Source organism: Saccoglossus kowalevskii, chromosome 9 (genome assembly GCF_978046115.1).
Source record: "Saccoglossus kowalevskii chromosome 9, keSacKowa6.1, whole genome shotgun sequence".
Classification (NCBI taxonomy): domain Eukaryota; kingdom Metazoa; phylum Hemichordata; class Enteropneusta; family Harrimaniidae; genus Saccoglossus; species Saccoglossus kowalevskii.
The window spans coordinates 33,267,337-33,334,537 of record NC_140649.1 but is presented as its reverse complement, the minus strand read 5'-3'; the positions used below and the strand labels follow the sequence as shown (position 1 = coordinate 33,334,537).

The following is a 67,201-nucleotide window of genomic DNA, read 5'->3' as shown; positions in this document are numbered from 1 at the left end:
TTATTTTCACCGCGATGGTTGCCAGACGGTGAAATTGCTCGCATGTCCGTCCGAGACTTGGTTATATCAGGAGAACAGTGAACATAATTTAGTCAGGGAATGGAACGTGGCTTTCTCGTTCTCAGTGAGATCTCAACGGTCTTTTACAAACAAAGCCTAAGAGCTTGATAAACTATAACCACTCAACCATTTTATTAGATTTCGTGGAGAAGGAAGCTGTACTTACGTTTTCCCCAACAAATTCTTGCGTTTCCACTACGTAACCGTACTGGATTAAGGTATCTTTGATAAAATCAAAGCTGAAGAGCTTATGATCCGGGTTAGCCTCGTGGTGTCTGTTCTTGCTAAATACATCTTCTAGGAGCGTTTGCAAATTAGTCGCTAACTGCACTGGATCATTGGAATCCGCACACGTTACTAAAATTGGGAACACCATAGCTTACTATTGATGCTGTATTGACCTATACATTATCACACGATATTTCATATATATATATATATATGTTTAATTCTTTTAAAAGATTCCACTCATTAATAAATAGCTCCCTCACTCAACAATAATAAGAATGAGTGGTTGGTCAAAAGTTTGATGAGTCATCAGGTGCATCTATTGACTGAGCTTTGTGTACATAGATGCAAATGAGTATAGGAACCATTAATGCTGTAGGGTGTATTGGGAGGGGTGGAGGATTTCATGTTTGTAATAAGTAGTTGTAATGTGCTATCTCGTTGTTTTCAGGATGCAGCCTGATATTTGTTGCTCCTTTGATTGTTCAATTATGACTACAATTTTTGTGGTGAATGGAAGATGTGTTTAGTGTTTGTTGAGTCATTGTTTAGACACCCTGCAGCTTGAAATGGTATGATTCAAATCTAAATTTGAAATGGCGGTGTCTTCTAATAACATGGCATCAAAATGATTTCTGTTTATTTATTTACTGTTGTAGATCCTGAGAACTAGCCACTGAATATGATGTCGGGAATAAATGGTATTCTGAACAAGCTTTATTAATTATTGCTGGCAATATTCCAATATGAATTGGGAACAAACTGTGACACCAAATCTAGTCGTTGTATTGTTATGCTTCTAAAATATTTTTTTCAAATGTCTTTAAACAGATTCAAATATAAGGATATTGATTGTAAAATATTAAGGTTAAATAGTGTCCAACAAATTAATTTATAAATGGTAAATTGATTTCAAAGGATTCAGTGAAAATATTATAAAATAAAATAAATTAATTATGTGTATTTTTGTATGTGGAAACTTGGCTGGCCCACTTAGAAATATAAAGATGTGAGGTCTGCAGTTTGTTTGTTTTGTTTTGTTATTTGTGAAAAAAATGGTATTTTAAAGACTGCAAACAATAAAACACTCACAGTGCAAGGCTAGTTCACCAACATGTCTATTCTCTTTTTAAAGATTAGAATTTCTTTTCTTTGGGAAAGTTTAGAACATATATATATATATATATATATATATATATATATATATATATATATATATATATATACCAAAGCGAGAATCATGTTGGTTACTCCTAGGGAAAACGCAAATACAATCAATAGATAGTATTATGCAGTATGTGCTGATTAATGATTGATTCCATTCGTAATGATGTGTTTAACCAAACAGTTCTATCATAAAAAGTATACGTATTTGTCTGTGCCAAGTCGAACCTATTGGCTTTTGTTTCATGTGATTTTGCACTGAATTGTACCAATAATGATTTCAAAATAAGAGTTTTGTTCAATCCCACGCTGTCCTCAAAAGGAAGTATACATCATCCCAGTCAATGCAGAACGTCCAATATGAATCCCATGTAAGTTAAACAACGCGTGTACAATACATTGTTTGTATAGACTGTGTATTTAGATACACATCTAAGTTTTTCCCACTATCTACCACTTAATCGTATATAGCTAAATATCACAAATATCAGGTTCCACACGACGATATTTAATTAAGCCTTATAATGGCATTATTTACTCCCAAACATATACTGTTTCTGTGGAAAATTGCATTGTATTTCATGGCACTGTACATGTAATATGCTCGTGCACAAACTGCACTGAGAACAGTGACATGTCATGAACTGGGGAAAAAATATAATATGAATAAAGTATAAACAACTAAATGACCGCCAATGGATGGTTTAGATAACACATATCGTACACTAAATTCAACCCTTTATGGAAATCTACGAATTTGTTGTCTTTGGCATAATTAGTGCATGTACAAATACTTACGTTGAGCTCATTTGTATGGCTCATCAGATAACCAGACTATTTACAGATAATCAATGTGTGTACGAAGACCATTGTGATTAATCAGGGTTGAAAGAGTGCGTTACACTTTGAGCTAATATGTATTATGGTATCAATGTCAGGATTAACTTAATTCTAAAACACTAGAAAACACAATTGACGCACTAGAATACTGTACTTTATATATCATGGTTGCCATGAAGCCAGTGGCCATTCAGTTTACTTGAAGTAAGGTATACATACGTAGAACAAGGTTTGTCACGTACAAGACAATCATGGATGACTCCCATCCTAGTGTAAAGGTATAATTCTGCAGTATCTGTGAGGTTGTTATGTAAGTTTCTGCGAAACCGCATTCTAATTGAAAACTGCATGTCAAAGGGGCTTGCGTGTAAGCAAATAGGTATGAGAATCCTCACTTCAAAAGCAATGTACTGAGAATGCTTTACGTTATCACTTATCGCACTCCACCTGCCCGCTCGTATCGTTGTCATAACATATGATTTGTATACTCTGTATACGGACTTAACACTTACCCACAATGGGCAGCAACATTACCAATACTGCTCTCATATTCATTACTTTATCCGAGTCGACGCCAGGAGAAAACAATTTCACACAATACTCGGTGATCAACAGCCGCGCACCTCTACTAAATAAACTCTACACGAGTAGCTGCTGTTTCCGTTGTCGCGACAAATATAGACAAGTGATGGTCCTTAACATTCCAAAATCTCACTGCATAAAGTGTCCACCTAGAGGTGGCTTGTCTGATGTTGTGCTCGTTATATTACATGTTATATCTTTATGGTTCAGTACAATCTACGATAACCAAGATATCGATGTAATCTGTAAAATGAATGGTGTCGCTCGTTCAAGATACAAGTTCACGGCGTAGATTACTGAATAGGCATTCTTCTGTCAACACACTTTAAATATGGCTTGATATGAGTATAGCCTCGATGGTCCTTACGCACATACTATTTATTTATTTATTTATTTATTTATTTATTTATTTATTTATTTATTTATTTATTTATTTATTTATTTATTTATTTATTTATTTATTTATTTATTTATTTATAGAATTCAGCGTAGCACTCTGCCAACAATTTAGATTCCTCGATTGCTGAGATGTAATATTTATTTAATTGTTTGCTTGTTATTGCGTGCGCGACTCGTCTGTGCGCAAGTGAGTGTGGCGTCCATGCCTGCTGCCCGCTTTCTTTCTTTTTTCTTGCCTGATTGCTTATGTGAGTGTGTTTGTTTATTATATATTTTATTTGTTATTCCCACTCATCGGAAATAATACACTCTCCTGCCCCCAGAGGACAACTCTAGATCACATAAATTATTGTAATTAATTAGACACCATAGACAATACTACACACGCTGTCGTGATACAAACAGAATATAGCGTGCACAAACAACCCCTAATAATGCTATTGACAGACTCTTTATATGCAAACGCACGTCATAATACATAGTGTTTTGAAGAAGAAAAAACGTTTTCCGAAGTTCCACTTAGAGCTGAATCCAAAAACACGCAGTCGGTTAAAAATGTGATCCAAATATTTACCCGTGTATATTATTCCAATAAAATATACTTCAATATATGACAAAACAATTTAGGTAGCATAATGTAAGGCCAGACCAAACAAAAATCTTGTTCATCGTTTTTTTCTTGTAAAAACCTTGGAGCGGCGAGCGATTTTTTTGGGGGGGGGGGCTTAAAAGTTGAAAATGTCTGATCCAAATTCACAGAGGTCGACGTTTTTTCGGCATTAAAACATTTCCACCCTCACGGCATACACAGACTATAACGTTAAAGGGCGGTAGTCGTCGCGCCACGCATGTGCGAGATATGTGGGTCTCATATAAACAAAGATGGTGACTTTGACTGTTGCAGATCAACGAGTACGAACTGAGACGTTACCAAGCTTTAATTAGATGATTTGAAGGTATCGAAGGAGTCACCGGCGGTAATCAGTGCAAGTCGTACCTTGGTTAAACCTCACACCGCATTGGATTGTGGGGGAAATCAATATTTATCAACACAAATGTCGCACATGCGCAGCACGACGACCATCTAGCTTTAATACTCATCTTGTAAGTTCTTTATTCGATGTATTAACCATCATCCAGGAAACAAAATCGATGAAGCAATGAAGACAAAAGATAGCAGTCGTTACTGTCATGAATACAGCAGCGGACCAATCGTATGAATGAGTTTTGGGGACACACAGACAACTCTCGGCCTGAAGTCGCTGTGTCGTCACAGGGAGCGCTGTCCCAGCACAGACCTGTAGATCGGTGTAGGAGATGCCGACCTGCAGCGTCAATGGCCTGAAGTATCACACTTAACTTAGCGCCGCCAACGGTCAAGTTAATTTTTAACGCAAATTCAAAAATCAAATCAAAATGCGATATGATAGGTACGCGCGGGTCCGATGAACAAGTAATTTTTTTGGGCTGGTCTAATGATTATATATTATTAGTTGCACAGTTTGTAAAAAATAGCAAAATATACATGGAATAATAACTAGTTATCTTTCAAATGAACATAAATTGGATGATTCTGCTCTCATATTGTATGTGCTTTTCTTAGACTACAACATCATCGACATTATATTTATCTTCATTTTATTTAACGGTTTTCTCAAATTATACTATTTAACCAGCAAACTGACACATATGTTCACTTTACATTGTATTCGCAGTCATTATAATAGAAAACAGTAAGTGTAATATACATACTTTTTATTTCTTCATTGGGCCATGTGATCAACGAATTCGCGGTCTTCGATTCTCAATGGTCAGCTCCTAATCAGTTGTCCCCGAATTCAGCGCGGCGTCCTGTCAGTGTCACAATTAACGCTTACAATAATTTTCTCTATCAGTATCATTGCAAGAGGGCGATATACAAGACAAATCACTTTTAATGTTGTGATTTGACATTCAATAATTATCCTATATATTAAACTAGTACAAATTTTGATATAGGATATTATATGCAGCGATACATTGTCTACGTTGTGCCATATCATGTCGTATAAGTTTACATAAGTGTTTAGCGACAAATAAACCTAACATCGCGTTCTCGTTTTATCTAGTGTTGATTTGTTTGTTTCACGGCAGCGCCAAGGTAATACTATGAATTATTTGTTAATATTCCGATCACTGACCCCCCCCCCCACACACACACATATATATACAAGTATTGATATGTGCTACATTTGTCAATAGACTGAACAACTACTCTGTGTTTTTCTCTATTATTGCAGCTGGCTACGCGAAATGAATTGAGTATCAGTAATACAAACGTACTAACATGGACACTGGGATTTTGAAAAGAACACGATGCACGCGTGAAACAACAATCATTATTATCACAATAATATTTGATAGAAATTACATTTTCTGGTTACTCATATTAATATATATATATATATATATATATATATATATATATATATATATATATATATATATATATATATATATATATATATATATATATATATATATGACGACGGATGGATAATGTAAGAGTACCTTTCATACTTTGAGAGGACTACAGTGATTGGGCATTGTGCAATCATTGAACAAAGATATTATTAGAATCAATAGAACATAGAACATATAACATTATACAAATGTTCACCCCAACCGAGGTGGACATACAGTTTTAGCGACCCGAAAAGCTCATTGTCAACCGAGGCGAATAAATCTTAAAACAGAAATTGTGGCACTCAGAATCATGGCAATCTTACAGGTCCCGCTCGTAAAGCTGAATGCGTGTATGAACACAGTTGAAAGAGTTAGCGATTGAATTTTATTGAGTTTTATTATGGACGCCATTTTACTTTCATGGTTGTATTGATAAACCTAATTTCAACAGCTTCAGCCTGGCGAAGAATTGATAAACAAATCCAGCGCCATCATGTGTGTAGTTATAGGCTACACTGCATTCCAGTTCGCATTAGAACACTGAACGAGCTGCACACTGCTCGAGTATGGTTTTATGTCAACACCATTCTCTTATCGATATACAGCATATATAGGTATACTGTCAAAACACATAAATACGTAACAAAATCAAACAAAACGGTCCAAAAATTCCACGATGCTCAATTTTATTTAGGTAGACGAACTGCCAGTGCGCGATCGCAGACCGAATGTCAAACGCTGGGTGCGCCGGCGAAACGCACGGCAAGTGCGACTAAACATCACGCGAAATCGTTACAAAATCCCAGTTTTCTTCCCAATAAGATAGTCAAATAGTGAACACAAACCTGGTAGACTAATCAGTTCACAAATATCGCCGCGTATCGTGTTCCCCTGGCAGGTTAGTTGCGTATATCAGGTAAATTCAGGAGGAAGATACCCGGATGGAGGTAGACATACGGATATGGCAGCAGGTCGACACACGAATATGCAATGCGCGAATCTGATTGGCTGTCATGGTCATGAGGTATAATAATGAACAATGTTACTCAAAGTTTGCTGTCTGTCTTATGTCATGGTTGTGGCAGCCGCAGCAATTGATAGTAACACATAAAGACACATTTATAAACTAAAGGAAAAAGTAAACAATATGACCAGTAACTCTCTGTTGTGTTTCAGCAATGATCGCTCTTAATACATAGACAGCCCAGAGGTTCATATATTGTTCACCTTAAACGCGAACGGCCTCCGAGATCTCGTTGAGATCGATTGTATTCTCGTTCAAAGAATCTGATTCAAATTAGATAATACGTCAATATAAATGCGCGTTTCATTGTAGTAATATGCGTTTTGTTCACATACAACAGAAGCATGGTATTTGAAAAAGTGTTTAGACGCGCCATTAAAAATTGGTCATGAAAACTACCTAGTAAACCAAATATGGTCACTATCCCGATGTCAAAGGTCATTTATGTCACGACAACAAGAAATGTAACACAGGATTTATTCAAATATTAAATTTAGTGTCTATAATAATGAATAGTTGCAGCTATTTAAACAAGTTTGGTCGAAATGCAAAGTACCAATAGCAACCCTGCCAAAAATTATGCTCCTTGTAAAATAAAACGTAATCCGGTTATAGCTTTTTAATGATGTAAAAATAGTAAAAACCTTGTACTCAAAACTGATAGATTGGTATTTAAATAGGATCCCCTACTCTATATCCATATTAATTACAGCAAGAAGCGTATTTTTCATGCGTATGAAACAATATGGAACTTACACTGACCTTCAGCAAGGAGGTCACACAACGTCCATGAGCGAACTAATGGATCAGAGGACAAATATACGGGGGAGTCGTCACCTGCGCATGCGTTAGATGGTCATTGTTTACAAACAAGCGTCTACCCATGAGCCTTTTTTTTTAGCATGCGTCGCTTAGGACTCAGTTCCCAGGTGTGGGCAGGTGACGACCCCTCCGCTTTAACATCCGTCTTGGGACGCATCTGTTCTTGATACTTAGACGGTAGCGTTGTTACAGAGATCAACAATTGTTTTCCAACAGTCTTATTGCGCCTGCTTCTTCCATAGCCTGAAACAACTTGACCTCTGCCAATTTATGTTTCAGGTACAAGAGTGTAGCATTCGATAGCTGAATTGGAGAATTGCCGGCTTCCCTGTTTCGAGGCACAAACCCGTAGACATCCACCGAGTCGCATAATAACGTTGCCATGGTGAATGTAATGAAAGCGTCACCCAACGTTGCATTCCAGATTCTATACACAGCAAAGGTTGGAACGAATTAACATACGAATGATATATTTATATGCTAAATATTAATAATGCAACTTTAATTAGCTAATGATATTCGCTACAACTGCATCCTAATTGGGGCTCATTTGTTTATGAATTTTGTAAATGATTAAATCATTGTATGGTGTCTATCTTCCTTTAAATTTTTAACAGTAGTCGGTTATTCACTCGACGACGATGACGATTGCTAAATCCGATGTAAGAAGTTCAAGGGAGAATGGAGTTTTGAACCGAAGAATTGTTTCACTGGCAGGTGTTTGTGTTTGTTATTCAAAACTGTGAACTGTTATTATTTTATAAAATTAAACATTAATCTGTGTTGTTGTTTTTTTCGCATCATCTGCAATGCTAACTTACCTATTTAGTGTCTCGTGGGAAATTGGAACTGGTGCGTACGCAATACGAAATGGAAGTTTCCTTTTGTCTTTCGTCTCTGTTAGAAAGAATGTCAAGTTGCGTTTTACGTCCGATGTTAGCGTGTAGGGTAGCCATACAGTTGAGCTGCCCATTAGTTCAAATTCTTGTAGAGATGAGCCGTCCGTGGTGTTCTGGGAATTTGATATGACTTTTGTTAATTTATTATTATAGTATTTCACGGTGTTTGGGTTAATGACTGTAAGGTTTGTTTTCCAGCCTATTTCGCTTTCGAATCCTTTCAACACATTCACTCGCATCACGAAATCGTGATCATCAATGGCGTGGCCACATCCGCGTAATAGATGAATCTTGTCCCCGACGAGGGCGCAAGACTTCTGCCTTTCGAGAGAGTAAAAGTTGTTTTCGTATTCATCCCGGAGATTTGGTGGTACCGTTTCGCCCATAGGCCATTGATTTTGGTGAAATGTCATCTGCGAGACTTTTACGTCATCCCTATATGTAGCCAAAATCGATTCCAAGTCCAACCACGAGGAAACGTTCTCCCTGCAAAAAAGAAAAGAAATATAATAACGTAATCGGCGAAACTTAGTGTGCAATGGTCAGTGTCGATTTACCAAAACGATTTGTTTTAATAATATATCACTGCAAAACGGAATTTAAAATACTGATGGGGTGCCGTTTGTGCATTTATTTGTCAAGCGGTTTTCGTGGGGTTTGGTTTTTTATATGTAAACATGCGACAATGTTTTCATTATTAATAAATTTCAAATTAATTGTATGGAAATTATCAGTTAACGTACTAGTTTTATTTATAAATAATGCGATTAGTACAATATATTTATGTACACTTTATTATTTATAAATAATTTTACATTCATTACTTAAATGTTATTCATTATTTTTATTATGCAATTTTATACAAACAATTGTGTGTGATTCATAATTAGAAAGGTGTTACATATCATGTATCGAATTATAGATTTATCATCGAAATAATTTATTTGACAATTAAAATAAAGAAACAACGAATCGTGTTACTAAGATACACAGTTTACTATTAAAAATCTATAATTCACATCTTGCCTTATTTCCATCAATGAGAAGTTCTGCTTACAATCCACACATACAGCCTGTCTGTTTCCAATCGCCTTAGCATGAAGACCAGTCTTTGTCACATGTTTAATGATGTCATCGATTATCTGAGTGCTAAGGGAAAGAAAATATCAACGTACACACACCAATAGTGCATGATTGTGAGGTTGTCGCGATTTGTTCGCTGTCCCATATTTGTTGGTTATTATCCTAATATTGATGCTGTCTAAGCTAAAGGGTACACACATCATTTCAAGAGACATGGTCATAAGCCGTTATCGTATGCAGTGCGTTCGATTCCCATATCAAAAGTATATTTTCCACGCCCTATATACGCCGAACCAGGCCTATTTCAAACACGACACGGAGCCGGTATTGTGTCGATTTCAATCATTTCATTCAACTCGAAGTCACGTTTCATTACAAATTTCACAAAAGAACTGCCTGATTTGTTTTATTAGGAAGTAAACATGTCCATAATATTATTTATAAAACATATTGATGACTATCTCAGTACAATAGCAGTTGTGTGTGATATACAACTACGTGTTAATTGCTCTTATGGAAGTAACCCTGCGTGCCACAGGGATCACATCGGCTACACATGCTGTATGCACAATATCCAGCACAACACTGCCGCAATCACGCTTCACCAGTAAATACAATGAGGCATGCATAACACCCACAGTGACGTCCTGTATTTATATTCATTGCTCTCTACAAAATATTAAAACAATAATGACTAAATAAAATCTGGAATATATCTACACCGCGTATTGGACATGACCGAGAAAGAATGGTGATACACATACAATTCTACATGCATGTACAACGAATTTACTCTTACCCGTTAGTAGATTGAGTCGTTGTCTTGCGTACGAGTCCAGAGGTGTCCACCAGATAAGATATAAGCCGAACCCAAATTGCAGCTATGATTAGCAGTACAAACAAGGTCCTTAGTTTGTAACTGTATCTATGCCAAAATACATACATGGTGTGCATATATACGATCAGTACCAGTTATTTTCACCGGTGGTAGAAAGATATGATGTTGTCAGCAGTCAGCATGTTACCGGCAGTCACTCCATCGAGTGTTTACTGAGCACGATAACACCAGTCATCCGCAAATAAACACATGTGTCGGATTATAATATACAGTATATTCTGCTACTGTAAATGAAACGTATTTTTGAATCAGTAGCGCCTGTTAGCCTTGTACGAAAATATAGTTACTGCAGAGGGCGTATTGACCGTTCATTAAAGTGTAAGTCAGTGGGCTAACAACAAAATTCTCTCGGATGAAGGAGCTTCGCAAATGTAACACATGTAAACAGTTTTTTAATTACTTTACTGTTAATTAATTATTAATATTAATGTTAGCATTTTCACACTTTTCTGCATAATACTCAATTATCCAATGCGTAGTTTATACAGTTGATTTGAGGTTATATTTCACCCACAATCCCTTGCAGACAAAACAAAATGCTAAACAGTGAACGTATACAAGTTGATAAAGAGTAGATGTAAATTACTTTCTCTTGCATTCATGTAACGCTTTTATCTGAGAGTACCATGCTGTTACTCTGGACGTTCCTTTTAACATGCTACAAATCAAACAAATGTTCACAATTATACGATTTAAGGCGTACATCAAACCAAAAGTCACTGTGAGTAATGTTTGTCTCTAATAAGTACGTTCACATTGTAGTGAGATAGTATCAATCAATCACATTATCATGATGGTGAAAAATATGTCGTCACGGTGTAGTAATTTCCACGCCAACGGTGACTCTAATGGTGAACATCATTGGCTTCACAAATTTGCACATTTGTGTTTATTTCCGGTTGCCTATTTTAACGATTACTGACGCCTACTCAGGGGTTGAGTGCAGAAACGATCACGTGACTGAGTTCAGCAGCTGATATCATGATGCATGCACGTGTATATTAGGTGCGTCGTGTACATCCATAACTTACACTTGCCTCTTGGTAAACCATTCTTATATATCACACACAACATGTAAACCGGCATTATAAAAAACTCATATATTTCTGTTTTAAATGTCGCATAACATTTTTGCATACACCAGACCTATTTTCTAATTTAAAACTTGCAACTTTAGGATACAATGTCTGTAGTTCAAGAGAAAGATACAGTTCTATCGTAACTACGCAAACAATGAGACACTGACACCATCAACCGCAACAATTAACATTTGGTTGGTTCATCAATGAAAATCAAATTATTCCTTAGAAAAGGTTTTGAATTATTCATGAGTAAAGGACAAAGCGTCCGATGTACACTTTATTTTCATTTAGAATTAATGCGGGTGAGACCAACTGTGAAACCACATTTTCTTTTAACGATTAACTCCTCGAAACGATTTACGAATTTCTAACACACTGGCAAAAGAGGTTTATATATGGTATAGTACTCTATGACTCGTTGCTGTTGTTCGAACCATGCTCTTTTTATCTGGTAACTGAATCGGTCAGTGTTCTTGTTGGAAACTGTCAGGGTTTGCCCGTAAATCGACCCGGGAGAGTTACTATTTTAGGCCTGTTTACTGGTTATTCAGGCAGTTTTAGGAAATCGTTCTCTCATGCCAATCGTGCGTGATAGTGCTACTAAATCCTTACTTTTTTAAGGAAACTTTTTTTTAATCTAGTGGCGAGACTCGGTACGCAACCAAGTTACAGAACACAGCCAAGTTATATGAAATATTCACTCTGCTAACTCAGCTAAGCGCTGATCGACGAAGGAATGCAGCGAAGTGTCCCCGTGTTTACACAGGCATTGTATCAAGTGTACACCCGGATCGTGTGTTTTTTTTTCTGATCTGATCATCAGCCCATTGTTCTTCTGCACAAGGAGGATTACATAGCATACGCAAGCATCAACCACGACGAGTTTTGTAGACAAGTTGTCAAGAACTGGTGGACTCGACTATGAGAAATAGTTAGGCAATTGACTATTCGGACGCTTACTGATTAAACTGAATTGGTAAAATTACCCCAAACAATACTGCTTAATCTTTTATGCGTTAACCAATTTCGGGGCATGATTAATCATTGACGTATAACTCGTATGGTATGTTTTAGTGCATATGACACTACAGGATATAATAAACAACCATGTATGCGTAATGTGTAGGCTGCACCAGACAAACATTATGCATCATACTACAGTGCAATTTCATCTTATTTCCAAATCATAACATCTGAATTTGCTAATTTGTAGCACTGTTGCATAACGGTTTGAATAATGTGTTCATATCTTTTGAAATAAAAGAAACAAAACGATTTTATTGCTCTCTAATAACATGGTAAATACATGTATATTCACCAAATAATAATTACATTAGCGTTAACATTACATGAATAATCAAAAACAAATCACGAAACTAATAACAATAATGATGATATGGATGATATGATGTTGATTGAGTAAAAAATAGCTTAGAGCTAGTCTAGTCTGATTTTCTGTGAATACTTAAAAAGTATTTGACTTGGAGAGCTACTTGCATTATTCGTGAAGAACAAGATGGTATCCTACACTAGGGTTGTATGAGTGACAAAACTGAACACAAACATACAGTAATAAAAAATAAGTAAATAAATTGTTTAGTATTTTGAAATTCAAATTGGCCACTACTTTTAAAGATCGGGGGAATTTTCTCGTTGCTATTTATAGTCAGTGGAGTTGGCCTGCTTTCACAAACACAGTTAATTCAACGGGTTCAGTATTAGGGAATCGTGGGGTAATGTTGGAAGCATCTATTAGTATTGTGAGGGCAAATTATCCTAGCCACATGCTTTATTTGAATTTAAATTCTATAGTAGGTTTGTAAGTTCAGCCATATCTGCTGGTTTAAAGGGACCACCGCGCTTTAAGAACGAATGTAAATTTGGATTGTGGTCCTTGCTTTGAATTTGAAGATACCATTGAGAAAATTCGAACAGTTTTCCCCACTAACTTTTCGACATTTTTGAAATAAAAATAAATCGGAAGTGGTCATTTTAAAACCTTTTTTGATTTTTTTGTTGTTGCATTACTCTTATATGGGCTACCTATTTCTGTTCACGAAAAATAAGAACTTTAGCGGTCACTTGACGATTTATATTACCCTTACATTGAAAATGGAAAACAGGGGGACAATCTGCTTGACAACTTACTTCAGAACCACACAACACATTGAACTGAAATTTGTATGAAGGGCAAAGCACTTTATAATTGGTCACGTGTTTTGGCCGCCATCTTAAGTTCCTTTAAATAGATTAGCTGATCGATATAACATTTTCTAAACTGAATTACTTCAGACAGCAGAGAAATTATGGAATCAGTTATGTTATTTGGCCGTTATTTTGGATTTCTATAAAAAATGACAATAATCTTGAGCAATTTCTTTCACGAGTGCTTTAACCAATTTATGTGTACTATATGTGTATGTAGTATCTATGGTCTAAACCGCTTACGAAAAAATAAAATAATTTTGACCAGTGGCTTTTGACGTGATTTGGACGCCATCATCGATTCCCAGTAAAATGGCGAGTATTTGTTTTTATCAATGATTTTACCAATTGAGTTCAATTGTGCACGTAGTATCTATGGCCAAAGCCTCGAAAAAAATCTGCTTAGTCATATGTTCCCTCTGCCATCTTGGATTTCTGGTAAAAATGACAAATAGTTTGATCATTAGTTCATCGTGAGTACTTTAACCAATTGACTAGAGGGTATGCATGTAGTACCTATAAAAAAAAAGGCTTTTACGAAGAAAATAAAATAATTTAGATCAGTCACATGGTTTGATCGCCATCTTGTATTTTACTTGAAGGATCTCTCTCATTGCCGTTTTTTGCGCAAGCTGTTTGTGAACACCACCGTATTGACAATGTTTTTATTTGATGCACCTAACTTATAAATATGTACCTAATAAATATGTAACACTTCCAGTCAGTGTAGCGCCCTCTTTAGTCAAAACTTTCGTTTGGAATACAGATATTATTGTGCGAGAACAGATTTTTGGATAAAACACCTAGTAGTCCAATATACAGTACTGTACTTGTATCAACAGTAATGTATTTAAGACGTGCCAGTGGTGTTGCTATCGTCCATGATTTTCACCGTGTTTGTGTATTATTATTTTTTATGGGAATATTATTTTCTGTAACTTTCCCTGCATTTTTTAAGCACATCATTTTATATTCAATTATCTCTTCCAACTATAGTGGTCAACCCATTGTTTAAATATAATAAATATAACAAGATAACGTTATATCTAACTACTCCATTTTTGTTTTCCAAGGATAGCAGAAACACAGTCGTTATTGGCCTTAGAGTATGCACTTACATAAATACTGGGGTTCGTCTACCAAAATATATCATAATATTAATCCAGAATATAATACTCTATTTGTTGTATTACGTTATGTGTAAAAAATAAATGTGTGTTTATGGTGACAAAAGTGATATTTTAATGATCCCATATATACAATATAGTATTTTCTATCTGCTTTGCATGCACTTACGTGATACGTGAATAATATCGATGTGTTGAAGTTCAAAATAAGCTATATTTTTTAATAATCTAGTATACACTATATACAATTATCGTGTTTTTATTATAATCTGTCAGGTTTTTAATTTTCATTCAAACATTTGTTTTGAGCTTTTACTTGATTTTATTGTCATGAATTAGTTTTCGCGTATCTGTTGACCGACTTATTTAGCTGATTACTAGTGAATGGCTGTGTTATATTTGTCATCATTTAGGCTCATGCGAGGTCCTGGACGGAACTTGTCTCAGTGATTTGGAGCTAATTACGATATAACCGTCGCTATTCGGACTACTATTTCTGACAGTTGGTATTTTCAGTTAGTAATATAGTGAATGATTAATCAAAAGATATGACGTGTCCAGTACTTAGTGTGATTGGCTGTATGGTCGAAGGCCACACCTTGGAGTCTATAAACTTCTTTTTAATAGGTTGAGTCTTTGATACGTAATAAACAGTCTAAGTCCTTGGTCACGGAAAGAGAGAGAGAGAACTCCACGAGGCGAAAGAGTCTTGGTCAGTGCTGGGCAGAAACCCCGACGAGGCAGTTTGCTTCGAGGCGTTCTCGATGTGGCTAAAGACTAGCTATTGAAACGTATTTCGTTGTGTGCGTCTGTTTGACTGTAAAGCTTAAGTGACTTTCCGGTCCGGTACCTCAAGCAGACGAGATATAGAGACCAGACGAGAATTTCCCCCTGACACGTGTTTGAGAAACCCAGACCAGAAGAATTCCCCCGTGATATTATTCTAAAATTGTATGGCATATTGTCGTAATTAAATTCGGTGTTTACATATTGTCATTTCTTATCTGTGATAATATGCGGTGTTTTTGCTTGGTCAATAATGGCATGTTTGATTCTCGTGTCATGAATTTGTTTTTTTGGACGGAACTTGGCTCAGTGATTTGGAACTAATTACGAGATAACCGTCGCTATTCTGACTATCGATTCTGACAGTTGGTATTCATAGTTATTAATGTAGTGAACGATTAATCAAAAGATATGACGTATTCAGTACTTAGTGTGATTGGCTTTATGATTGAAAGTTACGCCTTAGAGTCTTTTTACTGTTTTGTAATTGGTTAGAGTTTTGAAAATGAATAAAGAGAGTTTGAGTTGGTCTTGGGGAGTACAGCACGACAGACGCAGTCGAGTGCAGTCCTTGGGGCGAGTGTTGACGCAGTCTAAGAGAGTCTTGGGTCAGCCTTGCGATAGTCTTGGGGACTTTTCCCCGGGGCGCTGAGTCTTATAGAGTGCTCGATTGACCGACTAAGATGAGAGCTGAAACGTATTTCGTTGTGTGTGTCTTATTTGACTGTAAAGTAGAAGTGACTTTCCCGATCCCATACCTCAAGGGGACGAGATATAGAGACGAGACGAGCTTTCCCCCTGACACGTGTGGAGAACCCCGTGGAGAAGAATTTTCCCCCTGATACTCGTGTCATTAACCATATGTCCTAAACGAACGAATGCATTATTTAAGGTACCTGTTCTCCATCATCATCACCTTGATTATCTATTTTTTACTGAATGAAAATCATAATGCCTTGAATGTTAGCAAGATGTCTATATCCATTTGTTCATCATCATGCAAATTTAAATAGACAGTTAATATCAATGTATAACCTTTGGATAATTTGAAGTTCCTAAAAATAACTAAGCAAAATTTGGCAAAAAATATTCTAGCCATCGTGTTAATACTACATGTATTATAATAATCTCGATATCTCTTATAGAACAACATGACATAGCCACTTGTAAGATATGATTATAGTTGGCTATGAATTATAAAATTTGAATGTATATGTATAAAATCAGGTAGGAAGAAAGTTAACATCTAGGACATCTCTATTATCAATTTTAACAAAAAATCACAATCAATTGAATATGGAAATTCAATTGAGTCAATATTAACTAGCAAATACATGAACTATTAGTTCACAAGATATTAAAAAAATTCAAAAATCATTAAATAGCAAAATCTCAGCAAAATCGGTCTAGGCACCTCCGAGAAATGATGAAGGACACACACAAAAAACTGTTACAGGATTTCGACATTCAGAATGGCCGCCAGGCAACCATATTTTATCAAATCAGGAAATAAATCCATGTGATATATGTATACCTCCTCACTGTGTCTTTGTACCTAGTATCATTGAAATCAGTCAAGGCATCTCTGAGAAAGATCAATGGACAGACAAATGCCATGATTAACAATCAAAATGCCTGCCAGTCGGTCATATTTGATCATTTCAAAAAAGTAAAACAACGTGCATCTGTATGGGTGGTCCCTTTGTCTTTGTAACAAGTCTCAACAACATCGGTCAAGCCATCTCCGAGAAATGACGATGGACACACTAGGACTGAATTTGACTAAATTTTGGCATTAAAAATGACATCCAGTCTGCCATATTTTATCGAAACGGAAAATAAATTGACGTGCACATGTATGGTTGACCACTATGTTATTGTACCAAGTTTCAAAAAAATCGGTTCCGTCATCTACGAAAAATCACTCCGGATGGACTGACGGTCTGACGGACTGACAGACACACTGAAGAACTGACGAAGGCGAAACTACAAGTCCCCCCGGATTTTGTCAGGGTGGGGCTAATAATATAACTCTAAGTTTAAAAAGAAGTAAATATAATACTGTCTATATACGAACTGACATATATATTAGTTTGCATTCGTTTGGAAAATGTGTGGCATTCGGTGAACTTTATTTCAAATTCCAGCACCAGTAATCCTTCAATGGTCGCAACTACACTATACAAGTATAACTAAAATTACGCCCTAACTACAACTGGCGACATTCTGTACACGGTTTCATTTGCAATTGAAAATGGCAAAATATTTGTATAAAGATAGTCTTATGACATTCATCTAGCTCCTTGGTACATTTGTTCTGAACGTTTTTATTAAAGTATTGTTTAATTAAAAACTGGCAAAAATAATACCCGACATAGCTCACTCGAATGTGGTTGTATCTTCACATTTCTATTTGTGGCAAATATGTTTTGCTTTTTTTTGTATAAAAATTACATTTTCGATTACTTCATATTAAATGTATTCTCTAGTATAATGATATAAATAATAACAGCATAACAAGACATATTACCTGCTTGTAACCAGCAATGCTGTTTGTAGCTAATAATAATATGTATGTGCGCCTATGCCTGCATAACGGGTTTCTCCAGCAGACGATTCACAACAACCAATGTTTTATTCGTATTATTTTCACCAGCATTATTGAGATTAGTCTAGAAGATTATATTACTATCTACCATATCAAGTACATTTCCCCGTAACCAGTCTCAAAATCCTGTTTTTATGTAAAGTCTGTAAAAGTTCAAATTCTTCATTCCAACCATGCATCTCAGAGACAGTTTCTTTTTTCAACTCGTCGTAATAGTGGAAAGGAATGGACTTGCCCTCTTGATCAACGGTGAATGGATAAAAGCCGTACAAATTAACATTTTCACAAAATGCCAATGCAGTTACCACTGCCCTCAGCCCATGAGTAGGTAGGCTTTGTAAATTAAGTATGCTACGAAGAAACAAATATAAAGTGTACGTTATTTAACAAAAAAGTGAAATATTCAAAACAACATATTGGCCGTATATCGTTCAATGTTTCAAGTTGAGTGTCATGTACGTCCTGCAACTTTTTTTCAAGGAATAAGGCATGTTTCTATTTCAATCAACAAGTTGCAACGTGTTGATGCCAGACTTTCGACATGAAAAATGGTATGATCGTCCAATTCACACAGTCTCGCTGAAGTCGACCATCCGTGGCCAAACTGTATTCGACTAAATTGAATGATTGAATCTACCAATCATCGTTGCGGTAACAACAACCTGCATCAATTTCAAGTTTAAACGTCAAATGTTGACCGGTGTATCATGGCCATAACATGTATATTATTGTTGTCGAGGTGCACTACTGTGCCCTCACCGACTGGCTCATTCGCACGCATTCAAGGTAACTGGGGGTGTATCAAGTCCAGCTGTCAGGTATTGAGCCGTAATAAACATGCTGACACACGTAAATTCAGTTATGAAAGAAGTATTAAACACCAGGGAACAGTAACAAACTATGGATCGCATTATCCGTTATCATAACAACATCAATGATTACTACAAGTCGCTGTACAGTACAGAACTGAATTCAGATACTGTGCCGTATACGATTCACCTTCACAGACCGTGCCTATTATTAAATTATGTCAATTGTACTGGATCTCGTAAAATGTTTGCAATAAAAATAGTTGAAATATAATATCTTAATTACCTTTTCACCACGTCGTGGAGCCTATCATTTGCGATGTAAGCAACTTGAAAGAGCAGACCATATGTGTTCTTTAGGGACATCACAGTGTTTACCAGCTTATCGACAGAACACCGTCGCATGGGCCCAGGGGCTGTGAACAATAATGATGAATCATTCAAGAACCGAAATCTCTCGATTAATTTCGCGACTGTCATGTTCCCGGGAAGATGCAGTGGTTTATTCTCGTTGAAATAATCGTACAACTGGCACCACATCGCATTATTAATTAACGTCATGTTAGTTTTGTATCCGACGTCGCTTGAGTATTCCTTAATTTCGGGGTTATTGATCCTCATAACAAAGTCGCTGTTGTTGATTTCGTCGCCGCATTTGTTATTCAAAAGGATCCCACCACTTCCGACCAGGGCGCACGTCTTCTGTGGTGAGATAGCGAAAGTGGTTCCTGCATCCTCGTTCGCCCGAAATGTCATATCGCGCACTGCGACGTGTCTCAAGTACGTTCGTGTCACGTTTTCTATTGGCAAAGCTCGCGAGATTTCTTCTCTGTGGGGAAAAACAATGTTAAATGATCATTGTAAACAGAAAATAAGCTAAAAATGAAAATTATTTCACAGTTAAATAATAACTTATTTGATTAGTTCATGAATCATGACCAAATATAGTCACGTGAGCAGCAGACGCGATGACAGGGAAAAACGGCCATATCTCGGCGGTCATTTGGTCATGAGTTTGCACTATCGATATAGAAGCAGGCGCCTTTCTTAGGCATATATACCAACATGGTAAAGAGTTTTGTAGACCAGCTATCGTCAAATAATATTGATTATTCTTCACCACTGTATTTCGATATCTCCAGCCACTGGTATCTCGTCACAATTGAATGCTGAAAGCATACACTGAAAGCACAAATACGTTGTACACTAAACCAACGCGGAGATTACGGTATGAATTCTACGGTCCCACGTGACCCATTTTATAAAAATGGCGGCTTTCTACCCGTAGTACCCACTTTGCTCATGCAGTTGCGTCTAAAACAATATTTAGGTAATATTTAGCTACCTTTATGTGGTTACGTTTAAACAAAAGAGGTCAAAATTACAGCTATTGTTGCTTTAGGTGATGACGCCTACTTATCGACCCAACCCTGGAATATATTAATCCCAAATACATTGAATTAATTCCCTCTTAGTGTGCGGTTGGGCATTTCGTCTCCCAGTAATCATCGTTTTATATGTGAATTCTTCAAAACAGCGCAATAAAACACAACACGGACATAATTTGAAAAACAAAAATTACAATGGTTCAACTAAAATACAGTGGTTACATCTCGTTGGGGGAAATCACGATCGAACAAAAAATCACCATATTTTTTTATTTTTTTATCATTAACCTATTGCAGTTTATTATATGTGGGTGTATATCGCCTCTAAAATACGCAATATATTTATTTAGAATAAATATTGTGCCCATGTTTATGTGTCGGCTGCTGGAAAAAGTTCAATTAATTCCCGTTTTAATGAATGGGTAACAGCTGTTTTGAATATGTCCTAGTGGTACGTAAAATAAGACGCGAGAGCTTTCGCAATGTAGAGTATATATACCACTGGACAATGAAGAAGCACATTTACAAAATTAAATCGTTTCTTTTGCTGAAAAAAACAAGATTAGGGTATTTTACGAAACTAATAACATATTGCAAGCCCAGATTTAGAAAATTTAAAATTGCCAAAAATCACTGACGGGGTAGTATGGGTTTAATTCTATGCATGTACATTCACATGATGCTATACTGTACGTAAATTGCCTAGTTGTAAGCAATCTGAAACATATCTATTCTAACTAGCCTACTGCTTATATATTACGAAGCGCAATTACAGTGTCCATACCTTTTAATTAAACCATTCTTGTTATCTCCTTCAACGGAGAAAGAGAGTCGATCGACTGGTATTTCTGGTAGGTCTTTGAAAACAATGACGGCATATATTAAGCAAACCGCAACCACGAGCTGAGCGGAACGATGTAAGCCCTTTTTCATGTCAGTCATTGGAGTACTGTTCTGTGCAGATACATTGATTGAATAACCAATGACAACAGGCAATAAATAACCGGCTTTCCTGCTATAGTGACAGATGCAATTAAAAAACGATTTAGTTCTGTGGGGCCTTGCCATGACTTTCGCCAGTTTCAATCTGTGCCACACAGCCGACGCCAGACAGAATGGTTAATACCCATGGCAAGCGAACCATACCTTGACTGACATAGACGGGGTTTTGTGTCATATGTTTCTTCAATATTGAGATTATTTTTTCAGCAGTCAAGAGTCAATCCCCGATGGAACCACGGTGTTTGAAAGCATTTATTGCATTAGGCTTCGTTTCATGCAAACGATGTAAAGCCCCTCAAATACTAATTGCATTTATTAATATGAGGTTATTACGAGGATACATTAAAGTACATACGAATACAGTACAGCGGAGGTCGATGCGACGGAGTCTGAGTGTATACTTTGAGGTATCCTCGTAATAACCTTATTATTATACATCTTTTCCTTCCAAGGATACATCATGGGAATGCCAAAATTCAAAATGTTTGAACAGAATCAGCAAACTTCTTTGTGTGGAGTCCGGTCAAACCCTGGTGGCAGCCATGTTTGTTTTTATTTATTATAATCTGCTTAAAAAATAATCTATAGGGAAAGTTACAGAAATAATCTTTCCATACAAAATCTCGCACGTACTCAAAACTGAAAAGCATAAAAAAAATTACAGTTACATCATTATGAAAAAAAATAGCTGACCACTAAGTAAAGGGAAAATAATCAGTACACCCCAACAACACAACACAATATTGATGGCGTATTAAGTGGGTATAAAAAAATAAAAGAATTTAAAATTCATATATATATCCAAGAGATGTCAAATCGTTGTCCAAAAAAACCTTATCAAATACATGAGTTCCTACAGTGGATAGTTTGACATTGTACACAGTGAAGTCATACTTATATAACCAATATTCGATGTTTAGAGTTATTGTACTAAATGAATGCACCGGACGAGCCATCTGACAACCTGGGGACCCTAGCACCCCCTAGTAACCAGTTTTTTTGCCTCTGACAGATAGTAACTGATCATTTAAATTTTCTCGTATATATATATATCTTTTTAAGTATACTGTTGTAAGAATTTGCGGCAACCCCGTGTACGGCTGACTAGTAATAAATAACTGTCTGTGGTTACTTTAAGTGTATTCTTACACTCAATGCTCCCATTCGCAACACATTTTCTAGTAATATTGTTTTCATTGATTTATTTCGTGAAAGCTAATTGGTGTTATTTAAATTCCGCTCGTCATAACATCCATCGGCATATTGCCATTACTAAGGTTATATCCAAAGTCTTTGAGCACATTCTTCTTCTATAGATACTTCAATTACTTTGATAATCAGACGATCATATAGGCTTTAAAAGGGATCAATGCATTCCAATCATAAAGTAGTCTTGTGTAATGGGTATAAAACATAAAGCAGACATTATCCCAATAGACTGAAATTGGTAAAATATCTTTCGTTTTGTTTTTTTTTGGGGGGGGGTGAATTAGTGATTCACTTATCTTTACTTATCATCTAGTAAATTAAATATGAAAGACATGATTGACTGTTCTATACAAGAGCTTATTTGCTCATATTGGAATACACAAATTCCATGTTGAGGTCAAATCCCTGCTTTTTAAAATATATTAAGATATGTTAAAATATATATTGCTTTAAACTGTTGTAATTGACTCCGAGAACACACAATAATGTATTCTGTGACTTTTCCCAAGTTGGAGAGTACGGCACCAGGCTGATGTGATGGCATTTTATGAAGTATTTTTGTAATTGCCTGCTGGTAATATTCTGTCATTCAATAGGTATTTCATTCTACTATCTGATGTGGTGGGCACGTTTGTTACAACTGAATGTAGTTGACTTACGTAAATCACTTATGACTAAGACTTATATCATCCAGATAACCTGCTTGGAATATGTCCGTCGCAGGCGTCGCTCAGCTTCATATTGCGGGCCATGTTGCTGGACTGGAAAATTACCCCGACTTCCATCTCGTTACGGATTGGAAATTAAATTTACCAATCCAGAGGGTCAAACTTTCACCAGTTACTAGACGTAACGACCTATTACAACGAGCCTGTGGCTGTGTTTTACCAACCAAAATACACTGCCGTCTCTACTGTCGTTGTCATACATAATAATTTGTAATCATAATTTCCCGCCAATTGTTTTATAGTCTGAACCTGGAAAAAGACGGCATATGGAGTTATATACAACTTGTGCTTGACGAAATGCCGATAAGTAATGGCAGTGTTTGCGATGTTTGCTTATTTTGATGCTGAAATAAAGAATAGACCAGTGTTGTATATTTTATTATATTTTAAATGTTCGATTTTGGAAAACAGAAATACAAGCAATTATTGCTAACATTCAGCGTCGATGTAAACAACCACGGATATCTTGGCTTATCTCACTGATTCGCTTTCAAAAACTGTTCTGTCGTAATTTTTTTTTTCTGAGAAAAGACGCATGTTTTGTTATTGCTCGAGCAATTTTATTATTATTCCAATATTTTCTGGAATCTAACATTAGGATTTGACGCTCAGAATACCAGTTCTCTCTGGGGCTGTCTGTGAACAAATTTACGGGACTAAACAATGCACTATTACAAGCCAAAATATATCACTTCAAGCACTGAAGTGCGATTTCGAAAGAGAAAAAACATCTCATAATGACAGCGATAAAGTTTAACAAATGGTGTGGTTGGAATACAAGCCACGTGGGTAGGCAACATTGTTTTGTATTCGTTACTTTTGATGTCTAATTATGCAAAAATATCCACCAGCTGCCTCCCAATATAAAATATACCAGAAAATAACTCAGACGTCCCCCACCCTTATTCCGATTCTTATTTTCTAGACTGACAACTAAATTTCGTCACAGGCAATGACACATGTTACTGTCACCCACGAAGTCATCATCTAGACGAAGTATAGAAAATTAACTGACTGGAAACATTGTTGATTTCACCTGCTTTCAATCTATTATTATTATCGTTGTGCCCCTGACCGCCGACTGAATACCTGACAGTATCCCCCAGAGTGTCAATTAAATGAACAGTTTCAAATTTAAAATAGGGTTTTGATTTTCGTTGTTTATTCCAAACTCGTATTTTTTAAAAGGGCGATGCTACCACAGGCATGAATTCAGGAATTGCTGCTAGACTTTAAATTGTAATTAGTTGAAATCACGCAAAAATAAGATTCAACTTCACTTGGCCGTCCTTAGCCATTGACTTTTACTATATATTTCAATTAAGCTATGTATTTTTAAAACAGTTAAAAGCGTAACTTTAAAGTTAATGTATTTTTAAGTGAATCGTTTGATGTTTTTGAACAGCTCTATCTACAACAGCGACTCGAAGAACATGAAAGAAAAGAACGCTTGAAAATAATTATGGTTACTTTCATAATATTTCAAGAATCAGAATATAAACTTATTTAAATCATTTAAAAAAGTGTGCACATAAATTAAAATGCCCTTATAAGGCAAACTCCAATTGTTTGATATAATAAGCCTACAAAATAGTAACAACCCTATTTTTGACGTCATTCTTTCTTATTGCCGAAAATGAGCCAAACAACTAATTGCTTTTCGTTTTACATAGAAAGGGCAGGTGTCAAACAGACTGCAACAACTCAAGTTCATCCTAGTTTATTTATTGGGGTTTTTAAAAAAAATGATATATTTTTATTGCATTTGAAGAAGACTGTTTTCGGCTTCTACTTTCAACTTTTTTTTTCGTAAAATTTTTTTTAATTTTTCCAGTCACCCTAGCTGAATGTCATTTTCACACTTAATTTTTAACTTATTTTTTTTCGCAAACTTTTCAGCCACCCTCTGTGATTTCAAATGGGCGACCCTTTATAATTATTACATGATAGTACATTTGGTTAGGAGGCTGTATATTTTTTTTAATTCTGGACATTACTTGATACAGCTACTCTTTACTCAGCGTCACTCTGTATCTACTGCTTGGTCATGCTCATCGTCTGAGGGTATATACATGGATTGTCAATATTATACCTTTCATGCACTCACATCCCTTTGTGAAAAATTAGAAATTACTTTTTACGGCTTCAAGGTTTTCATCTGTGTCCCATATTACTTTCAAATTAGGTCCTTCAGTGTTTCATATGGGGGGCATGTTAATGTTTCTATTGTGGGATTGGTTGTACATCTTTGAAATGAAGCATGTACATAGCCAGTATAAATGAAGAGCATTGTGGTTTGGTAATCCTCCCCATGTGTCCTTACCTTAATGGTATTTCTGATTTTTTTGAGCCACACATAATGTATTTGCTAATCTCCGGAGTTATGTGATTTTATGGGACAAATTCACTGTGATATTTTTTGTAATATGCACAGCCAATAAGTTTGTAAAATTACATTAAAGCAGAAAAATTTGTACCACTGGTGTCAGCAAGTGACAAATTTAAACTCTGGTCACATATGAAAGAGTGTTAAGAAATGCTGCTTTCCCAAGTACCAAAAAACAAAGAGAAAAAAAAACTGACACAACCAAACAAGACTATAAGCTGTTCTTCTTCTCTTGCCGAGTAATCTGAAATAAGAAGTGAAAACAAAACAAAACATTTTAATGTCATGTATAAGAAAAAAATAATTGTCTGGAATTTAATATGTTAATAACCAGGTCAAACAGTACATGTTTTGATACTGACATTTCTGTTCCACCTGTAGTACAGAATTAGAAACAGAGCCTGAACATACGATAAACTGCAGAAACAAATGTGGAGGGAACGACTGTTCAGTGCATTATGAGATGGTCAATATATGTATATCTATTGTTACTGAATATGGTGCATCTTGTAAAATAATGAATCTGCTGTCAAGTTGTCTTGCTAACCAGTGACTACTTGGTAACTGTATTTCTCAGTCTGAACGTAGATGGCAGTATTACATAACAGGTATTACATGCAAAGTACATAGCTTCAATGTAATATACATCACATGCCCCTTTTCACTTGATATTTATTATTTATGAATAATGAGTTTATACACAGTTTTGAATGGTATACATGTGCTTCGGACTGCATCCACTAGATCACATACAGGACAGTATTTTAATTTGTTACAATAACTCGAACATCAAAGAAAACAAACTCACCGAGAACTATTTTAAATACCATTATCTTTAGAACCTTGATTTGCAAAATTGACCTATCAAAATAAACTTCGACTTAAGGAATTCATGTGATCCTTTGTAGTATAACAGTGATGGTTTGTTTTAATATTACAGTGCAAGAACTGTTCAACTAGTCAATTTTAACTGGATTTTCTCTTTTGACACTCTACCACTACCAGTAGTAATGTCTTGTCGAATCTTATTACCAAACGCTTCAGCGTGGTATTAAGAATTTGTTTTCAGGGTTGGGTGATACAAAGGTGGAAAATGGATGCACATATGGGGTTAATTCCTGGAATTGCAATAGAGAAGGCTCAGGCCAAAATACAATATATAGTGTTTTCATGTTTCGTCTGATATTTCTGTGGTATTCTGCTGCTGTAACTAATGCAAGATTTGTTCTAAAATTCAGTGTATTGTGTGCACTCAAGGATTATTCGTTTTTTGCTGAAAACACCCCTATTTTTTAATGGCAGATTCGAGCTAGGTTCACTCCCACTGGGAAATTTGCATTGTCGCTTGAATGAGAGCTAATTAAACACATTTTCCAGACCGGCGAAATAGTATGTAACAGCCAATTGTAACAGCCTATCACATGATTTTACTGAGAATGTCAACATGGAAAGAGGCTATTCCATTTTACGCAGGAATAATTGGGAGTAGAATATGTGAGGGATTGTATAATCACAGAGATGTGTATACTGAAATGTAATATCTATCCTTTTTTGCATCGCTGAGCATTTCTGTTTTAGTATATTGGTTTTAAAATGTTGAACTTGCATGATTTGTAATGTGTTTTTTTTACTGAAACTCCCCTATTGATCGAATCCCGGGTTTGAACGAGAACGGCACACCACGTGATTCGTTTGAATACAATGCTGATGGCAAACATGCCGTGTTACTGTGGTACTCCACTGACGGGATGACTTACTAGTACTGCATGCATGCTACATGTTGTAATGTGCAGCTCACGAGTCAGTAACGACCGATGTCAACGAAAGTCATTCCATCAGTGAAGTACCGCAGTTGCACGGCGTCTGTGGAGGAACTTTTAATTTTAACATAAACCGTGTATCGTAGTAGCCCAGTTTAAGTTTTGGTTCTATCGTGGTCCCAACTAAAGGGCGACAGTCGTTGTGTCGCGTCCTGTTCGATATGGGGCTCATAGCGACGTATACAACACGTGTAAAATACATTGTTTATTTACAAGAAATTTGAACACGCGCTGCGCGACTACCACCGCGCTTAAAAATCCACGAGTTATTTATTCGGACAATGACTCAAATCAGACGTCTGATTATTTTATTTTCACACGTACAGTGACACGCGTTCTACATTGACACGCGTTGCTAGGTCGCAGTACTGTCTTGGAGCATATTAATGGTCAATTGGGTTCCCCGACCTAAATTTCTATCCCGGTTTGTTGCACGTTCTTTCTTTACCATCAAATAATAAAATATGGGACATATGTAATAATATCAGAACCCCACACCCTCCCCGTGGCTTCGCTCGTGAAAGTACGGCAGCAGGATACACCGCATCACTCGTGAAAATAACTTCCATATGCATTGAAAGCCACGGCGAGGGTATGGGGTTCTGTCATAATACTTCATTATCACTAAAATCATTTTTCCCCTGAAATAAATTTCAGTGAAAATTCCATTTCCCTCATACTCTATTGAGACACAGCACAGTGAAAATTGGATTCACATGTAATGCTTGAAAACATGTCAGCAAAAATAAATTAAGTGAAATTCTACGTGACTTCATAAGAGTTGAAAATGAACAAACTACACCCGACCCTACCACTCCATACACAATGTAAACAACACCCCAAAACATCCTTTCACCCACGGTTACTACCGTGTTTCACCAGTGTATTCTATTTGACTTCAGGAGAAATTGAAATAAACAAATTAATTATAATCTAGTTGAGCACTGATTAAATAAACTACCTCGTCTTTATGTCAACTTGAAGTTTTTCATTGCCTACATGAGTGACTTCAAAATATATGTTTCAATCCCAGGAATTTCACTCGCTGTTAATTGCATGGGAGTGCCAGTCTTTCATGAATTTCTATTGTCATGTCAATTTCTTGCGATTACTCGGAACATGAAGTTGAAACCACAGACCGTCTAGGTGCTGTAACTAAAACCTGGTGTAAGCACCGGTTAGGCAGTCTTGAACTATACATGTGAAGCCACCTGAGAGGTCTAATATTCAATCCTATAGATTTCTCATTGTTTGGTAACTATTTGCTGCAAATGCAACAAAAATCAATATAAAAATATGACCCACACAGCATTCTACAGGTTACTTGTCATGTTCATATTTTGTTTTAGTTGGAATGTTCCCTACACTTGTGCTATTTGATAATTTATGTTGAACCATGTATCATTTAAGTCTGAAATGGGTTTATTAATTGTTTCAGGTGGGTCTCCATTATCAAGCAGTTCTGCTGGTAGTGGGACTGCACATGTTGGGTACATGTGTCTGTGATTTTCCTGATGTAGTATCAGGGGGAAATTCTCTTTCTCTCGGGTTCTCCACACTTGTCAGGGGGGAACTCGTCTCGTCTCTATATCTCGTCCCCTTGAGGTACGGGATCGGGAAAGTCACTTATACTTTACAGTCAAATAAGGCACACACAACGAAATACGTTTCGTCTCTCGTCTTAGTCGATCTTTTGGAGCACTCTATAAGACACAGCGCCCTGGGGAAAAGTCCCCAAGACTCTCGCAAGGCTGAACCAAGACTCGCCCAAGACTGGACTCTCGACTGGCCTCGACTGCGTCTCTCTCTCTCCTCTACTGCGTCTATCGTGGAGTATTCGCCAAGACCAACTCAAACTCTCTTTATTCATTTTCAAAACTCTAACCAATTACAAAGCAGTAAAAAGACTCTAAGGCGTAAACTTCAATCATAAAGCCAATCAAACTAAGTACTGAATACGTCATATCTTTTGATTAATCGTTCACTACATTAATAACTACGGATGTCAGAATAGCGACGGTATCTTGTAATTAGTTCCAAATCACTGAGCCAAGTTCCGTCCAAAACTTCAAATAGACCTTAACGATGACAGACATAACACAGCAATTCGCTCGTAATCAACTAATAAAGTCGGTCAACAGATACGCGAAAACAAATTCATGACACATCCCTTCACCCAAACTGAGATATGCCTCTCGGCATTGCACGTTCACAAATCAAAGATACCATCAGCCACTCATCGTCATAGGGTTAAATACAATACTAAGAAAAGGTATAAATCAAAAAGAGTAAAACACACTAATTAAGTACAATGATTATAAAGTCTAAATACAATGGTTATAAAGTCACAAATATCAACGGTTATAAATCAAAAACAAGGGAAAGGCTACCAATCGACTCACTTTTCTCAAACAGTTCACTGAGATAACCCGTCGCTTCACTGTCTCCGTTACTAAGGTTACAATCTATATCAAAAGGTCAAAAAAAACTAAGGCGTGGCGGTGTAACCAAGCGATCAGCCAATCGCTGCAGTCGACAGCATGATCACGTGATTACCAGGGATGCGTCTCTCGGTTAAAGCATTGCAAAGCGGTAACTAATAAACAATGAATAAAAAGCTATTAATCAAACTCCTGTCATATACGCTTATAAACTTCAACTGAACTCAAAAGTCGTTAATCTAAACAAAAGTCATACGGCGTGGAAACAGAATGCAAAGACAAATCTATCATAACACATTACTCCTCTGGCAAAAAAGACGAGAAAAGACTAAAACGATAGAAACTACTAAGCTACATATAATCCTGTCAATCATGAACAAAAGCTTGCGTTATCAAACAATACTTACATAAGCGCACCACACTATCATTTCAAAAAGACATTAAAAAACGTTACAAAGGTGCTATCAACTCAAAAAAGCGTCAGAAGTATTCCGGAAAACAACACATAAACAAAAACAACTCTTAATACGTCGATATCTCTGTACATCGACAAATTTCAAAACTCTGAAAAACTCATTGGGGCATTACTTTCCCCATCATAATCCTTACTCATAAACTCATTAAAACACCATAAAACTTCACACAACTCAAAACACTGTGTTGCAAATACTTGTCCACTGAGGCGCGCTTAAATCGTTATAAAGGACCTCGAACGTCACTAAATATCACTTTAAAACAAAGATCTGGGCGCTTACATACATACAATTCGACATCACTAAAAAAGGTAAGAAAAAAGATAGAAAAAGCAAACAATACATTACATTACTGAGCAATAGGGTTAGGGTTGTGGAAAAGAGTTCAACGTCCTTGAGTTACACAGTGTCAGTTACAGTGTCCAACGAGCGGTTCTCCAAGCAAATAGCTAAAGTCAAAGTCTATAAGCGTCTCTTCTCTTGTCGCATTAGTCCGGGGTCGTTCTTTGTCATCTTCTTGTCTTTAATGTCGCTCAATTCTTAATTATACAGTCCTATCCGGTACTCATCCTTCATAAGGGGTTCAGAAGTCTTCATCTCTTCAGCGTTGTACATTGGTGTCGTTCGGGTAAAGCCGTTAGTCGTCAAGCGCAGTTTTGTCTCTGCCATCGAGCCAGTTAGTTCGGTTCGCAAGAAAGACATACCTTCGCCATTCACTTTTCTTCACAGGATGTCAATGTGTGTTAAACACCTGCCCGGGGTTCTCCACCACGTATCAGGGGGAAATTCTCTTTCTCTCGGGTTCTCCACACTTGTCAGGGGGGGAACTCGTCTCGTCTCTATATCTCGTCCCCTTGAGGTACGGGATCGGGAAAGTCACTTATACTTTACAGTCAAATAAGGCACACACAACGAAATACGTTTCGTCTCTTGTCTTAGTCGATCTTTTGGAGCACTCTATAAGACACAGCGCCCTGGGGAAAAGTCCCCAAGACTCTCGCAAGGCTGAACCAAGACTCGCCCAAGACTGGACTCTCGACTGGCCTCGACTGCGTCTCTCTCTCCTCTACTGCGTCTATCGTGGAGTATTCGCCAAGACCAACTCAAACTCTCTTTATTCATTTTCAAAACTCTAACCAATTACAAAGCAGTAAAAAGACTCTAAGGCGTAAACTTCAATCATAAAGCCAATCAAACTAAGTACTGAATACGTCATATCTTTTGATTAATCGTTCACTACATTAATAACTACGGATGTCAGAATAGCGACGGTATCTTGTAATTAGTTCCAAATCACTGAGCCAAGTTCCGTCCAAAACTTCAAATAGACCTTAACGATGACAGACATAACACAGCAATTCGCTCGTAATCAACTAATAAAGTCGGTCAACAGATACGCGAAAACAAATTCATGACAGTAGTTTCAACAAGCACACTTCTAGGCTGTGACAGTGTTTCCTTTACAACACGATATTTCCATTTATTCTGAAGGTTTCGAAATCTTACAGACTGTCCTGAAATCGGTTGGCGAATGTTAAAGCTGGCTGTGCGATCATGGTTGTATTTTTGCTTGCATTGCGTGGCCTGTAATTTATTCAGCATTGGGGGAACAATTTGAGTTTTGATCAGGTTTTCAGCAGTTGGAAGTGTTGATTTGAGAATTCTGCTTTTTAACAACAGACTCGGGGTGAAACCATCTGTTCCATCGAAGGGGATGTTTGGGTAATCTAACAATGACATGTACGGATCTTGGCCACTTTTATATGTTTTTTTCATTAGGAAGTTACAGTACAGTTACAGAACAGTATTAACGAGTGATGTGTTATAATTGTATTTATAACACATCTGTCAGCATCCTTTATTTCATGTTTTTGTCATATTACCTCAAACCCGGCAAATTGAAGTGTGCATGGAATCATGGGGAAAAATGGTGTGCATAGCCTTGTGATTACTGTCATAAAGGTGATTGACAGGTCACACTTGTTTTCAACTCTGGGATGACGTCACTCGTCATCTGATCGTGTGATTTCCAATATGTTGTCTGCTAGTTCGGTCGCTGATATCGATGATCCGCCTGGAAAGACTGGACGATTTAGCTTCAGTTCAGAAGAAGAACTTGACACACTAGTAGAAAATAAAGATGCACCGAAGACGAAGAACGCAGATCAGGTTCTCAAGCGTCTTTACGTTTTGTGAAAAAATCGGGACACCGCTAGCAAACGTCGAGAAGAAGACGGTATATGATCTATGCACGTTCCTCCGGCAGTTCTACGCCGGGCTTCGTCAAAGTAAGTTCAATACTCCTGTAAATCGATGGCGACGATCAGATATGATTTGCAGCGGCACTTCAAAAAAGAGATCGGTATCGATATTATACACAACGAAAGTTTCGGTCCAGCGAATGAGTTGTTTTCTGCTATGCTCGTGAAGTTGAAGGCCGAGGGAAAGGGTTCCGTGCAGCACAAAGAGCCGATAACGAAGGAGGATATGTTGAAAATCATGTCATCGTCGGCACTTGATATATCAAAACCTAACGGACTACAAAATAAGCTATTTATGGATATTATGAAATATTTGTGTAACTGTAGTTGAGAGAATCTCCGCAGTATGACCAAGTCGCATTTTAGCACTCAAAGTGATAGCACGGGACTGAAGTACGTATCGTTCAGCATAGACATGCCGACAAAGAACCACCGCGGCAGTATTGGCGGCAACGAAATCAGCCAGGCGTGAAGAATCTACTGGACTCCTGAAAGTCTGCTCTGCCATGTGATTGTGATGCGTTCTGGCAACGACCGAAGTTATCGGCAAGTCCGAATGACCCTACTTGGTACGATAATATACCGGTGGAAAAAATACCCTTGCACAGAAAATGATGCAAATATTGCTAACAGCATAATGTTCATATATATATAAATCACTGTTTGTGGGCTTCAACCGTTACGACCCTAGATCGCAATAGACTCGAGGCGCGCCACATACAGCGAAAATCGATGCAGCTCAACAGTTTGACGCGAGGCACACGCAACTTCTTGTTTATTTTGTTTCTTTACTCACTCACTCAATGAATGGAATCTTATCAAAGGCGGCACCGGTAATATTGTAGCAACAAGTATTTGACCGTAATGAACACATCCAATTATACAAAACAAAACACGTTTTATTCGTGTATTTTTAATATTCAACTCGGTAAATACATATCAACACATGAACTAGAATGTTTTCGAAGATAAAACACGGCCACAACGATATGAGCGTGGTCAGTATACATCTTAGCAGTTTTGCAGCAGTCAGTAACGTACAGCGTCTAGCGTAAAACTAATACAATTATTCCTTGGGAGGGCGAGACGGTGGTGATGGTAGACCCCGCCGTGGATACTCGCCGCGATCGGAAGCAGACGAAGGTTCGGCGGTTGGTTTCTGTGGTGGTATGGACGTTGCATTGCAAGCTGTGGAGTAATCATACATGGATTGCAGTATGGCTGCGATACATGGACATACGGTGAATACATTCCAAAATATGGATTGTAAGACTAAATGTTACTCCATGGTTATCAGGAAGTGCCGAGTAATTAGCCCGGGTATGGAGTAATGGGCGTCTGGCTATGAGTTGCATTCACTGGTTCAGATGTGACCGTCGTTGGTTTGAAGTTAACACCCATGCGCTCTAGGTGCATTCTAAGTTGGTTTATAGGACAGAGACATGGCGTGTGACAATCTTACGATGGCCGATACGGTTCATTACTATTCAAAATTCCGATTTCAAATTTCGTAATTCAAAACTCATCATTCAAAATTCAGAATTCAAACATTTTGTAATTATCCGTAGGAGGGCGCTTCACTAGCACACATGTGACTGATAGCGTTGCATTCACGCAGTGAAAGCCCGGAGTGAAAGCTTTACAGATCTACTAAAGGAGGAATGCAACGCTAAAATATAACGTGAATTTAACAAAATTGGTAAGTAACTATAAGGTTTTCTTGTTCTACACTTGTGTATTCTTTTGATTTTCGGTATAAATCATGTTATGACAGTCGTCTGCTTGTGTACCATAAGCAACATTTTGTGAGAGTCAATCAGATTGCAGTAAAATGCTATCTGACAAAGTCGGATATTCTAAACAAGTGTATGTTAGGTTTTTGAGTGTGGGACGGGCCGGGGGGACGGAGGTGTCACGTTTCGGCAGTGAGGTGAATTGCTGAAATCATAAGCTGTGAGTGGCAAAGTTGCCAACTCTAACGGATTAGGCGTGAAACTGGTAAATCAAAATACCTCAAACTTAAACCCTTAAATTCAACAAAAGTTTGTTTATTATGATATGTAGCGCTACACACTACTTTATCTTGGTCCTAATCAGTAACATTGAAACAGTCTTCAAATTGAAACATCCCCCCCCCCACACACACACACACAATGATTTTTAGGCATTTGACTTTCATGGTATGTTTTGGGTTTCACAGATATTTGTTTTTAGAAAACTTGGTAACTATGGGGTGATCATAGCTACAGTACACATATAGCATAACATGTGGCTTCAATATCGCGTCATTGTTGCATACTTGTAGCTTTATTGTGGCATCAAATTCAGTGCTCTACAAAGTATGCAATACTACATGCCAGAATTATGTTGCAGTGAACAGTGACTTGATACAAACGTGACAATGATGCCATTTTGAAGCCATGAATATGCGAAATGTGGCAACAGGTTATGCTATATGTGTACTGTACAGGTCACTTTCACTGTGACTTATGGGACATTTGATCAATATTTCCAAAATTGTATAGTGGTAAGTTATTCATATTTTTGGAGCATGCCCAGAATCCTATTGTGACTATAGGACATTTACGGACCAGGTTATTTGATAGAGTCCACTGATTATGTGAATGCTATCTCAGTTCAAGGAATGTGGTTTTGATTTTTAGCCAATTCACAAGCTAGTAGGTTTAGCTCAGCAGGAATACTAATTTTGAGAAAAATAACTCTTTCTGTTTCTAATATTATCAAGTTTTTCTGTGTGACCGATAGAACAAAACAACGTGACTGATGGAACGCTATCCCCACAAAATCATAAAAATGCTATCTCTTCCAATTTGCTGAATTTTGTACTAAATCATTGCACACAAATTTATAATTAATACATTTATAGGCGTTAACATTTAATTCAATCAGACAAGATTAGTAAATGTAGAAATGTAGAAAAACCATGACTACTAAAGACTTTACTGTCAACTGTCCTATTTAGGGGAAAAAAGTATGAAAAATAACTTGATTTTGTCCTTACTGTACCAAATTATGTCTTTTTCTCATTATAAGATTATGATTTGCCTGACTGATTAGTTTAAAGCATTTAATTTGTTATTAGCCATCAGTTGCATTAAGTGTCATATCATGCTAGTTTTCTGATTCATATTCTTTTTTTTTTATCTTTTCTCTCTTTTAAGAACATTGCCATTTCTTCTTCCCCTCCTAGTGCCTATGGTATTGTGGCTGTTTTTTTCTTACATTCTTTATGTTTTCCCATATTTTCCAACCATGTCTGCCTTCTCCTTTGTCTCTTGGTACCACCTTTTTGTGACATCTTACAGTTCAAACACAATTTTTGTGACTTATAGGACAAAATTCTTGGGTAGCACAGAAGAAACAATTGAAATGAAACTCAAACACTATATTGGTCTCTGATGAAGTTGAACACTCTACTAGATAGCAAGAACAAAAACTCCTTCTAGAAACATGTATAATTAACATACACAGTAAACAAATCCCTAATAGTTGTGACTTATGGGACATCATTGCCACGTCATATTCAGGGCAAATTAAACACAGGTACTAAATACAGCAACAAATTCTGCAGTCCAGCATGTCAAAGTGCAGTGCTCTGAGGTCTTAAATTAAATTACTAATAGTATGATAAAAGTGACAAGAAAAATGAAACATGGTTATTTTTATAGTTTTTCTTTTACCAAACATAAAATGGGATAGCTTTAGATAGTAGAGATGTTATATACATCATTCCTGGGTATGATTTGATAGCCAATTAAATTTGAAAAATTGGTGGAAAGGCAACTTTACCATGAAATTGACCTACAGCTATGATAACAGAATAATTTAAAACATGAATTTCTCATTCCTCTACAGACCTGTTTAAACATAGTGGTTTAAACTGACAGTATGTCCCAAACAGTGTGCATTAGTGATAGTGATGGTGAAAAAATGGCATTACCAATAGTAGATGGAAAAGTAGGAATGACCCTAGTGAGTGAGTATTGTCCCTGTTTTGCATGACTGTAGGGGAGGGTGGGGGTGTAAAGCCTGGTGTAATTCTGACTCATGAACTTTGACAACATGGTTATAGTTATGGTATTACATGTAATTTGATTTAAATACAACTGACATTCCAGTGTTATCCACATAGACATATTATATAGCATGTCAATATGGCATACAATGTTTGCACATTTTCCTAATGATGATAGTGGTTTTATGTCCATATTCACATAAAACTGTTGTCATGTATTGTTTTTCGTGTATATTAGAACAAGTGTTTCCTGAAACTAGTGGGTTGACTTATCATGACCCAGGTGATAAAGTTGGAACTGTGATGATCCTAGAAGATGGGAAATTCTGTGAACCTACAGGAGGTTGGAACAAGAGTGGAAGGACCTACTTGGTTCTTAAAGGTAATTATGCAATAAATGTGCCGTGCATGGCACATCTCGTGTTAACCACACCAAATTTATCATATATGAAGAGAATGAAAAACAATATTGTAATGAATTAAATTAGAAAACTTGTAATTTGTAAATATGTGAACTATGTTTGACTGAATATCTCAACCCCAGACAATATAAATATAATGTTATGATTCATTTACAATGTCACACAGACTTATAATATGTAATAATCACATATTACAGAGAAAAAGAAATCTACTGAGAGAGTCAAAGAATTACTCAAATCCATAAGGGAGAAAAAGAATAAATCAAAATGTACATGCCAAAGCAAACATAACAAAGTAGCAAGTGTAAATAAAGTAAGTATACCTGTAACTTTTATAAACTAAACAATGTTTAACTTAAAGTTGTATTTTCTTCTATTTTAAAAGCGGGGACTATTAATTTGGGTTCCGTTCGTCGGTCCGTGCATCCATCTAGAGCCATTTCTTGGACCAATCAAACTTGGCATACAGACAATGTATGATAACCTACATATGCTGGCCGATTTTCATTATGATTCGTTTAAATATGGCTGACTGGCAGCCATTTTGTCCCTCAAATTTGCTAAAATCTGATATTTAAACATTTCCGTAACTGTTTCTCGGGTGATTTCAATCAAACTTAGTATGGTGATCATGCATAGGTATAGGTGCACGTCACTTTTTTTTCCAAGATTAGGTCCAAGATGTCCGACTGGCAGCCATTTTGTTTTGTTTTCCGTTTTCATGCTGATTCCTCCATAAGATGTGGCCTGATTCAGTTCAAAGTTTTTACATAAATAACACAACACCATGTTTTGTTTTGAGATTTGATCAAATTTGTCGAAATGGCGGCCATTTTGTTTAATATTATAAAATCACAGTCTATAACGTGTACGGAACAGTTTCTCGGAGCTGTACAGGGTGATTTCAATCAAATTTTGTATGATAATCATGCATATTGGGTTATAGGTGCACGTCACTTTTTTCTTCGGGGTTCGGTCTAAGATGGCCGACTCACTGCCATTTTGTTTTTTTCCCTTTTTGTGCTGATTCCTCTGAAAGATATCTCCTGATTCAGTAAAAAGTTTGTACATAGGTAGTATACTGCAAGGTAACACAATAACATGTTTTGTCTTGAGATTTGATCAAATTTGTCGAAATGGTGGCCATTTTGTCAAAAAAACGTAAAATCATATTCTGTAATATATCCGGAACTGTTTCTTGGAGCTGAACAAGGCAATATGGCCTGATTCAGTTCAAAGCTGTATAGGGCATTTTCAATCAAACTTTGTATGATGACCTTACATATTAGGTTACGATGCAAGCCATATTTCTTTTGGAGATACTTGAACAACGATACCCGACTGACTGTGTTTTAATTTCACGCTATTTCCTCTATAAGATATAGTTCAATTCAGCTCAAAGCAATTCAGTTTCCATGTATGTACTATACTGACAGTAACACAATCTATAATCTGTGTTAGTGTTAAAAAACATTGATCTTTCATTTTTACATGTCACTTATACTGAACATTTACTTCGACTACAGCTAACACTAAACGGGGATTACAGTATGCATTAACAATGCTTGTTTTTTTTAAAAATATATGTTCTACTGGTATAATGCCTGAAAACAGTTGGTTTTAAAATACAGAGTTCTTAGCAACTTAGGGGGTCTCAAACCAAGAGTCAACTTTGAACTGGTGTATTGCTGTCATTTTTTCGTATTTTAATGTGCAACCTGACTCTTAAGTTGCATTATGGAATAAGATTAACTTTATTGCCACTTATAGGGCAAAACCCTTACACTTTTCCCTGGATTTCTTGCAAATGTAGCAAATTGCTAGATTTAGTTAAGCTTTCAACTAAATATAGAAGATAATACAACTTTAAATATTGAACTGGAAATCTATTCAGTATGCAACACTTTGACCAATTACTATTCAACAACACAGGAGTATTAAAAGTGCATTACATAACAGTAACAATATATATACATTAAATAAATGTGTAATCTAGAAGTTTGCGACATGACTAGAGAGGTCGCTGTTATTGATTTTGATGTTAAATCTAATGTAAGCTCTCACATCTCATTGTTTGTTACAAAATAATATATTTGCACATTTTTTCACAGGTAGAAAATATACAATCAAGTATTGCAAGAAAAAAAAGTGCCAGAATACGAGTAGGTTGGAAACACTACAAGAAGACAAAGTACAACTCAGCATACAAACAGATTTACATGCGGGAAGGTGGGGGGATACGTGATATTGAAATGCCTTCATTAGAAATTAGCACAGAAATGATACTAAAAGCATCTATTGAGGTATTTTTTCCAAATGGAATTTCAACTTTTGGAAAGATTGATGATATGGAGTATGTCTTGGGCGATTTTTGTGGTAGAAAAATTAGCATGTTTGTCGACCAGGATGGTTGGCCAGGCACATATAATGATTACTTAAAAGTGCATGGGTTGTTCACTTCGAGAAATACTATGTATTTGATGACCAAGTCTAAGGAGGCAGATGAAGACATAGATGACTCTCAGAAGACTGGAGAAGTGGAGTCAGATGTCAGAGTAACTAATACTGGTGTAAGTGCTGAAGTACAAAACCTTAGTGGAGGTACTGGTGTAAATGAAGGAGAGATTAGCATGGCTGAAGCTAATACTGATATAGGTACAGAGGTACAAAATCTCAGTGGTGGTATTGGTGGAGTTATAGGAGAAACAAGTGTGGCTGAAACTAACACTGTTATAGGTGCAGAGATGCAAAACCTTATTGAATGTACTGGTGTAGATGAAAGGGAGATTAGCAAGTCCGAAGCTAATACTGGTATAGGTACAGAGATACATAGCCTTATTGGATGTATTGGTGTAGATGAAGGCAAAACAAGTGTGGCTGAATTTAATACCAATTTAGGTGAAGAAGTACAAAGCCTTAGTTGTGGTATTAGTAGAGATACACAGGAAACAAGTGTGGCTGAAACTAATACTGGTATAGGTACAGAGGAGCAAAGTCTACCTGGAGCAGGTGGTACTGATGTAAGAGAGCTCACAGATAGTGGTTGCAATACCAAAGAAGGTAATTTGGATAGCAATTCACACCATTTGTTTCCACTATCAACTGAAGGTAAAATAATTGATAACAACAGTATCCTCCACATCAGGTATTCCAAATGAGTCAAGATATAGTGATAAAGTAGTTACACTAAACTGTTTTCAGCGGTCATCCTGTCGAGAGTTTACTGAAGTTAACTGTCCTGCTCTCAAGGATTTCAATGAGTATGATCCCATGAACTATGGATTCAGGGTTACACACATAGCAATTGGACAGACTACATATCTAGATACCGCTTATGATGAATGTCACATTTATACCTCCTATCCATCGGCACATAATATTAAAGATGATATAATTCTTCACCATCCTAATGAGATATTTGGTTATGATGGGAATGAATTCATTGTAGGCATAGTAACAAACAACCATGGTAGAGATGACGTAATGTACTCATGGTATAGAGATGGTCAACTGATGCAGTATGGACAACATCTGTGTGTTATTGCAGTACATGATCCAGGAGTCTATCAGTGCAAGATCACCATTGGTGAAGGTGAGGAAAATGTAGCTGACATATCAAAACCAATCCAGATAGTGGAATTCAAACAACCCTATAAACGATCATGCAGTGGCAGCTATACAATGGATACATGTTCAGCAGACACATCTACTGAAAATGGAGCTATTCCTGAAATTACACGAGAAGAATTTGTGATGGCAGGTGAAATTGGTCGTGGTGCTTTTGGCACAGTTTACCAAGGTGAATGGACAGGGACTCCAGTTGCAATTAAATACATGCAAATAAAACGCATGAAAAGGCAGATGCTGAAAATTGTGAAGAATGAAATCAAAGTAAATGAGAGAATTCGCAATCCAAATATTGTTCAGTTGATTTCAGTGTGCTATGAGCCTTCTGGAATATATCTTTTATCAGAATATATTGAAGGATATAATATGGAAGATTGTGCATTTGATGATGATATCAAAAAAAATAATGAAACTTTCAACAGAAAACAAGAACAATATTGCCAAGCAATGTTTGCAAGGGTTGGCATACCTTCATGCACTAAAGCCTCCTATAGTTCACCAGGATATTAAACCAGCAAATGTTGTGATTGCAGCAGCCACTTATCTCACTAAAATATGTGATATGGGCATGGCTAAGGTAAAATCCATTCAAAGTGTCACCTCAAACACTATGGTTGGCTATTGTGCTGGTACCCCATCTTACATGGCACCAGAATGCCTTCTCCATAAAGAAAAAGCCAAGACTGCCTCTGATGTATGGTCTGTAGGTATGACTCTTATTGAATTTATGACAGAACAAGATGCTTGGAATATTGATGATGATGAGGTTGAAGATCCTTTAACCATAATACTACAGATGATGAGTGAAAAAAGAAAACCCCATATAAAGGATTCCATGAACCACTATAATATACTAAACAGATGCGTTGAATATGTTCCATCAGTGCGTCCTTCAGTGATTGAAGTCTTGTCAGCGTTTCAGTAATTGTGTTTTGAATTATTGTTATTGTTTCAATCCATATTAGCTGCATAAATAACAGTTAATTGTTTTGTTGTCAGTCTAGCCATCCAGCGATTTATAGTAACACATTAAGGCTGCATACATAGTGCTATTATGACTAAGAAGACATTTCATTCTAATCAGCATTATATGGTTTATGTTTTATTTAACGGATCCATAATTTAGTATAATATGAGGTTATTACGAGAATGCCTCAAAGTATGCACAAAGACAGTACAGCAGAGCTTGATGCGTGGCATACTGTATGAGTGCATACTTTGAGGTATTCTCATAATAACTTCATTATTATACATCTTTTCCTTCCAATTATACACCATGGTTTAAAACAGAAATAGTGAACTTCTTTGTGTGAAGTCTGGTCAAACCCCGATGGTGGACATGTTTGTTTTTATTATTAGAGGATGCTTACGTGCGTAATCATTCCATATTTGGAATTCACATTTCCTAATATGGTACCGCAAAATTAAGGCACGCTGTAACTTATGGCGTTACGGTGACAGATGCATAATAATGTCAAGTATTTTGTTATATAAAAGTTTCATGCTCTAAATTGAATCTTTCATAACTTTCATAATATTTTGGGCAAGTTTTCAGAAATTCTGAATTTTGAGTTGTGAATTTTGAGTTTTGAAATGATAATACTTAGGATGAAACCAAGTGTGTTAATTATTTATTTTTACACAAGTCTAATATAATAGTTATCCATTATATTTTCTGGGTCATGGAACAGGAAAATACATACATATCTTTATATTGCTCTACTATATATATCATGAACATTTTGAGTGGATCTTCCACTGGACATGTTTAAGATTATCAACCGCAAAATAACTTGCTAATGTAACTTTGTTTTGGTGGTAAATAAAATGGTCAATAATTTCTCTAACAACCATTAACAACAATTTCTAACTAAAAATTATATGTAATGTATTTTGTTTAAATGTGACAAAGCATCATGTTTTCAGTCCATGCTCAAAACTATTATATTATGCATATGAAGTGTATTATGCTTAGTATGATTTTAATGCTTCAGGTCAAAATTTGTCAAAATCACATTTATTATTTGAACATGACAGTTTGTAAAACAACCCTGTGCAGTCTAAAGAAGTGTTTTATTACATGTTTCTTATACTGGTGTGATATTAGATACATTTTATCTCATATAATAGAACAGTCTGTTTGTTTTCATATTACATGCACTTTTAAAACAAAATGGGGCAAGGATCACTAGGATTCGTAGTCTTAGTTTCACAATACATTTTGGTATTATTATTCTTGATTTTTGTCCATCTGTGCAAAATCACTGAAATATCTAAAAGTCGATTGGGATGATACATGGTACACAAACACTATGGGGATGCAAGATCTGATTAGTTGGTGCTATTTTATTATGCTAATTGCCAAATTTGCATATTATCTTCAAATGATATTCACTCCCCTGTACAGCTTCCTATACTGACCCCCCCCCCCCCCCCGAGTTTTATTTTTCATTTACTTCTTACCAAACTGTGACCTGCAGCATCTCCTATTGTCCTTATAGTACATACATTTTTTATAACTTTTTTTTAAATTTTTTCTTGGCTATCATTTTAAGCAATCTTTTAGATCTGAAGTATGAAAACATCTGCTTTTTAAATTGCTACACCAGTCAATGGGGGTATATGCTAAAACATCAAGTTGATAAAGTAACACCACTGTATTAGTTACTTTCTGCTAGTAATTGTTAAAGCTGTACTGTTTTATATTTTTTATAAAATTGATCATTTCCTGGTTTCAACAATACAAGTTATACTATAATGCCAGAAAGCAGTTTGTTTGAAAAGAATTTACAGCAACTTATGGAGACTCAAATAAACATTGTAAATGAAGACAACTGCAAACTGTTGTATTTCTAGCAAGTATCCACTGTTATTAATTGAACATTGAATTGGTTCACATAGAGGAATACTCAAATTTAAAAGAAAGCCTTGCTGTTGTAGTTTGAATTACTTATTGTTAACCATTTGTACTATTAGTTGTTTTCTAATAAATCATTTTGTTACAATATCTGTTTGTTGTTATATATGTATATACAATGCAAACAGTGCCTGCAACTTGTCTTATCAACCTATATAATCTCAGTTTAAAAGTTCCATGGAGACTGTTTTTACTGTCATTGCATTATTGAGAGAGGGAGTTATGTTTTGATGCGAATAATAGACTATTCAGTGGATTTATTTTAAATATTGTGTCTTAATTACACTAGATGTCGTGGTATTCTTTAATTTGTTCGACTAATGTTAAATATAGTATTAAGGCATCCTCAACATTTGTGGGCATTTTCACTCCCGGAACCAAAGTATCAATCAACTCTAAACATTCAGGTGAGCAACCGTATGGTGAAGGATCACGTGGGTATATTTCCTTCAGGGTGGCCACGTCATCATTATCAATTGGTACTTTATAATCACAACATCCAACTGTTTCAGGTTGAAAGTACAATACATCTGGCTTGCCACTTAAACTCTCAGCATTCTTCTTGCAGGTAATGTGATGGATGTCCCACAGTGATGCCACTTTTTCCATCTCTTTACGCATTATATCCATAAAGCAAAATCGTAGACATTCTACATGTACTGGGTCATTTTTATCAAACATCCCTTTGTCCTGAAGGTCTTTAAACAGACGTATCCACCAATCAGCCCCTGCCTACGTTATATACTCCACCAGGCTTCAATACGCTGATTGGATGTGCTTTTTCCATACATGAAGCTTTTTTCACCTGACAGAGAATCAGTTGAATTATACCGAAAATATATTTGCATCTGTTCTAGCGTACTGTTTTCGGTTCCATAGTCAGCTCTTATGACACGAGGCACATGTCCAAAGTGATCGATGTAAGTCAGGAAATAAGAAGCGATAACTGTAGGATCATTGTTTGTGGATGCTACTTCAAGCCATAAGATCTTACGGCTAAATCCACAAATACCACCATGAATACAGAAACCATACGGTTTAAACTTATCATAACCATCAATGTGCCATGAAAAATTCGGTCCAGGATTCACATATTCTCGCCTGAGCAACCGATGTTTTTGTCTTCGAACTACACCTTCTGGATCACATATCCTCATGGCTTGCATTACAGTATCTCTGCTCACTTTCATACCGTGGTCATGAACTAGTCTCTTCCACATTGATCTATATCCCAGACACTCGGAGCTTCCGTTTTGTTCAGCTCGAATTGCTTCTATTATGTCACCCATTGATGCTGCATTATTCCCATGTCTTCTAACCATTCCATTGCGATGTAGAATTCTCTTAAGTTGGGATATACCCAACACAAAACCATGATTCAGAAATAAGGCATTTATTATTTCTTCATGTGTGTAACTAAGGGAGAAATACCAATAAATTAGATAATTTCTATCTTGTGGGTGATGTCCCAAAGCTGGAGTGTATTCTAGCAGTCTCTGGGATAAATAGAAAGAAAAAACATCTAGATTATAAATCAAGTATCGTTGGTATTAGTAGTAGTATCAAGGTTATGAGAGAAAATGCTACTAGTTAAAAACATTAACATACAACATGATATCCAAAAACATTGATTCAAAGACTATTCTTCTCTATAGTCTTTGATTGATTACTAGTATGAAATAAATGAAAAAATACTTACCCACGCCATGAGGACCTGGATAAAATGGTTGTTCTTCTTACTTCTTATCACTTTTGAATATTGAATTATGCATTTTGAATAATGAGTTTTGAATGACGAATTTTGAATTACGAAATTTGAAATCAGAATTTTGAATAGTGATGAACCGTATCGGCCATCGTACAATCTTGAGTTTTCCATTCATCGTGCTGTTCGTGAGATAAAAGCAGCACACAGTCTAGTTTTTCAGAGATGTCGAATATCTAGACATGCAGTGAAACAAAAACTATACGCTATACCAGCTGAATATTGGAAACATATTTGAGGGAAAAGATTTATGTACACTACCTATGACAGAAAACTGTCAAATTTTTGTTTTTAAATTTATTCATTGCATCTTGCCAAATGGATATAGTCTGTACAAATGGAAAATACTAAACACACCGTTCTGTGATAAGTATTTTGTCGTTGAAGCAGTCTCCATATATTCTATAATTGTATTGATGTACGGATTTTTTGGGGCAAAATCAGATGTTTTATCTTTATCTACTTTGGCACTGACGTAATGTTAAACATGATAACACTTATTACCGGAACAAACATATTAATTATCGACCAAATTCTAACTATTGCCATGCACTCTCTCTTTAAGAGATGGCGCCAAAATAAATGCAACCCAAGAACGAATTTTGCTTTTTTTATGTCCCAGCTCAAAACAACCATTAATAATGAACTACATCTAAATTATGAAAAGGCAAGTAAGAAATGGACAGCATCACTAATTGATACGGTTGAACCCGTATAAAGTGTTCTTCTGCAGTGTATAAAAATATTATTATTCAAGTAATGTATTAAACTGACATGACGATAATAAAAAGGGGGGAACTGTACGCGTTATTCATGTTTGAGTGTGGGAAATATTAATAATTAAAATAATTAATAATTATATACATTTGTTATCACTATACTCAGGGATTACAATATGAAAACATATATTAGTGTCTAATTATTACAACTGATAGAAATCAAGTGACTGTTTGAAAAGTATTCGTGTTTGAAATGTGCTGGTAATCAATGTACCTGGTGCGTTATTCTGTCATGAATTTGTTTACGTGTATATGTTGACCGACTTAATTAGCTGATTATTAGCTGAATGGCTGTGTTATGTCTGTCATCGTTTAGGCCTATTTGAAGTTTTGGACGGAACTAGGCTCAGTGATTTGGAACTAATTACGAGATAACCGTCGCTATTCAGACTACTATTTCTGACAGTTGGTATTCGTAGTTATTAATGTAGTGAACTATTAATCAGGCTTAAGAGACTTTCCCGATTCCGTACCTCAAGGGGACGCGATAGAGAGACGAGACGAGATTCCTCCTGGCACGTGTGGAGAAACCCGAGAAAAAGAATTACCCCCTGATAATTCTATGAATAAAAACGTGTGTAGCTGAAAATTTATGATATCATTATGAGTATTTAATTTTATTTGTGACACGCCTTCTGTGACTCGCTGTATTTAGGGTTGGGCCATTTTTTTTATGTGTTTGGAAAAAAAATTATCAGTAGGTTTGCTTGCAATTTTTTTGTTAGAAGTCCACCATCCACCATATCCAACATTTTTTTTTTCATCATCTTCAACGGAGGTAGCAAAGACTTGATATTTTACTGCCAGGTGGGATGGATTGATACTTTGATAAGGGTTGGTCCCTCAGACCATTATAAAACATCCATCCTCTCCTTCTATATCTGAATGCTGAAGTGTAATGACCCATTTTGAACAAGCATTGATAATGCATAGTCCCCGTTAAGTATTAGCTGTAGTCGATTTAAATGTTCAGTACAAGTGACATGTAGAAATGAAAGATCAACACAGATTATAGATTGTGTTACTGTCAGTATAGTACCTACGTGGAAACTTTGAACTGGATTGCACTAGATCTTACAGAGGAAATAGCATGAAAGAAAAACGCAGCCAGTCGGGTATTGTTGTTCAAGTATCTCCGAAAGAAATATGGCTTGCACCGTAACCTAATATGTAAGGTCATCATACAAAGTTTGATTGAAAATGCCCTATTCAACTTTGGACTGAATCAGAACTGAAGAAACAGTTCCGGACATGTTACATAATGATATTTTATGTATGTATGTGTGTGTTCGTTCCATTGATATCTCAAGAATCGTATGTTGGTTTTTAATGAAACTTGGTGTATAGATGCTCTGGGCTAATGCGCGCAGATTTGATTAGTTTTGGGTAAAAATCCACGCATATAATTAACCTAATTTGCATAATAATTAGTCAATTTTCAGCTTTTGATATTTCAAGTACTATTGCTTCATTACTTTTCAATGAAACTTGGTACATAGATGCTCTAGGACAATCCGGACCTGATTAATGTTAAGCTAAAAATGTGTTCTTATTAATCAACTATTTTGCATAAATAGTTAATTTTTGGCTTTTACACTGATATCGCAAGTACTAATTACCCCCATTTCATAATTACTTAATTTGCATAATAAATCATAATGTTTGGTTATAATCACATTTCAATGAAACTTCGTACATACATGGTCTGTGACAGTACTTATCTTAATTTTATGAATCTTGGTACATATGTACTCTAACACAATGTGATGATCACTTTGGTTTTAGGTTTATATACATCTATAATAATTACCTAATTTGCATAATAGTTTACTTTTCAGCTTTCCACTAATTTAGTTAAGATTAATCATTATATTATATTGAAACTTTGTACATGTGCACCCTGAAACAATATACAGACCTAAATCTGTGCATAATAATTGCTTGATTTGTATAATAATTCATTTGGTTCATTGAGGTAATCCGCAGACAGTATACAATCAATGCAATTGTTGCCGTACATGTGCTTCTATTTTAAATGCTCTTCTAATAGAGCATATATGGTATACAATCTAAATGCAACAAGAGTGAAATTGTTTTTGAAATTAAGATTGAAATGCAGATATTAATTTTCCCTCTGTTATTAATTAATGCACAAACCAGAATCATTGACATCCATTTATATATGACCTAGTTTCTTCTTGTACTCTTGTATTTTTGTACTTGTACTCTTATCTTGGCAAGTGAATCTACTGTGTTCAGAGATGACACAACAGCTGATGGGAACATTTTTTCCCTAAGTCATATAGTGACAAATATTCTTTTTTACACTGGTGAAGCAACAATCCCTTCACTTCGCAATTTTTTTTTTTAGTTCTGGCCCCCCTCAAAAATCAAATGGTCCAACCCTTAGAATAATCCACTTCAACCGCGAACGTAGTAAATGGCTCGGCTTCATTGTATCTATCTTCCTTCGAGTCAGTGTGCTGTTATGTCTAGACGCATGTTTATTTTGGCCCGTTTAATTAAAAATACAAACGCTGTCAGAACCCAATTGTCGAGCTGCGTCGATTTTCGCTGTAATGGGAGTGAGTGGTCATAAGTCTGAATCCAGCATAAAAAGTTGAAGCAGAGTATGTGAAGACAAGAAGAGAGAAATGAGTCGTGCTCATTCTACTCAGATCCAAGGTAGACCACGCCCGTCAACAAGTACAGACATACATAACGACGTCGTCCAAGCCCCAACATCGCTCATTTTTCGTCATCGCAGGAAGAACGCATTCTAAACGATCTTATCAACTCGCCCGTCATGCCTGTTAACGTTCTATCCAATCCAGAGTTAGTGGGACCAGCGCAATACAAACGTGACCTTGATAATAGGATTGTGTTCAAATAATAGAAGCTGACATTTTTGGACTAACATTATGTAATTGAAACACAAAATATAAGTATTAGAGGGATTACAAAAGAGGCTATAGTTAATATGGGCAGATGATTTGCTGAAGCTGTTGGTAAATTTATGTAATTGATTTTGCTGTGACAAGGTATACATGTATGAACAATTATGTGAATATGGTGTTGTGTGTTATAGGAAGTAGGTGATGTCTTACGTCTTTTGGTTATGTCATTTGAATCAAGAGGGTTAAAGTACTTGATCGGAAAGAATGATTATATTTGTTGTTTGGCAGTGAATGGCTTATTTGTACTTGACTGTGACCCACCCACCACTCGATTGTAATTTGGCCAGCTGCTATTATACATCAATCAGCATGACTAGTTGGAAGACAACCATGTAAAAATAGTGTGAATAGAATAAACGTCTGTAATGAACACGGAAAAATAAAGTTTTTATTTTTTTTATCTTAACCATCAATATACAACAAGTTTACAAAAAAATTCGAGTAAGAATAAAGTAAAAAGTTGAACCAATACAGGTGATGGTTGAATTATCTCGCCTGGAAGAAAATAAAAAAAAAGTGGTAAGGATTATATATTGTAATGAATGATTTGAGTAAGGTGTTGAGTAGAGGAATGTTCAATAGGAAGAAGAATGTTTAAATGATTGGACTTTCCATAAATGAAATCTTGAGGCACATTGTAAATAACAAGTGAGAGGATGCTGAAAACACTACCGTGCATTCAAGCATCCTCTCAATGAAAACACAGGTTATGCACATTATAATGAGGTAAATTAGTGTTGTAAACGGAGTGTCATGATTAAATCTGGTATGATGTGCATGGGACGACTCATGGTGCAAAAGCAGATAAGTGTCGACGGAAGACCCAAATGATAGGTATCACCACCGACCAATTTGGTAGTAGTCATATTGCCAAAAATACTATATCTTGTTGTTTTCAATAAGTATATGTGCAGCAACAATAAACTGTACAAAACCAGTAGTTAACTGTTTACAAGACAGTATTATAGACCCATATCATGCAAAGTTACAGGGTGTTGTACAAATATATACCCCCTTACTTTTAGGCTATTGTATGTTCATCCAACTGTCCATTCAGAATGAATAAGAAATAAAGTAGGTGCAAAGAGACTATATGGAATGTAATTGTACTTCATAGAGTTATCAATGATGATATCAATTCCATCAGACTGATAGAACCGGTAAAAATAATGAATTTATCGCATGGCAATAGTAATGTGTCATCTGACATATAACCAGAGTGAATTGACCATGTGCAAAAACAGCATTGTTGATTTGCATAAGACATTGCATTGTATCACCAATGACAGGGCTGTAAATGAGTCAACATCAAACCAGAAACATAGAATGTAAATGCATGGATCTGTTTGTACAGAATCCCAGTTCATCCCTCATTATTTATGTGGATCATATTAAAAAGATCTCAAACCAATATGAGGCCAATGAAAAACAAATTTGGTGTTTCCAGTATTAGAGTAAAAACTATTGGGTAGTTAGGCAGATATTTTATTATTTTAGATTTATTTTTTCCCCAACATGTTCAGTCTATATCAAATACAATCATTTTAAACAATTTTTTTTTACATGATGATATTACTATCAAATTTTGTTTATTTTAGAAAAAGGTAACTCATTTCCATAAAAATAAAATTAATAACAAATGACAACACATGTCATTGTTTAAGGTTGAGGTGAGTGGCATGAACTGTTGATCGGTGGCACAATTTCAAAAATGGCAGCTGGCAACAGAAAAACCTTCACTGATGTACATGTGTATGTAGTGAGCACAAGGAATTGGCCCCTATCAGTTTCTGCCTAATAAATGACAGTTATGTACATTCCTGCTGTGGCCATTTACCTACAGTAGCAACATCACAAGCATGATAAAAGCCCCCTGATGTACACATTGCAGCTCTTGCTGTTTCTTGCATGTGACAAAAATCCGCCTAAATCACAAGAAACTTGTAGTGAGCCAAACAATGATCATGAAAAAGTAAGAATGAATACAGCCAGCCATGCCAATGTGGTGAATCAAATGCAATTTCTTGCATGACTTTCTGCTCAATATTATAGTGTGTGGTAGCCTATGCCGAATAATCAATGGTGTGGTCACAAATGGTCATGAAGATTAATCATGATCACATACTTCATATACATTATAACATTACATTAATGGACAAAGACTATAAATCATATCCATGCCCCTAGACATGGCTACATCCGAGGTCATCATTTTGCCAATGCCATTCTTGCATGTCATTATTGCTGGTTGCATAGACTAGACTATTAATGTACAAGTATTTTCACATGTCGGCCTTAATTGGTTTTAGATACTATTTTATTGAGATGCATCGCGACAACTGTGGCCGTGAAGGACTGGTAGGTTAGGTAATTGTTACTAGTCGCACCGTGCACACACATCATACGAGTTCACAGGCCATAGGCCTAGCAAATCGCTGTCATCATTTATATACGATGCGATATTTATTTTTGGTCATTAGTTTCTCTGATTCATGACATCATGTGCCAATAAATCCTGAAAATTGGCTTTGCTAAGCGATGAATCGTTTAGTACAAAACACTGAATGATCATAGCATGGTGTGCAGAGTTTTAGAGGTAAAGCAATTGTTAAGAATATATTAAAATTTGTGGAAAAGGGCAAAGGCTCTTACCTTAGTACAATTTCTGTACGGCGTCCTGGGCTGGCTGGCAAAATAATCACGTCATCGAAAGATGCATGTACGTGTACTGTAGACAATTTCCATGACGCTCCATTGCATGCGTAGAGTCAACGTCACGATTTCTGCGTATCAATTTTTCTCCGCCTTTTTCAACAAATAATTCACTTTTTTATCATGGGAAAACGTCGTCAATCTTATTTTATTAGCCTGAACTTTGTCTTGACAGCGCAAATTATACCCAAATAAACGTCTTTGGATGATTTCTGGCACCCAAAATTGATTCTCGACTCAGTCCTAATCACAGGCGCTCGGAACGTTTCTTGGCTAATAAAAGATGACCTAAAGTGGGATCGGCATAGTTAGTCAGTCGCCGGTAAATTCCCCCACTACTCATATAATAACATTAATAACATTAATAACATATAATAACATTATATTGTTATTATATGAGTAGTAGGGGAATGTATCGGCGACTGACTAACTATGCCGATCCCACTTTAGGTCATTTTTTATTAGCCAAGAAACGTTCCGAGCGCCTGTGGTCCTAATTACGCGTTTAGGAATGACCTGGTGATCCAAAATTGACCTCGAATGAAAATACTGCCGCCTACGGCGGGTCCCGGGATCATTTCGTCAAGAAATCAAACGTAGCAACAAACAATAGACTATAACTTTCATAGTTGTGTAGTTAATATCCACAATCAGTAGAAAATGGTGCAACAGACGTTTGCGGACAATTTTAAAATGTGTCCGTGGACTTAAAATAGTTTAGCATTTTTAATTTACAAATTAAATGTTTATTGTTCACTTCATTATGTTGCAGTTTGAGCATGTAGTGTGTTTACTACTAATGGTACGGTATGAACGTGTAATGTGTTATAAAACATGTGTATAGTGTTTTGAGACTTTTTGTGAAGAGTTTGGTTTCGACAGATGGGCAGAGCGTGTGTTTTTAGTTGGTAGTTGTTCATGTCATCGTTGTTGGTTTACTCGCATGATTTGTACTTATATGTTATATTACCCTGCGCGGGCATAGTTTTATTAGCAATCTCGAAGACTATGTGCGTCGCGATATTTTTAGTGGAACCACCAACAGGTGGGTTGTCCGTGAGTATATCAGCGGGACTCGCACGATTGCGACTGATTCTGCCCTAGGGGGAGATCAGCATTTTATTCCCTATATCCTCTAGTTCTGGCTAAGGCCAACATGTACTCGTGAGGAGTTTAAATCAAGCCGATTCAGTTTGGAGAAAAAAACTCATGAATAGCTTATCCATATATTTCGATTTTGGAAGAGTAATTTAATAAATCTAATTTCTGTTGATGCTAGCTAGACCAATCATTTATTCACTCTAAATTACTAACTAAACTTTTGATCCACAACTTTATTTTTGGCATGAATAACATTTCCCCTAATTCCAATGGGGACTATGTCATTCACAGTGACTTGTTAAATAGGTAGGCTTGTGGCTGAATAGCTTGGGGTAAATACATCCCTTCTACAATCATACTATAAAACCTATAGTAAAAAGATAAAAGTTATAACAAGGAAGCCAAATATAACTGTAACTGGTACTACCTTTATCGTAGAAAGGTACTAGCCAAACCACTGTTAGATCAAATATTATTCTTGATCATGACTTAAGATAATTACATTTTAACGATCATATTTGAATAATCAGGGTATTAAGTAATGTAGTGTTAAAGTTGCATTTGCATATTACTATCTGCTGAAGCAAACAGTGGAGTGACTATTGGTATTGTAAACACAAATTATTTCGTAATATTATACTACAATAAATATGTGTGTTTTAATCCAGCAGTATATAAACATTATTTTCTGCAGTGGTGAATTACTAGTCGCCAAAGAACTTTCTGCTCCAGTGACTTGCTTTTTTTTCTCTCAGATCTGGTGTACATTACCGGCTGGAAACTTTCATTTCCACTGTCTGATGATTCATTATTAGAATCATCAGACAGTGGGTCCTCATAACATGTCATTCAATTTAAATACAACTGGTGAATGAGTAATAAAAATAGGTGTTAGTCAACTAGACTGTACATACAATCTCGGCTACGTTTACTGTGGTGTTATGAGGTTTGCATCGCCCTCCCTTCTTATGCCTGCACAGATAACCCTCGCACGTAACTTGCACAAAAATCAGTAACCCCCCCCCCCAAAAAAAAAAAACCGACCTACCCCTCCTGTACTTTCTGTCCCGTCCTGAAAACGTGTTTTTTTTCTTTAAGGCTGAAGTTGCTGTAATTAGGTTTATAATACCATGAAGCTTAACAATATGTCTCTGATAAAACTGAATAAATTTCAATCACTGCTTTTTAACTCTCTTAACTTTAATATTTGTGTTCATGCATGCTTGTGCATTCAACTCTACGAGTGTCCCTGTCGGAGTACCTTAGTTTAAAATGAGTAGTTCGGGTTGCTAAAACGTAATGTCAACTTCTGTTGAGGTGAACATTTGTATAATGTCTACCAGACAGGTTTATATGTCTGCCTCCATTCGGGTACCATTCTTTCATATTTAGGGATGTAGTAGAGGGAAGGGAAGTAATACTCAATCTAATTCATAGGATATTGTTTTTAAACCAAGCCATACATGTTATGAAAGTTCATAATTAACACTAATGACAAATCGACTAAAATATATAAGTAAATATATCCCTCATTAAAAATTCAAATACATATAGTGAGATAATTAATAGGGAAAGCATATTATTTCTCATGATAAAGGTAGAAACAACATGAAAACATATCCATTCTATTGTATTAATTGTTAATTTTCGCATTCTCACTGAGAATAGGTTATTTGTTTTACATTAGGATAGTGAACGCTGTAGAATTCAACATCATATATATATATATATAAACCTAACAAACCTATAATAACATATGTCACTATTGTTGAAACGTTTCACTGTGTGACCTGTTGGTAATCACAGACATTACACACAATCAGTACATAGAAATTCAGCATCACTATCATAATAACATTCTTTTCATTGGTATTTTTACTACCAGTAACATCTGCATGTCACGTCACTGTGTCACCATTGTCGGACAATGATTCACAGATACGCTGGAGCAAAATGAAAATGAAAGGTTTAAAGTGGATTGAACTCAATATCATAATCATTATTATGACACTGACACTTACGTGTAATATCATACACAGATATAATATCCACGAGGATTCGATCAGCAGTACTGCCAAGGCGAGTATATATAGTTATCTGTACAGTCACCAGTTCACTAAATGCAAAAGTATAGGGGATGTTTATGGTGTGAATAGTTATTGGTCATATGATAGGGATTGATTGTCATCCACACATTTTATTATGTTGCTAGTTATGAATATCAATATACTCAGACTGTCAATATACGTGTGTAAAAATTACATATATGAATTCTGTAGTGCACCAATTGAGGTAGACAACTCGAACCTCACTATTTGGCTACATTTAAGGCTAACCGTCGAAATTTATATCAGGAACGATATATTGTTTTGTATCTCGATCGGAATTACATTGCCGCACTTTACTTTACACTGAAAGAGGAACATTTATTTGCTCTTCCAATGACCTACAAAAATCTACATGCATTGAATATCATATTCTTTAGGACAATAGTTTGCTACCCGTTGTCGACATATAATTATAATCAAAATATGTTTTATCCCAATCGGGATACTTTGTCCTTGAATGCATTGATGCATTAAATGAAGACGTGATGCACGTGGGAGGTTTGTGTCTACCATGCTATGCATTGTACACTTTCATTTTTCAATATCTAAAAAGGCCTGTGTTCTGATGTATATTTACCTGTATATTTATATTTAAAGTCAGAACATGCATTTACTTCGTGCGCCAAGACGTTTTATGACAAAATATAACGTTACATATATTGTTTGAACCCAATTTTTCAATCAAAATACAGAATTCTATATATATACACAAACAATGACATTATAGTTGCAAGTAGCAGTGGTCAGGCTGTTGAACCATGCTGCTTAAATGTCAGTGAGTGCTGGTGTCAGTGAGAACATTCTATTTGGATTCCAGACTTAACTTACTGGCGAATTTGGGAGTGGGCGTGTTTCTAACTTTGATTATAATGATGTTCTACTCTCTGGATGATACGTCATTCGTGAAGTCACATATTCGAGTGGAATTATAGGACTGTATAGGACGCGGGCAACCAGCTTTGTGTAAAATGGCGACACAAGCTTAGTACGATTTCGTATTTAATCATTAATTTAAAAAAAAAGTCATTTACATTACTATTTTCAATTATCATTTTGAGAGTATATACAATTGATTTATTGTGACGTTTGTTGTATATCGACATTTAATTTGAAATATGTGTGTGAAACTAAGGAAATTCAGCTTCTCGGCTGCAAATGTCTGATCAATACAATTTATGTTTTGTTTGTTCATGTAAACAGTATGTAGTTATCAGTAGATGCGCAAAAAAAACAAGAGAGTATAATGTCATGCAAATTTCACTGCGTCAGCTGCATAATGTGTTATTCATGTTTAGCAACAACCATTACGGTTGAATTCTACTCGCGGACTATGATAGGATGATGTGAATCGCATAGGATGATAGGAAACCTGATTTGGTCTCATTAACAGTAAATATAATTAGGACAACGATCGCAAGTTACCATGATCTGTAATACAAAAAACATGGGTTTTGTAAAACGTTGTTTACATTTAATATAACAAACGCGGTAATTCAGTCATAGGCGACGATAAAACTGCGAAGTTCTATACGTACACGATATGGTCATCGTCCACATGCGCAGGTAACGACTACCCCGTTTATAAGTATTTTAAGTAGATTTCGATGTATGAAAAACTCTGTGCTAATGCCGACAAATTGTACGAATACTGCTGATTTGTCATTAAACTGCAGCTGTGCCACGGAATGAAGGTTAAGCCGTATATATTTTGCTGGCGTAGAAATGATATGGCGTTGAATAACGGCTCGAGTGTTCCCAACAACGCAACAGTTTATCTCGGTGACGAGCAAAACCTGACAGCTGACTGTGGTTCCGTGTGATGCATACTAGTCACGAAGCCTTGGTTACTTTGAATGTACAGCTGACTGTGTCTGAATGGCATTCATTCCATTTCATTCCTCTCAAGTCTCATTTCTCCATCCGTCCAATGGTTTTAATTTCATTTTCACCACTTTTAAAATCACCCCTAAAACAAAGCAATGTGGTATTTTGAAAGTATAGTCAGACATGTATAGTCCCGACACAGAGGACATTTAATAATATTTAAAATTTAATTAGTATATTAGCAAAATCATCTTGCGATGTTCAAATATGAAATATGAGATGTAAAAATTATTGTTATTGTGGAAACGAAAAAATGACAACACGAATTTAACTGCATTTTCTTGTTAAATTCTGTCTAACAGTGTATTTAATTTGGTAACTCGGATCATGTTTCGTTAATTCAGTATGCAATTCTCTGGCATTGTAAATGCATATATCGTACCGACCCGCACATAATGAAACGAATGGAAACCACTGCAAATGACAATGTGGTACTAAGGGATTGGTCAGTTACTTCGACCTAGGGGGGTCGGTGGATCAGTAGGGGGGTTACCCTGTTTTTGAAATTTGTGTATGGGGGGTCACCCTGTTTTTGATATCATGAATAAGGGGGTCACCATGTTTTCCAGAATTCACATACGCGCTCATGCATATATTTTTTTACAATTTTATTTCAGAACAAAAGATAAAAAAGTTAATCGTACAAATGTGTTCTTAATAGTAACTATTACATATATTGCTTATAAATGTGTTGATGCAAAACATGTTATAGGCTAAATATTTTGGGGTTGAAGTTGCCAAATAACTAACAGATTATGCAATGCGGCTAGAACCCCAATTATACAGTTAAGTTATAAACACATTCCAAGTCCATGTGCTGCTGATATCAGATTATTTTATTTAAAGTCTGAAGTCACCATTGTATAAGATATTTACTGGATTTATCAAATTAGGAGACCAAAAGGAGATGAAAAGACAACACAGCAATTACTACAAAGAGCACTGACAGTTTTTGTTCAGCAAATCAAAAAAGTTAAATTTGTGAAAATGCTGATATATAAATTAAAATAAATGATGACAAAATAAATAAATATTTAATATTTTTAACTTTTAAATATACATATTTTGTTCTGTGAAATACCAAAATCCAACACAAATTTAAGCAAAAATCAAAGTTTCCTTTGTTTTCACAAGCACAGACTGTGCTAAAGCATTGCTGGTCCATAAGATATGAAAGATATTTTAAATCCAAATTAGTTTTCAAAGAGTTCAAACCGCCTAGATTCAAATCCTCCATCCTGCTGCCTTTTCTGTAGTCGTTTATTGGCTTTATGCTTCCCCTCCCCTCCTAAGGTTCTATTAAATGCAAACGCTAAAAATTATGTCAGAATCATGGAAAACCATGACATTTTCAATGCACATATAATACATTTTGTAATCATGTCAGAGCCCAAACTGTTAATGTTTCTTTGTTTTTCGGGGGGATCAGCATGTTTTAACATATAATGTTGGGGGTGGGTCACTCACTTTTTTGTATTTGATAGGGGGTGGGTCAACTGAGATTTACAGCTGGCAAAATGGAATCTGCCGACCCCCCTAAGCCGAAGTAACTGACCAATCCCTTAACTGCCGATGCCGACTATATGAATTAATTTCCCACACGCTCTGTAAGAGAGTGGCAATAACATGATACTTATTTAGGGTAAATTCTGGATCCCATATTTCCTCAGAAAATCTGTTGTTGCTTCTTTAACGAACATGCCTCCTGTCCAAATGCTCCTGAAACACTACTGAAGCATTAGCTAAAATTGACAAGGAAAGATGGATTTACATGGTCCTGTGACAGCATATTTGTCAATGAGAGACGAAATACATGAAGCCGGACGGTGATATTATGTTTGTCAGTGAAAGAATGATTATAAATCATGGAGAGCGAATGCTTGAATTCAAGAACAAGGTCCGTAATATATTAGCCTGGAATTTCGAAAAAAAAAACATTTATGACACCGTGTCCCATTGTACCAAACATATAAAAGCAAATCAAATCGCCCATGATTCCACACACAATATAGTATACGTCAAAGAGTATACGTCAAAAGATCGGAACTGACATATTTCATTTAAATGGCCATGAATATCTGATTGATTAGTTTTCCAAGATAAGTTTGTGACAGCTAAGGTAGCAGACATTCTGGAATACAGATTAAGTATTCGCTGGCAACGTACCATTTGCTGGTCAACGATTCCGGCATTGCCTAGACCTATATCTAGCATTAGTAATATTCTACCCAAACACATATGTTAGATTTGACCTCCTCATGAGTACAATTACTAATGAGAAAAGGGCTTAAATCCAAACAAACATTTTCAACTGAAACCAAACATTTTTCGTGATGCTAGAGTTAAGCAAGTGAAACGCGAAGTAAAGCAACAGAAATACTATGATAGACACACTAACCAACTAACTGAGATCAAGGAAAATGACACTGTAGGGATGAGATTTGATAATATTTGGAAGCCAACAATCACGACAAAACATTATGAGAATCCCAGATCCTCCATAGTATTGAAGAGGAAATGTGACATACTGCTACTAATAAGTATAGTCATTATCATAATGTAATAATAATGAAACTTATACAAGTAAAGGAAGTATCCCATTATTGTAGTTCAAGCAGACATCAATCGTTTTAGTTGCAAACTAGGTATTCAATACAGTTTTATGAACATCGTAATATAAACATTACAGGCATCCTCTTTATTTATTCTATGGGAGCGGCCATTATGCCTATGTGTGCTGCCATCTTAGTCTTTTGTTATGTTCACGCGAATCGCGAGAATAATGAACACAAATACCTCGGAAAGCACATAAACAGTGCCTTCTCATTCAATTTGCCTGATCTCAGCACCACCACTGAAAGCTAGATTCCAGAGTAGTAGAAATGTGTTAGAATTGTTGGAAGTTAAAAACAATTTCCGATCCAGTTCGTCCTCACCCAAAATGCCTATTAAAACATTATGTAGAACGCAGAATCTAGCAAAAAACGCCATTGATAACTATATAACATTGTACACATACATTGTGTCAAACCAATTCAGACTTCTATAGGTGGTCGTAATAGGTCTATACATAACGAACGTAATCATAGTAAGTATTTTTTTAGCTTGGTTGCCATTTACAAACACGATTTTGTACCCCCTCTGAGGTTGTTTTGTGTACGTACACTTTTTAGATTTTTTGGATTATAACAAAGTGAATGGAATGTGAATTATTTATTTCTGTGATTAAATTATTATGGCACCTAATCAAAATGTACTTTTCTTTTCACATTTTAGAACCCGCTCGAACTATTTTTAGATGTCGCAAATTCCAACAAGATACCAGTGTTTTTAAATGGATACAGACACATTACATGCCATAGATGACTGTCAGAAGAAAGGTCGGCCTCTTGAAATATGCAGCTGTTTCTACCGTGAAGACAAATACATTATCACTTTTGCCGTGTCGAGTAACTATTTGGAATCTGAAGTATATTCCTAAGAACATACATAGATATTATAACTTTTGTTTCTTCCTTTGCACATGTAAATACCGGGTCCCAGGTTTTATCCCTAGGTTCCAAAGAATTGCTCGGATGCAGTAGAATACAATCAAATCAAGAGCTTTATTTTTAAATTATCTTAGCTAACACTATATTAGTAAAAAGGTACCATAAACGCTGACAAATCTTTGATATAAAAGGATACACATTTTCCCAAGGCAAACCATCCAATGATAATCTATGTTCCTATTTCTGCTGGAAATAAATGATAGGAAAACTCGGTACACTTGTTCAGCATACATGAAGTTCAAACTGGGTGAACTCCAGTTTAATATATGATAGTCAAGTCCTACTAAAGTTCTTTCCAGTTCCGATTTTTTTAATCACAACAGTTGGCAGCAATTCTGTTTATCCCACGTTGATACAGATATGCTGTTGCAATGCACGCTGGGGTAGAATAAAATCAACGAGATCATGACAGTAGAACGTTTCAGACGCCACAACTCTGCTTGCATACACCATCACAATAAGCACAGGTGCAGATGGCAAGGACATCTGAAATGCTTACAATACACTAAGGATTATCTATTATTATTACTATCTACAAAACATGGTTATGATAAACGTGAAATAACATTTAGTCAGTTAATCACTGGCATAAGCAACTACACTTATACACGGTCTTTTTTGGACGGTAAATATTTCTACCGGCGCCAACACATAGGGTGTAGTGGCAACTAACGGAATAGCCTCCATAAACTTCGCCACACATTGCAAAATACATACAGACTAAAAGACTAAAATATCAACGCTCAAATATACGTCAACCCTCAAATATACAGATCGATGATAATCATTAAACATCAACGAAGGTCAATGTGAAAGCTTGTAAAATAGGCAAAACTTTCTAAGTACAAATAATTGTGATGCAATACACACGGTTGTCTGCACTGCTAAATGTAAAAATCAAAGTACAGTAAAATGTCAACTCATTAATCAAAATCTTTGAAACGTACAAGATCAGTACATACCTGAAATGATTACAATACACAAGAACCAACAAAGTTCACATACAGCACCAAAACGAATGCATTTCTGGCAGCACGCAAACTATTAAATTGTGTGGCAGGTTTCAAAGACTTTATATTTTTCAGTTTAAATGTTTTCAGTTTACTTCAATCTAAATAAGTTCCAGTCAAAGGTCCCTACAATTATACACTAGATACCTAATAAGGAAACACAAACAAAGAAATGAATTGAGAAATTGCAATTGTAAATACGAGTTCATGTGTATAGCAGAATTTATTAACGTTCTCAATTTCAATTATATTTTTTGATTGTTGCACGAACGTGACCTAATGCTTTTCTGTATCATACAGGATACCTTTTTTGCTGAAATGAGACAAAATGGTTTTACTTGGATATCTACCTCGGGAGAGGATCCTAAAAAAGATCTCCTTCAGTCCTCGTCAGTTCCGCTGCACTATATATTTGCAAAATCTGGATATGTTTTGCATTTAATACTTTTGTATGAAAGGATTAATGATTATTGGTGGTACGGCCCACTCACATTGAGGGATATACCAGCTTTAGAACTGGGTGAAAATGCAATAGAGGTGAATGTTTCAAAGCATTTAACTGAGCGATATGCACATGCACTTGATAAGTATGTTATATTTAATAAACTATATAATCTTATGCATATATGCAAAATATGCACAATTATAATACATGTCGACCCTCATATTGTAATGCGGTTGTAAAACAACACTCAGAACAAGCTGAACAGATATAACGTGTAAAATTAACAATGCTTTTGTTGATTCAAAATATTTCCTTTAGTGAGTGGATGACCTTATCTCGTAGACAAACATTCCTATAATTTAACCAATCTGCAATACCTATCTGATTAATAACAAACTTACGCGGTTCACTTAAACTAATATTTTGAAGTTCATTCATCATTCATTGCCCGTTCATAATCTTAGCATGTTATATTGTTGTGTGTATTGGTCAGTCACATTATTTAAAATGTTCTTTCAACATAGCCGTACACCAAAGTTGTACATTAAAGATACAAAAAACAAACGAATATATTTATTTACAATGAGTCACTTCACACCTAATGTTTCCGTTTCAGTAGTTTTATATTTATCATGTAGGATTGATATCGTCTCCAGAAATGTTGATGGTGTGCAATTGAATATACCGAGGTTTCCAGCGACATTTCTCAATCAAAAACAAAATTCGGAATTTGTTGATTGCAACTACACCAGGGTTAAAGATTACCAAGAGAAAAATGGCGTCGATAAAAGCAACAAAACAAAACATTTCAAAAATCATGTTCGGTCGATTTTGCTTGATACGAAAAAGGCGCTTGATGGACTGGGAATTCGATTTTGGTTGAGCAGTGGCACATTATTAGGTATGTTTGTGACTGTGCTTATTAGTTTTCAAAGTAATGGTATAATAATGCACTGATTGTGGTCGACCCTAAACATACTTACAATACTTACTAGGAAGTAGATTTATTTCAATGTAATTTAATGTATGATTACACAATGTTAAATTCCATACTAAAATCCATATACTGATGTATATTGCTTTCTGCCAGGCTGGTTTAGAGAATGTGATGTTTTGCTTACTTCAGATGTTGACATTGAAATTTTTGCTAAAGACTATGACTCTAGAATAATACAGGCATTTAAGGATTCAGGATTCTGTCTTGTTTATATACGTGGAAAGGTAAATGATTGTTCCAATTAATGACGTTTCTCTTATTGTTTTATTTCCACATTTCCCATTATGAACAACATATGAGTGCAACATGTCTACTTTGTCATTGTTTAACTATTTTTTACCAATTTAGAATTATTATTATCTAATATAATTGTGCAAACTGAAACTTGATGGTTTTGTTAATAATACACATGATATTGCTTCTACATGAAACTTTATATTTGTTTAATGTTTTGCAGCCCGAATATGGTTTATCAATGTGCTTTAAACACGAAGTGGGCATCAAACTGGACGTGTATTTTGACTATGAAACAAATAATTCTACATGGTATATGATGACAAAACCTTTGGGCCATCGGCGTTTTCAAAAAATTAAGTATGAAAATTGTATTATGTCTACTATATAGTAACAATTTTGTTAACGATAAGACTTGTATTCTCAATATACAGTTAAAATGTACTTAAATTCTTTTGTGTACTACTTTTGTTTTTACAACTTAATGTAGACTTTTGCATTGTTTCAGGGCTCTACTACCTCGTTTTACAGTATGTTGGACTCAATTTCTTGAGATGAGGGTACGTGTCCCTTGTCAGACAGAACGCTACGTCAACAAAGTATATGGCGACAATGGACTCAGCGTATAAGTAACTGGGTTTGGTATGAAAGTCCGCCGAACCTTGAGCAAATGGGATTATGGAACAAAACCGACTCCGTGACGTTTAAGTATTATAAATGTTAATAATACAGCAGGCGTTATCATTAAAACAATTTCTTTTTTGCCAGACATAGACATTTTTTCCGCTACACTTTGAACATATAAACTGGCAAAATACAAACGAATGTCATAAGATATGAAATAACTATTCAAATTTAGGCAATCATTCATCTTAAGGGTATTGCACAGGGAAGAGTGCATTGGTGATAACTCGAAGTTCCAGGATGTAGAAATGGATGACAGTCAATGGCTTCTGCAACACAAAGACGAAGAAACACAGGAGTCTTGCTTGCAGAGAGAAACGCTGTTATTCTGGAAGGCACCGCTGATAGCATGAGATCGCAGAGCAGTTCATACTAGTATCCGGGGGATATTCTTCTGGTCTGGGTTTCTCCAACACGTGTCAGGGGGGAATATCGTCTGGTCTCTATATCTCGTCTGCTTGAGGTACCGGACCGGGAAAGTCACTTAAACCTTACAGTCAAATAGACGCACACAACGAAATACGTTTCAATAGCTAGTCATTAGCCACATCTCTCTCAAGTACTAGACACGTCATATCTTTTGGTTAATCGTTCACTATATTACTAACTGCGAATACCCAACTGTCAGAAATAGCGGTCCGGATGGCGACGGTTATATCGTAATTATTTCCAAATCAAGTTCCGTCCAGGACCTCGCATGAGCCTAAATGATGACGGATATAACACAGCCATTCACTAGAAAACAGCTGAATAAGTCGGTCAACAGATACGCGAAAACTAATTCATGACACAAGTCTCACAGAATGATGGTTGAAACCTGTATCATTTGTACTCAGTTTAAATGATGGACCCTAAGAGTCCTTAGTCTAGCCAATTTATAGGTATAAATTCAGGTACACCATCTGGCTTTTCACTTGAACCAATTAGATTGTGGTCTTTCTAGCAGCTGTCTCATGTAGGATAGTCAGTAGATCGTAAACATTTTTTGTTATAAAAATCACAAGCATACCTGGTAGATTCAAATTGTTCTTCAAGAGTGGTCAACAAGTATGATCTGTCAATCACCTTTATGACAGTTATCACACGGCAATGCACACCGTTCCTTCCCATGATTCCTTGCACACTATTTGCAGGGTTTGAGGTAATATGGCAAAAACATAAAGTCAAGGATGACAAACTGATATACCTATTTTCATTGAATTATGAACAGCTTATTATATATAGTAATCGAAAATAATTTTATACGGAAACATTATTCAATTATATAATTTGTTAAGTTTAATTCGTATTATTAAGTGAAAAATAAATATCACGGGAATTACCTCTACAAGTTGGGATTAGACATATTGTATTCGTTGGAACCAGGTTCAATTAAAATTAATAATACAGTCACCTATAATCAATAGCTGGTACACATTCATTTCTTGATTTATCCGTCTGAGTTTCTCTTGACTTTTTGCTGATTTTCATGTTTCGTATAGTTTTATATGTAGTTGTGGTTCGTCACACAGAGCGCCCCAACATCATATATATCCCATAGTAACACATTTAGTCTTACATTACTGAATTAGTTTATTTATTCGCACCTTTTTGTGTTGAATTATTTTTTTTGGTTACAATTACAGCATTAAATTTACACACATATGTAGTATTTATCCTCACTTTATTGTGTTTTATTTAAAGTTCCACTGAAGCTTTAGTTTTAAGGCAAAATGTTGAAATACATAAAGGTTATTTTTTATTGACAAATAAGCCTTAGATGCGAGTACCTCAAATAGTATTGTATGCGTATTTATCATCACGTCCACTGTGTGTATGACGTTTGTAAAAATAGTGTTAGGGAATAGAAAAGAAACACTATTTAGAAGCCAAACACAATTCTCGTAACCCTCAATATGACAAGTCGACGAGATATTATCACTCAACGGGGATTCCTGGTACCACCACTCTGTAAACACTTATTTGTTTAAGTTTGTTGTTCTATCAGGGGGGAATTCTTCTCCACGGGGTTCTCCACACGTGCCAGGGGGGAATCTCGTCTCGTCTCTCTATCGCGTCCCCTCGAGGTACGGGATCGGGGAAGTCACTTATACTTTACAGTCAAATAAGACACGCACAACGAAATACGTTTCAACTCTCGTCTTAGTCGATCAGTCGAGCACTCTATAAGACACAGCGCCCTGGGGAAAAATCCCCAAGACTATCGCAAGGCTGACCCAAGACTCTTTTAGACTGCGTCAAGGCTCGCCCCAAGTCTCTCCAGGACTGGACTCTCGACTGCGTCTGTCGTGCTGTGCTCCCCAAGACCAACTCAAACTCTCTTTATTCATTTTCAAAACTCTAACCAATTACAAAACAGTAAAAAGACTCGAGGGCGTAACCTTCAATCATAAAGCCAATCACACTAAGTACTGAATACATCATATCTTTTGATTAATCGTTCACTACATTAATAACTACGGATACCAACTGTCAGAATGAGTAGTCTGAATAGCGGCGGTTATCTAGTAATTAGTTCCAAGTTCCGTCCAAAACTTCAAATAGGTCTAAACGATGACAGACATAACACAGCAATTCGCTAATAATCAGCTAATTAAGTCGGTCAACAGATACGTGAAAACAAATTCATGATAGTTCTGACATTTTATGCATTGACCGGCAGTAGAAAAGGTTAAATTTCAGATTCCGCTTTAATAATATCTTCTTCTGTTTTCTACTTGTTCACACTCCCCAGTCACCAATCTCAGAATATCGTTATTGTGTAGGATTTCTAATATCTCAAACTCCATATTCCAATCATGTGCTGGAGCAGCATATGAGAGCTCGTAATAATGAAAAGGAATATATGTACCTTGGGGGTTGATATTGTAAGGATAAAACCCGTATATATGTACCTCTTCACAAAGGGCAAGTGCAATGACCACTGCTCTCATCCCCTGAGTTGGCAAGCCATCCAAAAAGAATAACCTGTGAAAATAAACAGTTATATTAGTAATGTGAGGAATAAACCACCGCCGCAGACGGGTATACGCGAGATATTGCACAACTATATATACATTAGTCTGTGGTTTATTTCTGCTGTATTATAATACTAACTTCATTTTGAATTAAAAGACATTATAACACCTTTAAAGCGTCAAATATATAAATGCAATACAGTGTCTCATAGGTTCTATGAGAAGCCATGGTTAAATAAAACGGGC

The 67,201-nt window shown here is 36.0% G+C and overlaps 3 protein-coding genes across 3 annotated transcripts in view; all 3 read right to left on the bottom strand.

Moving 5' to 3' along the window:
• Positions 1-7,202: 7,202 nt before the first annotated feature.
• Positions 7,203-10,602, bottom strand: LOC102803425 (CMP-N-acetylneuraminate-poly-alpha-2,8-sialyltransferase-like). The gene is made up of 4 exons (XM_078006879.2): positions 10,346-10,602; positions 9,490-9,612; positions 8,386-8,949; positions 7,203-7,991 (listed from the first exon to the last, which is right to left on the bottom strand). The coding sequence occupies exons 1-4, from the start codon at positions 10,498-10,500 to the stop codon at positions 7,760-7,762; spliced, it is 1,074 nt and encodes a 357-aa protein (XP_077863005.2). The 5' UTR covers positions 10,501-10,602; the 3' UTR covers positions 7,203-7,759.
• Positions 10,603-17,736: 7,134 nt separating this feature from the next.
• LOC144345466 (CMP-N-acetylneuraminate-poly-alpha-2,8-sialyltransferase-like) lies at positions 17,737-19,736 on the bottom strand. The gene is made up of 2 exons (XM_078006900.2): positions 19,348-19,736; positions 17,737-18,603 (listed from the first exon to the last, which is right to left on the bottom strand). Exons 1-2 carry the CDS (start codon positions 19,680-19,682, stop codon positions 18,345-18,347), a joined length of 594 nt encoding a protein of 197 aa, XP_077863026.2. The 5' UTR covers positions 19,683-19,736; the 3' UTR covers positions 17,737-18,344.
• Positions 19,737-66,122: 46,386 nt separating this feature from the next.
• The window catches only part of LOC100374451 (CMP-N-acetylneuraminate-poly-alpha-2,8-sialyltransferase), a 7,551-nt gene continuing 6,472 nt past the window's right edge, over positions 66,123-67,201 (bottom strand). The window contains exon 4 of the mRNA XM_002730528.4: positions 66,123-66,965. Within this exon, the coding sequence (XP_002730574.2) occupies positions 66,689-66,965 (277 nt within the window). The 3' untranslated portion in view covers positions 66,123-66,688. The remainder of the gene's footprint in view (positions 66,966-67,201) is intronic.

What these genes read in the sequence shown, in the direction of transcription:
- LOC102803425 (XM_078006879.2), bottom strand. Translation starts at nt 10,500, where the DNA reads ATGCACACCATGTATGTATTTTGGCATAGATACAGTTACAAACTAAGG. An exon ending in ACGACTCAATCTACTAACGG is followed by an intron (nt 9,613 to 10,345) that starts GTAAGAGTAAAT and finishes TCTTTCCCTTAG; the next exon opens with CACTCAGATAATCGATGACA. An exon ending in TTCTCATTGATGGAAATAAG is followed by an intron (nt 8,950 to 9,489) that starts GCAAGATGTGAA and finishes TCTTTTTTGCAG; the next exon opens with GGAGAACGTTTCCTCGTGGT.
- LOC144345466 (XM_078006900.2), bottom strand. Translation starts at nt 19,682, where the DNA reads ATGAGGATCAATAACCCCGAAATTAAGGAATACTCAAGCGACGTCGGA. An exon ending in CTCCACGACGTGGTGAAAAG is followed by an intron (nt 18,604 to 19,347) that starts GTAATTAAGATA and finishes GTTTCTTCGTAG; the next exon opens with CATACTTAATTTACAAAGCC.